Source organism: Cynocephalus volans, chromosome 15 (genome assembly GCF_027409185.1).
Source record: "Cynocephalus volans isolate mCynVol1 chromosome 15, mCynVol1.pri, whole genome shotgun sequence".
NCBI lineage: Eukaryota > Metazoa > Chordata > Mammalia > Dermoptera > Cynocephalidae > Cynocephalus > Cynocephalus volans.
Window position 1 is genome coordinate 6,851,603 of NC_084474.1, and position 68,785 is coordinate 6,920,387.

Sequence of the window (68,785 nt, forward strand, 5' to 3'; positions counted from 1 at the left end):
ACAACCCAAATGCCTAAAAGTATAAATTACTTAAGTGTAGTAAAATCTATTCATATATTAGAATAAAATCTGTCTAATAAATTTAATTTTCAACCAAATTCGTATGACATGAAGCTTATTTATGAAAACAGGTTATAAAATAGAGATTTAATTATATTGCAAGTTAATAATCCAGAACCAAGACCGAAATGATACCCATCTAGAGGACAGTACAATGAAATATTAGAAACTCTAAAAATATGCTGGTTTGTAGTTTTATGTTCCCCTGATCCTCCATGGTTGATGCATAATTGTTTTTATATTTGTAAAATAATATCTTTTGTTATCTTGAACAAACCACAATTTCTCTTCCATGACTCATTTACACACATTCAAAACAAATGATTCAACTACAATATGATAACCTTCCAGGATTCTGGACCTTGTAAATAATATGCATGGTACGAGGAAGGTAATTAAACATCCTGGGGAACTCAAGTTTGGAGTAGAGTACTGACCTCAAATGAGTAAAGGCATTTTCAGAGTGACTGAGAACAAGTCTGATTTTGTGAATGCAGGACATGTAGTGAACCTGATGACCAGAGGCAGTACCAAAGACACCTCCCACCCCAGCACAGCTACCATGAGGCAGCCTAGCTATTTAGCAGCAGATGCCAAAAAGGGCAACGGAAGGAAAAAGGCCTCTCTTGTGTTATGAAAAATACATATGATCTGTGAGACATCATTTATCACTGTCAAATAAAAAGAGAAAGAGAAGAGACAAGCAGAATATCTTGTATTGATGGTGATGTTACAGTGAATGGACCATGAACAACTTAAGAGCCAATGTGACTGAGCTACCTAAATTTGACAATTTAAAATTTCAAAGTAGAAAAATGATTCTAATGTGTTAAGATCATATAAAATGAAGCACGCGCGCGCGCACACACACACACACACACACACACACACACATTTATTTACTTGAAAATTTTATACCAACACTTTCTTTTGCTTATCAGTGCTTATCTGTTCAAGACTGCTGCTTGCTATCTGTGTACCCAAAGTGCTTTCTCTGAATGGGGATTTTCTCTTTCTTATGTTAAGAACCATATCCCATATCGCCACTTTGCAGAAAAGTTGTTAGTTTATACAGTCCGTCAATGTTCATCACAGGGTGCAGAATGTTTATCTCTGTTTGAAGCTAAAAAAAAAAAGGGGTGGGGGTGGGGGCTGCTTATCTCCAAAACAGGGGACTTCAAAAATTTGTGGGAAAATCGAGTTAAAAGATGAAAACAAAAACATAAACTTTATTTCTCAACATAACCTCCACCAACTTCAAGACGCTTCCATGAGTAATGATACCAGCCATTTAGTTCATCCCTAAAGAACTGAGGGTCCCGGGAATTAACCATTTCAATGTAGCCTTTTAAAATTACTAACTGAAGAAAAAATGAGTGCCCTTTAAAGATTTTTTTAAGATTAAGAAACAAAAAGAAGTCAGAAGGAGACAAACCAAGACTGTAAGGTGGATGCCTAAAGATTTGCCATAAAAACTCTTGCAAAATTGCTCTCATTTGATGAGAGGAATGAGCAGGAGCATTGCTGTAGTGGGAAGGGCTCTGGTGCAGCTTTCCTGGGCATTTTTCTGTGAAAGCTTTGGCTAACTTTCTCCAAACATTCTCCTAATAAGCAGAAAGTTAAAAAGCAAAATGGCTTGAGCATCCCAAAAACTGTTGCCATAATCTTTGCTCTTGACCAGTCTGCTTTTGTTTGACTGGACTGCTTCCACCTCTTGGTATCCATTGAATTGATTGTGTTTTGCCTTCAGGACTGTGCTAGTTAAGCCTTGTTTCATCGCCTGTTACAATTCTTCAAAGAAATTCTTTAGGATTTTGATCCCACATGCTTAATTTCCCATTGAAAACTCTGCTCCTGTCTGCAGCTGATCTGGGTGCAACAGTTTTGGCACCCATTGGGCAGAAAATTTGCTTGACTGTAACTTTTATGTCAGAATTATGTAAGCTGAACCAATTGCGATGTCTATGGTGTGGGATATTATTTTTAATGTTAATTGTCTGTCTTCTTCGATTAGGGCACGAAGAAGATTATCTTCTTCCTCATAAATTGATGTCAATGATCTGCCACTATGAGCTTCGTCTTCAACATCATCTGATTCCTTCTTAAAATGGGTTATCCATTTGTAAACTGCTGATTTCTTTGGGGTCATACTTTGTGAACTTTTCATAAAGCATCAATGATTTAACCATTCTTTTGCTCAAGCTTCACCATAAATTTGATGTTTGTTCTTGCTTCAATTTTAGCAGAATTCCTGTTGCCCTGATAAGAGCTCTTTTCAAACTAATGTCTTATCCTTTTTAGTGCCTCAAACTAAATCCTGTTCAGACAAGTTACAAGTTAATACAAGTTTACTGTGGTGAAAAAAAGAGTTGCAATCCATGAATAGCTTTTTCATAATACATAATTTTTATAGACTTTTTGAGTACCTCTTGTACAACTTGAAAAATTATGGATGCTTGTTTTATTTGTTTTCCAAAGTTATCTCTGGCTTGCTCAGGGTGTATGCCTACTTTCTATCTTACATATTTTTGTATCTGTTTAACAAAAATATGTGTATTTTTTTCCCAAAGAAAAGGGGAGGATTATTTTTTAAATAGTTTTGGTGAGAAAAAAACAATATTGGTTGGTATTCTAACCAAAAACAAAATTCTTCTTTGCACAGACACAAAACTGCAATAACACATCCTTAAAAAGTAGAACCACTTTTTAATGCTGTATAAAATCCTGTTCAATTGTAAACCACAAAAAATATTTAAGTTATTTAATTATTCTTTATTCACAATAGTTTATTGATTGCTGACTCAGTTCTATTTCTGTAATTACCATCTAACCAATGCATTATGTGGATTAAAGAATGACTTTATGTGCATTTACAATTTAATGTGCTGCAGGATATTGCACCTTACAATTTTGCTATCCAAACATATATTGGTTTTTATTTATGCTAATGTAGTCACTATGCTTAATAATGGAATATAAATTATGACAGCTTATTTTCCTCTAATGTAGCAAGATTTTGTAATTAAGCCTAAATTGAAATTGGATACATATCCCTGGTGACCATTCACTATATTCCCAATAACTTTTTGTGTCTTATTTTCAGGCAGTCTGAGAAAACTTCTAGAGAAATAGCAAAAATTTTATCAGCCTGGTAGAGCAAGAGGCACTTATGGAAAGAAAAAAAGGGACTGTAGTCTCTCTAAAAAGGTAATTACCCTAGCTGAAGAAGAATCTGACATGTTGAGCTGGCTTTAGCCACAGAATTTCGGGACCAGAAGGTTGTTGTGCTTTGAGACACGTCAAGGTAATCATTATGTAAATTCATTCCAGAGTAGTTTCGTTACATGCTATCGTTCAATAAGTTAGAAATGAGAAGTACTTAAAACTTTATATATATATAAATTTTATATATATATAAACTTAAAACACCTATTTCTCCCTTTCATGGGGTTGTTGTCAATGTCCCCCACAATTAGAGGAGGAGATGTTTCCTTTTCTGTTTGTTAGGTGGCTTTAAAAGCAGAAACACAAAGAGAAACAATAATGGTAATGATATTAATAATGTCTGTGGAGGCTCAGAGAGACCCTGAGATTACTAGTTTGTGTGCTGTGTCAGGAACAGCAATGTTACAGACTATTACAGTACAAGAATATGGGATTTATCAGCAGATGAAGTAAGCTCTTATCAGAACACAGAAATCTCAGCCTAGATGTGCAGCTCGATGCTGCAGTAGTAATGATCCACCCAGGAGAGAGGAACCAAGAGACCAGAGAGAGAGGGGAGTCACATTTACCTGAGCAAGAAGCAGGAAGGATTGTTTTGTTCGTGCTATGTGATACTCTCTATGTGATACTCTAGAGAAACCCCACATTTCAGAGGAATGGAAAATTTGATAATTGTGGGATTAAGGCATTGAAATTCTGCATAAGGGGTCTGTAAGTGAAAGAATATTGAGCATGCATGTGGATTTATTCTATGTGGTATGTAGGGATTGATGAAGCCCAAAGCATTTGTTTAAACTGGAGAATTAAATATAAAATAATTTATAATATAATAATAATTTATAATATAGCATAATTTATGGTGTACTAAGTCAAGATAGGTAGCAATAACAGAAGACTACCCAGAGTGTAACATCAGTGAAGATTGAACAGGCTGCAGAAGGAAGCAATCTGTAGATGAGTAGGGTTAGAATTTAGGGGTTACCTTCCTTGAGTCTTCTTCTCCAGGGGAAGTGGCCATTAGAGCTGGCAAGAAGGCAATAATTTAAAAAAAGGCGAAAGATTTATGCGATGTGAAGAGAAACCAGAGTATAGAAGGCAATATTTTAAAATAGAGATTTATCTATGAAAGCAGTTTGCTTAGCAGAAACCTTGACCTATTGAGATTTACTAATATTTGTTTCAGATTCCAACTTGTATTATATTTGCCCTGCTAAAAGGTACTAAGGAGTTTTGCTCTGGGACAATCATGTACTTAGAGTAGACATGCACTGCACTGGGGAATTTTAACCCCAGTAATCACATAAATTTTCTTTACTTGAGAGAGAAAAAGTTATTTTGAGAAAAAAATAATGACTCAGTTCCTTACTTATAGTAACGTGTTCATAATTAAAAATAACTTGTTTAAAAAATAATCAAAATTCTGAATTATTACCTAAAATTGATATTTTAATTCCTTCTAATTTTGTGGAAATTAGAAGAATGATATTTTCTAATAGTAAGTATTTATGAAATAAATTATTTTAAAAGTATTAAAATTAAATTGTATAAAAACACAGTTAAGGAAAAATGTATGTAGCATGTACTTTGAAAGTGCTTACGTTTCAAGGTAAAATGTTTGAATTATGTAGCAGTGCTTTAAAATAATAGCTGATCATTATTAATTTCCTCTGGTATTTATTGTCACAATATTAATCATGATGAACTCATTTGGTATTAATGTGCATGTCATAACTAGTTCTTTGGGATTTCAACAGTGATTTCAGCAGTGATTAATTGCACAATTATTTTAAAGGGTTACCTATTTTCTTAATGCCTCCTACCTGACAAAAGAGTTTGTGTTGCATTTTTGCAGGTATAGAGAATAACAGGTACATTTGTCTTCTTTCCACGGAGTCAACATTAATCCTTGCATTTAAGTCTCATGTGGCTACTTGAGCTCATTTCTTGCTATTTTCATTCATAATCTCAGTATGCCAACCTGATTAAAGTACCGTCTTTTAGAGATTAATCATCTAATACAGGTGAGTATTTTGAATATGGATGGGTGTTGGTACGTGGGAAAATACATCATTAAAAAAAAAAAAAATCAAAAAATTGGCCCTAAACTGAAAAGTGGGGGCAGGCTGAAAAACTATGAGGATGATGGCTGAATTAAAACAGAAAAGAAGAACGTACCGGCCTGAAATACATCCTCTCTCAGGATTCACAAAAACTTTAATAAGGTCTGCCTTTCACAGGATATGAATTGGATAATTTGGGACAATCTTCTTCAGATTCCAAGCACATAAGAGAATACGGATGACAGGTTTGCCTATGGAACTTCAGTATTGCAAGAAATTTAAAATACTTCAATTCTATGCGACTTTTAACTATAGCTATTTAAGGTAAAATAACTTGTCTTCTATTGATTGTATTATTTTTGTTTTTGTTTTTTTTCTACTACCATTTTTTTCTCTCTAAAAAATAAAACTACTTCAGCAAGTCTCATTTTGAAAGGAAAATAAGTAAAAAGCACTGTTATGTAGATGCACTCCATATCTCTTTTTTATGCTTTTATCTTTCCTCTCCCACTGACCCTAACCCAAGCAATTACACACATGAAGAAACAACCTATTACACACATGAAGACACTGTTTCCCCATATTTAAGTATCATTCCTCAACTCTTGGTTATCTAAATTCTAAACTAAACTTTACAATATGTTTCAATTCTTCAAGGATGACAGCCTCTGTATTAAAATTATGAATTTTTATTTGCTTTACATTATACTAGATTAAATTTCAGTCTACCATCATGCAAATTTGGGAATGTTAGATTAATTTTGGTCAATAAATAACAACCATTATTTCAGTAGCTCTTTTAGTAGAGCATTTCAATCTAAGATATAGTGGCAACATATAAATAGCATCTTTTTTGTTAATATTTCCACATTTTAAAACTAATTTTTTGATTGGTCAGGTCAGGGGTATAAAGAATAATTATGATTTGTAATAATTAATATACTAATAAAATAAATTTAAAAATAATAAGCTAACTTTTAAAAATATGCTAAAAACTTACAGTGTACAAGATAAATATGTTTTAAATTAAATAAGTTTAAGATTAAAGATATGAGAGACAGTGTATTAGAAAGCATAGGGGTGGAGATAGAAATACACTCTGTAAGGATTATAACAGAATAATATATAATGGGCCCTCTTCTATTCTAATCACATAAAAATGCACAAACATAATAACAACAATATCAAAACATACAATCTTAGAAAATATATTCATGCCTTAAATAAAGAAAAATAAATCTTCAGGATGCGGAAACACCAAGAAATTTCCTTTGTAAAATTAGAAAAGCTCTGCTTTACAATTGTGAAAAAAAAAAAAAGCCTCTGGGATGCTTGTGTCTTGCTAGAGCACTGGATAAAAGAAAAAAGTCATTCATGAGAAATTGAAACATCAACTTTAAGTTCTGGATGTAGGTAGATTCCAGATTTACATTCCCTGTGCTGTACACAGAATCCAAAGACTACTTGGAGATTTTTTTCAGAGTAATCAAATCTCTGAGACAAAAATCAGAAAGAAATTCTAAACTGCTCCATAGGGAAACACACAATATAGGACTCGCTGTAAACTCACTGAAAAATCAAGCCTTCTTTGAACATGAACTCATAATGAAAAATTAGAAATTATCCAAAGAGACATCTTAACAAGAGTGTTAGTTGTTGTAATAATTAGCAACTCTATTTAAAGTAGTAGAACGATCTAAAAGATATTTAAAAAGCCATTTTTAAAAAATAATTAAAGAGAGAAAGGAGACATAAATAATAGAAGTAAATAATATAAAATAATAATATAAAAATAGACTAGGAAACTTTGACAAAAAATTATTAAATTATAAGAAATAATAGATGATGAAATTAAAATGTCTGTATAAATCTAATATAAATCTGAAGATATCATTAATGAAATGAAAGATAAACTTACACAAATTATTCCATAATGAGAACAGAGAAATAGGTAAAAAACAGGATGATTATATTAAAATAAATAAATGATAAAATGATAAGATCCAATAAATAACTGATGGAATCTAACAAAAATAAAACATTACTAAGGAATCACTAAAGGAGAAATTGTGATAGACAGAAAATTGCCTTAGTCTGTTGCTTATAACAGAAATACCTGGAACTGGGATCATTTTTAAAGAAACAGTATTTATTTCTCAATTTCAGAGGCTGAGAAGTCCAAAGTCCAAACACATGGAAGATGTGTTCCATCGAACAGAGAGGGCCTTGTTCTTGGTGATGACTCTACAGTGACTCAGGGTGTCAAATGGCAGGTGGCTTGAGCATGAGAGAGATTAAACTGCTCGATTACTCTCCTTTTATTTATTTATTTATTTTTTTAAATTTTATTTTGTCGATATACATTGTGGCTGATTATTGCTCCCCATCACCAAAACCTCCCTCCCTTCTCCCTCCCCCCCTCCCCCCCAACAATGTCCTTTCTGTTTGCTTGTCGTATCAACTTCAAATAATTGTGGTTGTTATATCTTCTTCCCCCCCCCCCCCGGTTTGTATGTGTGTGTGTGTGTGTGTGTGTGTGTGTGAATTTATATATTAATTTTTAGCTCCCACCAATAAGTGAGAACATGTGGTATTTCTCTTTCTCTGCCTGACTCGTTTCCCTTAATATAATTCTCTCAAGGTCCATCCATGTTGTTGCAAATGGCAGTATTTCATTCGTTTTTATAGCTGAGTAGTATTCCATTGTGTAGATGTACCACATTTTCCGTATCCACTCATCCGATGATGGGCATTTAGGCTGGTTTCAACTCTTGGCTATTGTAAAGAGTGCTGCGATAAACATTGGGAAACAGGTATACCTTCGACTTGATGATTTCCATTCCTCTGGGTATATACCCAACAATGGGATAGCCGGGTCGTATGGTAGATCTATCTGCAATTGTTTGAGGAACCTCCATACCATTTTCCATAGAGGCTGCAACATTTTGCGGTCCCACCAACAATGTATGAGAGTTCCTTTTTCTCCGCAGCCTCGCCAGCATTTATCGTTCATAGTCTTTTGGATTTTAGCCATCCTAACTGGGGTTAGATGGTATCTCAATGTGGTTTTGATTTGCATTTCCCGGAGGCTGAGTGATGTTGAGCATTTTTTCATATGTCTGTTGGCCATTTGGATATCTTCCTTAGAGAAATGCCTACTTAGCTCTTTTGCCCATTTTTTAATCGGGTTGCTTGTTTTCTTCTTGTAAAGTTGTTTGAGTTCCTTATATATTCTGGATATTAATCCTTTGTCAGATATATATTTTGCAAATATTTTCTCCCACTCTGTTGGTTGTCTTTTAACTCTTTTAATTGTTTCTTTTGCTGTGCAGAAGCTTTTTAGTTTGATATAATCCCATTTGTTTATTGGAAGAATCAACATAGTGAAAATGTCCATACTACCCAAAGTGATATACAAATTCAATGCAATCCCCATCAAAATTCCAAAGACATTTTTCTCAGAAATGGAAAAAACTATCCAGACATTTATATGGAACAATAAAAGACCACGCATAGCCAAAGCAATGCTGAGCAAAAAAAATAAAGCTGGAGGCATAACACTACCTGACTTTAAGCTATACTACAAAGCTATAATAACCAAAACAGTATGGTACTGGCATAAAAACAGACACACTGACCAATGGAATAGAATAGAGAATCCAGAAATCAACCCACACACTTACTGTCAGCTGATCTTTGACAAAGGCACCAAGCCTATTCAGTGGCGAAGGGACTGCCTCTTCAGCAAATGGTGCTGGGATAACTGGATATCCATATGCAGGAGAATGAAACTAGATCCATACCTCTCGCCGTATACTAAAATCAACTCAAAATGGATTAAGGATTTAAATATACACCCTGAAACAATAAAACTTCTTAAAGAAAACATAGGAGAAACACTTCAGGAAATAGGACTGGGCACAGACTTCATGAATACGACCCCAAAAGCATGGGCAACCAAAGGAAAAAAGATTGCTCTCCTTTTAAAGCCATCAGAACTATGCTCATGAAAACTATTAAAACATCAATGAGTTAATCCATTCACTAGGGTATGATCTTCTCAAGCTAGTCACCTCTTCAAGGCCCCACCTTTTAATTACCATAATGGAATTTCCTACCCTCTTCACACTGTCACAGTAGGGGTTCAGTTTCTAATGCCTGGAACTTTGGGGGACACAATTCACTTCAAAGCAGAAATTAATCTCAGAAAGAAGGTCTGGAAAGCTAGGCAAAGTATTTAGCAAATACTGGTAAACATATTAATAATCTGAAAGAATATTGGATCTTTAAATAATCTGGGACATACTACCAACTTTTTCCCTGGAAACTGTACTCAGACCATGGAACAGGGAATGGCAGCCCCAATGCAAACCACCAGGCTGTTGGTGTTTAGAAGCCAGCAATGAGAAATTAGGAAAGCCAAGGCAGCTAGGTTGGGGAAAAGTACTAGAGAAGAGAGTCACAAAGAGAAAAAATAATTTAATAATTTAATAAGAAGGAATACTACTTAAAGTTACGAGTTATAAAACCATTCCTTGATTAATCTGATTTCAATGAATGTCTTTATACCAAGAATCGTCCTAGGTTTATTTGTAAAACTAAGAAATGATTTGTTTCTATATATTCATTAGTTCAACTTTTAGTTTTGTCTGAGACATTATACACAGTTATTTGTAAAATGAGATGTAATTTTAAAATACATATATATGTATATACAAAATTTTAAAAATCATCTTTAGATTTTTCACGTGTTACCGTGTTTCACGTGTCTCTTATAAGTCCCCTCTCTATTTCAATCAAAATTTTTGAAACTATTCCTGAATAACTAAGAGTAATATGGGTCACCTTGAGCTTCTTTTTTTAAAGCCTCTTTAAAAATGTAATAGTGTAAATCTTATAGGCAAAATTATTGGACCAAATTTGCTTTACAATGCTGTTCCTTTAAAACCATTTATTATTCTCTAAAGAAAGATACACATTTGGTTATAATTGTTTAACATGAAAACTTACCAATTTCCAGCCCACCCCCATAAATACCTATGATATAAACCTTTATATTTGGGTTCTAACATGCATTTATTCCTAGGAAAAATTTTAAGAATTAGAATCTGCAGAGAGCCAAGATCACACATAAAAATAATAAGTGAATATTATATTTTAATAGTGCATAAAAATAGTATTGAAAAGAATATAAATTAGGCATAGAATTTAGAATCTGGGAGTGGGTGGAGAGATGGCAAAATCTTTATTAAAAAAATAACATTAGTTATTAATTGCACACCAGCCAACATTCTCAATGTGTTACATGTACTGGCTCACTTAAAAACTCACAAAAATCTCATGAGATCGTAATATTCCTCCCATCTTAAAGATGAGTAAACAGACACTGAGAAATTAGTGAACTTTCCCAAGCTCGCACAGTGAGTAACGCTTGCAATCTGGAAATGAACCCAGTCAATGACACTGCAGAGGTCATGATAAAAAATGTGAGTCTTACAACAAAAAGGACTGAATGGCCAGATAGTTTGTTTCCAACAAATATCTGTCACTATTAGTCCGGCTTACTTTTGTAATGTATTTTAAAAGTGAATGTTTTGTTTGGAGTGGTTATTAATGAAGTTGAGAAATAGACATTAAGCATAAGATTGGCAGAAAACAAAATGACTATCTTATCTACAGATGCATTGATGCATTGAAATGTAATCTGCACAAAGAAAAATATTTCATTTTGAGTAGACAAGCTTATCTGTGTTCTTAGTTTAAAGCCAATTGAAACTTGGCAGGGTTTTTGCTCTTCATTGTTTTGTATTATTTTCAATTGAATGGAAAAATGTTAAATATACTACATTGGCTGAAATTATGACAGGAAGCATGCTGTTTTGAATATTTAAAGCAAAATGTATTCTTTATTTTATCTGATTGGGAAAGTTAAGCAAAATAATACTACATTTCCACATTTTCAAGGGCACTTTTAATATTTAATTATCCTTTATGAAAAATTTTATTCTAAAATAATTAAAATCAAAAAAATAAATTGATTCAATACACATTAATTTTATTTTATAAATATTTTTCTATTAAATAGTGGCAAGATTTAAAGTACATGTATTAAAGTCACAGCAACTAATATTATTTTATCTGTATGAAATTAAAAGGAATAGAAATATAGTAGGAAAATATTTAAGAGAAATACTGTGCTTTAAATAGTCTTCTAAATGTATTGTTTATTTTACTGATCTTTTGTATCTTGACTATCAGGTAGGGGACACATTTAATAGTTTTTCATTCACTTACTCAACAACTAATATAGCTAAGATTTTCATGTGCAAAAATCTGTGAATTCTAGCCAAATATATCCATTGGAATATTTTATGTATGCATGTATTTATCAGCTAGTTTAACAAACACCACAGTTATATTGCCAGATATAGTCATTAGGTAATATCCCTTAAGGTATTAAAAATTCTCTTTTACCATTTAAAAAATATATTTTAGGTATCTGATAAACCATTTTCTCAAAATGTCCAGTTTCACTTGCATATTATTCTGATTACATGTGCTTAATTGATGTGCAGCTATGTCTATATATTGGGGTTGGCAAACTATTTTTGGAGAGGGCCACATAGTAAATTTTATGTATTGAAGGTCCTAAGATGTTTATCTCAACTACTCAGCAAAGTCATTGTGTCACTAAAGCAGCCATAGAAAATACATTAGATGTGGCTGTGTCCAATTTTTTTTTTTTTTTTGGCCAACACATGGAACAAATGGATTTGCATGTAATCTGATCTCTGTTTGCCTATCTTGCGTTGTTACCTATCACTCATTGCCTCATTGTTTTTCATCTCCAATGATCTTCCTTCTGCTTGGGCAGACTTATTTTGTTCCTAGATTAAGTCTGCTGAAGCCAGCCTCTTATCAAATGTCACCTGTTCAAGAGTTCTTGTTGAACTAGCTTTCTCTTGTAGCCATGTGCACATGTATGCACATGCACATTCATATGCATGCACAACGTACTCTCTATGTATTAATTATATAATTGTATATCTTGATTTACAATAAAAAATCCTGGTTTATATAGAAAAGACGTCACTTATCTCTGCTACTCATGTTATCCCATCCTGTACTATCTTTTTTCCAGATATTACATTGTTTAAAGAAATATTAGTTCAATACATAAGCTAGACTGGAATTGATAGAACCCTTCTTTTTACATCCTGGTTTTGCCATAGTTCATTCTAATAATGTGTGAGATGCATGCTCAGCAAACAGAGTTCTACCCTGAAGATATCATTAAATGCAAAAGACAACCAATGACAACCTTCCTCTTTTTCCCCTGCCCTTCCTAGAGAAAATGTGATGAACCCTCGTTTCAAGGACATAATGCTATGTATGTATCCTGTGATATAACAAATTGTGTTTGTATATGAAAGGCTAGGGGAAAATTTTTCCAAGCTGAAGTGGTGCTGGGAAAGTTTTAGAGTCTGCTGCCCATGCTGACCTCTTGGTATACCCGTCATGATGTAAGAAGTACACAAAGGCACCAGGTGTAGAGATGACACTGACAAGACCAAATTCTAGGGAAGATGCGGAGCAGCAGGAACTCTCACTCATTGATGGTGGGAATGCGAAATTGTACAGCCACTTTGGAAGACAATTTGGAAGTTTCTTACAAAATTAAATGTACTCTTATCATGTAATCCCACAATGGTTCACCTTGGTATTTATGCAAATGATTTGAAAATTTATGCACATAAAAACCTGCACATGCATGTTTATACCAGCTTTATTTATAATTGCCAAAACTTGGAAGCATCCAAGATATCCTTCAGTAGGTGAATGGACAAATTAACCTTGGTACATCCAGACACTGGAATATTATCTGCTGCTAAAATTATGAAGATGGTAAAAGGAATAATGTTTGCTAGGGGTTGGGGAGTTGGAGGGATAAACGGGCAGAGCACAGAGGATTTGGGGGACAGTAGAACTGTTCTGTGTGTTACTACAATGGTGGATACGTGTCATTGCATAACTGTGCAAACCTATAGAATGTATAACACCAAGAATGGGCCCTAATGTACACTCTGGGCTTTGGGTGATAATGGTGTGTCAACATAGATTCAACAATTATAAGGAATGAACCCTCTGGTGTGGGATTCAAACAGTGAAAATTGTTGTACCTGTATTGTGGGCGTGTGTCTATGGGAACCCTGTACTTTTTTGCCCAATTTTGCTGTGAATCTAAAATTGCTCTAAAATATAGTCTATTAAAAAATGTCATTGCACACTAAAGCAAATACAATATATGCTGGCTCACCAGTGGATCACTGAGTCACAGCTGGTTATGCCTCCGATTTGAAGGTACTCACTTTGACATCTTTATTGACTTTCAAATATTTGAAGTTCACACATAATTAGGAACATAGAAAATAACAGCATTCATTTGTGTTATTTCAGAATAGAATGTGATTTTTTTATAAATGTTCGCAGTTTTTGAGGATAAGAATCTCTTTGTAGTCTCTGTATTTTGTTATCTCTTTGTATTCCTAAGACCTAATAGCATGTCTAATACATAATAGGCACTGGATTAATTATTGTTGATTGAGAAAAAAAAAATTAAGAGTTTTTTTTGGAGGATACTGGGTATTATGGAATCATACTGACTAACTGTTATGGATTGGATTTTATCCCTCCTACTCCCCCACCAATTTCATATGTTGAAGTGCTAGCCCTCAGTATACTAAAATGGTATTTGGAGATAAGGCCTGTAAGAAGGTTATAAAGGTTAAATGAGGTCGTAAGGGTGGTGGACTAATCTGATAGAACTGGCATCCTTATAAGAAGAGGAGGCAGCATGAGAGCTCTTTCCCTCACTGTGTGATCATAAAGGACAGGTCATGTGAGCACACAGCAAGAAGGCACTCATCTATACCCAGAAACAGAACTGTCACCAGAAAGTATATTTGCCAGTACCTGGGCCTCCAGAACTGTGATAAAATAATGTCTATTATTTAAGACAACCAGATCATGGTATTTTGTTACAGCTGTCTGAGCAGACTAATACAGATTTTGGTACTATGAAGCAGGGCACTGCTATAAAAATATCTAAAAATATGGCAGTGACTTTAGAACTGTGTGATGGGTAGAGGCTAGAAGAGTTTTGAAGTGCATACTAAAAAAAAAAGCCTAACTTACTTTGAAGGACCTGTTGGTAGAAATATGGACATTAAATGTAATTATGGTTCTGATTCAAAAAGAAAAATGACAGCTATTGAAAAAGCCTCCAGGGGCTTTGAAAATACATACATTATCATGAACAGAATATTTTTAAAAATATAAATATTAAAGGTCATTCTGATGAGGTCTCAATTAGAAATGAGTAGGTTATTAGCAACTTGAGAAAAGGTGGTCCTTGTTATAAAGGGGATGCATTTTGATCTAATGTTTTGTGGATGTTAGAACGTGCAAGTGATGAAATTGGATATTTTGCTGAAGAGATTTCTAAGCAAAGTGATAAATGAGTGACTTGGGTTCTCTTTCCTACTTATAGTAAAATGCAGGAAGAGAGATAATTGAAATCATAATTAAGCAAAAAGGAATCAGAACTTAAAAGATTTGTAAAATTTTTGACCTATCCGATATTGCAAAACATGAGAAGGGAAAACTGCAGGGTGTGGCTGGATAGCCATTTTGATGGAGAAGTCATGGGTGTGACTCATGGATTTAATCAGCCATCTCAGAAAAAGAAAACCACATATAGAGATGGGATTATACCAGCAGAGATACAGCTAGTTTGAACAAAGGAAAAAGGGAAAGTGGGATGGAATAAAAGAAGTCTGTCAAACTTCTTGGATTATACAGGACAGGACAATAAAGCTATTTGGCTGTGAATATGCTTTCTCATTCTCAAAAAGGGAAGACGTTCCCGCTGGATAGCTCAGCAAAAAGGAAAAGAAAAGGAGAGAGAGAGAGAGAGAGAGAGAGAGAGAGAGAGAGAGAGAGAGAGAGAGAGAGAGAGAGAGAGAGAGAGAGAGAGAGAGAGAAGAAAGGAAGGAAGGATAATAAAAGGAAGAAGAAGGTGATTCAGATATCATCCCACCACTGGCCCAAGGAGGGGAGCAAGATTGCCTCCCCTCATTTTCAAAAGATGGGACCCTGGCTGTGGGTTTACCAGGTCAGGCTGCTGCCGCCCAATATCTTAGTTTTCTAACTGTGATTTTTCAGAGTGTAGATTTATTTTATTTTTCCTGTTTGGGATTTATTTATCTAATCAAATTTTTGGCTTAGTATTCCATTGATCCTGGAAAATCTAACACTTCTCAACTATTTTTTTTTTTTAATTTACTTATGTGTCATTTTCTAAACTCCTCCAGTGACACCAATTTAATATATGTTAGACCATCTCAATGTATTCCCAAAGTTTCTTATCCATCTTTGTGAATGGCTGTAAGTTAAAATTATTTTTCCTCTATCCTATGTGTAAATCACTCCAAGATGTTCAAAGCAGGCTTTATTATTACTATATTAAACTTTTCTACTTGTGATATCTATAATATATCCTCCCCAATTTGCAGCAAGTAGACTCATTCCTTTATTAGCATGGCCCTGGCTTTATTTAAGCCATTCATTCTCTTTCCATGGCACTTTCCTGAAACCTTTGTGGTTTATTTATCAATTCTCTGCTACAGCTACATTCCAATGTCATGCAAACTATGCAAGGAATCAAAACATAACACTAGTCTTTTTCTGAAGAAACTCATATTTCACTCAAGATAAGTCATGAAAAACATAACCAAAATGCAATATATTATTTATTTGTCTTTTAACTGAGGTAAATGCTTGTTTATTACCTACACCAAATTTTCAGCCTTTTTCATTTTAGTATTTTACTTTTTTACTTTATCATTTGATTTCTACATGTCATTCCCTTCTACAAGAACATATTTTTATTTCATTTCCTATACATTTGGCCTTCCTATCTGACAGGTTTGCTATGTTACTTAATATTGTACAAATAATTATACATTTTCCATTTATATTTTACTGTGATATTCTCATAATTAGTTGATAATTTATGTCATACATTAAAATATAACAATTAGTTATTATAACAAAATTTAATTTCTTTGATTTTTTTCTTGACGTCCTTTCTCAATTTCCTTTTAATTCTTCATGTATTCTATTTCTTTTCTGATTCTTACTTTTTTAAGCTTCAAAAAATACTTTGACCCAGCCCTTTAGATTATTCTAGTGGCATAGTTATACCTGAAATTTTGTATAAGTTTCACATACATTAAGTATTTTCTGGGTTCTTGTATTTTATTTGAAGTTTGAGAAAAAATGCAAAATATCCCTATCTCCCCAAGACATTTAATAAAAAGAAATAAAGTTAATGCAATCAGAGAAGATTAATAGATGAAAAGCATGAATTACTTTCCCTCTCATGAATAATGGGACCTCTTTTACTTTGCCACAAAGAACATGGTTTATATAAAGCATAGTATTTTATATCTGTCCTATCTGCATATGATGAAGATTTCATAAGCTTTTTGCCTGTTAATTGTAACGTGTCAACTTCTCTGGGCCCAGTGCCCAGATACTTGTTCAAGAATTATTCTGGATCTTTCTGTGAATGTGTTTTTTGAATGAAATTAACATTTAAATCAGGATACTTAGCATAAAGCAGATTACCCTATATTTACGTGAGTGGGCCTTGTCTAATTAGTTGAAAGACTTGATAAAGCAAAGACTGACATCCCCCAAGCAAAGAGGAATTTTGTCAGCAACTCTTCCCTGGTTCTCCAGCCTGTCAGTCTACCCTGCAAGTTTTTAGACTTTTAAGGAATTGGCTCATGTGATTATGTATACACACATGCACACAACATGCTGGTTTGCACTCTGGGAAACGCTGACTGATATACACCCTTGAAGGTAACTGTTTATCAACAGTCCATTTTTCCTGGAAAAGATTGGGTTGCACTAATACTTGCATTACTTTTCTTGAAATTATGCCTTCATTTTTCCTTAAATATATGTCATGGCTTATCTGCCTAGTAACAATGTCTTATTTGGGGTGAAGATGGAAAAATACAACTTAATAAACATTGAGAGAGCAGCTGTGATGAAATGTAGGTGTCTGTGAGAAAGAACTACAAGCCTTAAGGCATTTTGAAAGGACAATAGATTATGTATATGTAAGGGTCATTTATCCTCACTATGGGAATACTGTGGAAGATTACAAATGCATAGATTGTGGATTGTTGGGAAAACAGGATAATTTAATCAGGCCTCCTCGCCTGAGGTCTGATTGGGGGTGGTGGAGAGCATTCTTTGTAAATGAGCTGTGTGTGGGTAGAGTTAGTGTGCATGTGCAGTGCTGTGACTTGGCAGGTGTTGATTGCCTAAGGTGTCCACCCCACAGGCCATGCTCTTGGCTCCAAGGACCTGTTTCCGGTTACCTAGCTCACCTGTATATGAGGGGTCTGGTGACCCGGCTTGGCATGTGAGGGGTCTAGTGACCCAGCCTGGTGTGTGAAGGATTTGTGACCCAGTCTGTTAATGAGCTTGAGGGATCTGTGAGCTCCAGACCCAGCCCTAGCTCGACAATTGGCCCAGCTGGTGCAGGATTACAGGCAGATAAAAGAGCTGACACCCTATCTCCAGATAAAATCACATTTCCAGGTACTGAGGGTTATTCAACATATGAATTTGGAGAGGGGGAACATAACTCCAGCCATGACAATGAGAAACAAAAGCTCAGAGGAGGTGAGCTGGAAAGGTCCACTCTTAAATTCTTTAAAGATAGGGTATGAATTTTTTTTATTGGTTATTTATATTTTGAACTTATATTAACTTTATTGTTTATTTTTATCTAAAAATTAATGAGCACTTATAAGAAATTCAAAAGTTTTATAAGGAGAGAAAAGTCCCACTTATTTCTACCTTTAAAACCTTTCAAAATAGAAACACTTTACATAATTATTATATTTTATATATTACTTGTATTATTTTTGCACTTACCACTATAGTACAATCATTTTAAATTTTATTATCTAGTTATTGTGTTATAATGTGTACATGTAATGTTGGTAGTGTGACATGCCCTACTTAGCTAGGCCACGGGGCATATTTTTTTGTCAAACATCAGTCTCAATGTTGCTATGAAGATTTTTTTTGAAGTGATTAACTTTTAAATGAGTAGACTTTGAATAAAGCAGATTAGCCTTGATAGTATGACTTGGGCCTCATCCAGTCAGTTGAAGTCCTTAATAGAAAAGACTGAAGTCCTCAGAGAAAGAAAGAGAAATTCTGCTTCTAGTTTTCCAACTCGAATCCACAACATCAACTCTTCCTTGGGACTCCAGACTGAAGACCTGCCCTACAGATTTCAGACTTGACAGCCTCTACAATTGCACATGCCAATCTCTTAAAATCTGCCCCCTCTCTCTTTCTCTATAGATATATAATATACATGAGGAGTCTTCAAAAAGTTCATGGAAGGATTCATATTATCTTTTAATTCCAATTTTCCATGAACTTTTTGAAATACCCTCATATATATATATTTTTTCACATTATATATTTATATACACACAGACACACATATTCATGCATGTACATACATACACATCTTATTGGCTCTGTTACTCTGAAGAACCTTGACTAAAATTATACTTCATTAACCATTACTTTAAGGTTTTTTTTTTTTTTAATTTAGCTTTTTCCTTAATTTGTTTATATGCAAAAATGCTAAAATGGACATCAGTGTCCATAGAACTGGCAGGGATTACTTCCTTAACCTTCCTACAGATCTTGTGAATTTAGCCTGCAATTTCAATAAAACTACATTTTACTTCAACTTGACATTTTCAGAGAATCAAATTTCACTTGCTGCAGGTTTCTGTCATCTTTGTTAATCACACATTATATAGACTCCCCTATTACACCTATTTGGTCTGAACTTTTATTCTCAAATTGCTGTGTTTTCTATTTCTTGATTTATCCTTGTACTACCCCTATTCCTCTCTGTTTCTCAAAAATTCTACAACTCAAAATCGGTATTAAACACACACCCTTCTTCCCTAGTCTCATCAGAAATTGTCTTTCTACCTCCTAGTGTCAATTGATACTAAACTCACCAATATGCTACTGCCCCCAAGCTCTTTGAAATGGAAGCTACAGTTTTTCACAATTTCTAGGAGTAATTTTACTGTCCTCTCAGTGTTTAATGACATTTCTAAATCAAAATTCCTGCATTGCATATGTACATGAAATAAATATCTTCCCTTTAGCCATTCAGCAATATCACTGTCTAATCCTAATTTCTACCATCAGTGACTGTTTTTTGGTCACTCTCCACATATATTGAAAATGTTGGTTCACATCCTATAGTGTTAATTTCCTTCCCAAGTGACATTAAAATCAATCGTTGTTCGATATCTCTTACTTTACATCTTTTCTTCTCCTTTTTTAAACAGACAACTCTTCCCTATGGAGAAGTGATTGCACTTGCTCTGATGGAGCTTACCCTGCCCAATATGGTGCATGACTAATTAAATGTCAATTACAGTTTTTCCAACTCTCTATTTAAAATCATCTCATAATCTAAGCCTGGGTAATTAGAGATCTCTTAAAAATTACTTTCTGCCGATATTGGGGACTGGGACTATGTCTCTTTCAATTAGAATAAGTAAGTTATTATGATGTAAATCTAATGTGATGGTAGTTATTCTGCCATCCCACAGAAAAGGCTTATAGCAACAACACTAAGCAGGGCAAACAGAGCTCAGAAATCCAGAGACGGATAGAGCACTAAAAGCATCAAGCATAACCCCCTGTACAAGTGGTGCCAAAAGCCAGATCATTGTTTTCTGTTTGTAATTACATTTATTCAAAAATGGAATAAGTTCCATTTTGGAAAGCTAGTTTGAATTGTTTTCTATTGTTATAATGTTTTATTGATAAAAATTACATGTAATAAAATGGATAAATCTTTCATATTCAGCTCAATAAATTTTTGTTTATGTAAAACTACTTAGATAAGTATATTTTTATATCACCTAGATCCAGTCAGACATCCCGCACCCCCATACACACACACACACACACACACACACACACACACACACACACACACACACACAACTGGTTTTCTAACTTTCATTATCAAAGGTTGACTATTCTTGAACACCATATAATGGGAATTTTAGAGGACATGTTTTTGTGTATTTGACCTTTTTTGATGATGTTTTTGAGATTCATCAATGTTGTTGAACATATCAGCAGTCTGTTCCCTTTTATTGATGAGTATACTATATAAATATAACACAATTGGTTTTTCATGTTCCTGTTGGTTGTCATTTGACTAATATATATAAGGCTGCTGTGAACATTCTTACATAGGTCTTTTTTGTGAACATATCCACTTATCCAGTTATCCTTGGAAATACATTTCTAGGGCACAGGTGGGCATATGTTTAATGATATTAGAAACTGACAAAACATTTTTCAAAATTCTTGCAACTATCATTATGACTTAAACAATTATAAAATATAAATATTAGTGGATCATTATGAATTATGGAGATGAAAACATGAAACCGGCTAATCTGAGGTATGGTTTGGAGCACTATGGATTCTTCCCTCTCTGATTGGGTGATCAGTTACTATAACGTGGTAGAAACCCACCTTGTTCAGCTACCTCTTGAAACTCAGGTTATATGCCCGTAGAGGCACAGACTTCAGTAAATCTGAAGGAAAAATGATAGGGCATTGGAGTAAGTTGGCTACATCTTTTACATTCAGAAATGTATGCAAGAAAGAGAAAGTCTTAGTCCAAATTGGCTGTCTGAAATCAAGACATAAAGATTTTATACAGGCCCTTGATCTTCAGCTACATAAGCACTCTTACAGTTGGAAAAGTTTTTTCCTACAGAATTACTCAGACTGAATTATCTTTTTCAGTTAAAGATGGTGAAAGAAAGGTAGAAAAGTGAGAAATACAGTGATAACCAAGATTAGAAATTGGATGAAGTCAAGATTGTGTGAAGCCTGTTTTTCAGTCTCTTCCCGAATCTCTCCTGTTGTCCATAGTCTGCTTGACAAAGATTAATTATAATTTACCCATAGGCTAACACTTTAAAATTAATTTAATGAATATTATTGATGGATACCATGTGCCTAAATGATGATAGATGCTGAGAATAAAAAACAATATACAGAATTGGTCCTCTGTTTCAAGTTTCTGATGGTCCAGTGAAAGAGTCGTGAGAAACAAAAGCAAAGTATAATTTTTGGTTGAAATTGCTATAAGGTAAGGAACAATACACACATAAAAAGTATCAAAACTGTTTAGTTAGGATGTGATAGACATTGTAAGTGGTAAAGAAAATTCTGTGACAGCCATTTAAAAGTTAAGGAATAATTTATGTCCTTTTGTTGTTTTGCTTACCATAAGAAGCAGCAAGTTTGTTTTCTAATATTTGCAATTTACACTTTACCTTGAAATATCTACATTTACCAGAAGACTCAGCCTTATTCAAACAAAAACTCTCTCAGAAATGTTCTCAAACATTAGGTATTTCTTAGCATTAATATGAAAGATAATGTAAGTGAATTCATTATAAATAAATAGAATCAAAATTAAATTGTAAGTAGGTTGCTGTCTTATTATTCTTAAGCATCCTGATGCCTAGCACAGTGCTTGTACATAACAAGACCTTAAGCTGTCATAATAGAATAAAATTGGGTAACTGGATTAAGGTTAATATAATGCTTTAGGATGTGTACTTTATCATCCACGGTATAAAATTTTTAAGTTTAAGTAAATGATTGCTTTAAATTCCTGTTTCCTTTGGTTAAATAAATTTATTATGCATGCTTATATTTACTGCTAATGTCGAACACTCATAGGATATATATTCTGACATCTAAAAATATATAACTTAAACTATGTTTTTCAATTGGAGATAATGTTGCTCTCTGGGAGATCTTTGTAATATCTGGAAACGTTTTTGATTATCTCAACTAGGGTAATGCTACTGTCATCTAAAATGGTAGAGTTCATGGGAGTTAGTAAACATCCTAAAATACACAGGCCACAGGCCACAACAAAAACTTATCCAGACACGATGTCAATAGTGCCAAAGTTGAAAAGTTCAGTATATTGAAATAATATAATAATATTTAAAGTATTATCAGGTTTTGAAACATACCATCTCACTGGACATGCTTTGTATTATGATGCCTACTGTCTGCAATTTCCTTTTACGTAAAACCATTTACCAAGACTTCCTTGGCATGAAGCATTTTAAGTAGTTCACAATATGTGTACAGTAGTAGCTCATTTCCAAGAATAATCTACATTGTTATTGGATTTCTTTGACCAGCCCGTAGTTTAATCATCTGCACATTTAATAACTGAATCAAAGGTTTGACAATTTTATGTCACGGAGAGGTGCTTCTAATTCCAGGTGACAACTTGAGAATAGTTTTATGTGCTCTTCTTCTCTCATGTTGATGTATTTTTATCTTGGATCATTACTTTCTGCGACCAAAAGACATTTTGGCTTTTTCATGCATCTCTAACGAGGACAGTTAAAATACTTGATCTGCATTATATGGAGAGGATCTCTTTTTAATTGTTTGTTTGCTTTCTTAGTGATCAGTTATATTAAATGAGCCTTGAAGTTAAGGAGCAGCTTGACGTTCTGTTTTTAATTTATTATTTCAGGTGATACCGACTGCTATTAGGTGTCCACTCGAGCAGCTGAAAAACTGGTGATATTCAACATGAGCACTATGAATAAGAGAAATATTTCAAAATTGAGAGGGTCTTTTGTTGCTCTCAGAAAAAATGGCAACCAATAAAAGATAAACAATATAGCATTCTATTCTTCTAAAGTGTATATATTCTAATATATTTAAGATTTGTTTTCCAAATAACACAACATGCTGAAATAAGAAAAGCAACAACACAGGTGAGATAATAAGGGACAATAAGAGACAGAAGACACTGATTTCAGTGTTGACAAATGTTAAGGAGAGGCAGAGAGTGTGATAAAAATAAAAAGCGATTTAAGCAGGAAGTTAATTGCTGCCATGGAGTGACAGATTTAATTTTTATAGAAAAACAAGTTATCTATATATCTACCTAATTTTTCTTTTAATTTTATGTGTTAGTCATTAACCCTAAAAATACTCTGTGAATCAAAGCTACAAGGTCAAACAAAACACATCTGCTATCTATGTTTGGCCAGTGGATTGTTACATATATTATTTTATTTCTTACTTTGGTTTCAGTGTATTTCAGGACTGGTCCTCAATTTGTAAGACAGGTATAAAATATGCATATATATGTATATACACGTGTATATATGTATATACATATATACATACACATGTATATATATATATACATATACATATACGTGTATACGTGGTTGCAACAGTTTTGCCACTCATCAAGCCATTAGAGTACATATGTATATGTATGTGTGTGTGGATGTGTGTGTCTGTATATAGCATGTATGTATGAATGAAGGTTCTTCAAAATGCTCATGGAAAGATTCATATTTTTTTAATTCCATTTTTCCCACAAACTTCTTGAAGTACACTTTTATACACTCATGAAGAGTCTTCCAAAATTTATGGAAAATACACATTATGAAAAGACTATGTATGAAGTTCAGAAATTTTTTAAACCAAAAATAAACTTGTACTAACTTGTTATAACGTGTCTGAACAGAATAGTTTGAAGCACTAAGAAGGGTAAGACATCAGTTTTCAAAAAACCCCTATCAGGGCCGAGCCGTGGCGCACTTGGGAGAGTGCGGCGCTGGGAGCGCAGTGGCGCTCCCGCCGCGGGTTCAGATCCTATATAGGACTGGCCAGTGCACTGAAAAAGACAAAAAAAAAAAAAAAAAAAAAAAAAACCCTATCAGAGAAACATGAGTTCTGCTAAAATTGAAGTAAGAACAAGCATCAAATTTCTGGTGAAGCTTAGGTGGAAGAATACTGACATCACTGATGCTTTATGAAACGGTTATGGAGATAATGCCTTAAAGAAATAAGCAGTAGATACAAATGGATAACTCATTTTAAGAAGGGACAAGACAATGTTGAAGACGATGGCCTTGGCAGCAGATAATTCACATCAATTTGCAATAAAAAATTAATCTTGTTCATGCATTAATTGAAGAGAACTGATGATTAATAGCAGAAAAATAGCCAACATCATAGGCATCTCAATTGGTTCAGCTTACATAATTTTAATTGAACAATTTCAGTTCAGCAAACTTTCCTCTTAATGGGCGACAAAACTGTTGTGCCCAGGTCAGCTGCAGACAATTGCAGAGCTGTGATGGAAATTTTAAACAAGTGGAATCAAGATCCTGAAACATTTCTTCAAAGAATTATAACAGGAAATGAAACATGGTTTTATCAATATGATCTTAAAGATAAAGCACAGTCAAAGCAATGGCTACCTAGAGGTGGAAGGGCTGCAGTCAAAGCAAAAGTGGACCAATCAATAGCAAAGGTCATGACAACAGTTTTAGGAGATGCTTAAAGCATTTTGCTTGTTGACTTTCTGGAGGGCAAAGAATGCTAACATCTGCTTATTATGAGAGTGTTTTAAGAAAACTAGCTGAAGGTTTAGCGGAAAGACACCCAGGAAAGCTTCACCAGATAGCCCTTTTCCACGAGGACACTGCTCTTGCTCATTCCTCTCATCAAAAAAGGCAATTTGGGGAGTATTTGATGGGAAGTCATAAGGCTTTCACCTAACAGTCCTGATTTGGTTCCTCTGACTTCCTTTTGTTTCCTAACCTTAAAATATTTTTTAAGGGCACTCATATTTGGAAGTTAAAAAAAGTTGTTCTCATAGAAGTAGCAAGTAGAACAATGGTTACCAGAGGCTGGGAGGAAAGGAAGGGCGAGGAAGTAGGGGAAGTGGTGGATTAACAGGTCCATGGCTGTGCTATCTACCCTAAATGATTCAATGTACAGTATATGCATGTATTGGAACAGCACAGTGTACCCCACAAATATGTACAAATAAATGTTAAAATTTTTAAAAAGTTGATACACACACAGACATACATACATGGAGACTTAAAAATGTTCATAAAAATAAAATGAAAAACAATCCTGAGGAAAAGAAAAATAAAGCCAGAGGCATTAATAATATCTGACTTCAAACTATATTATAAAGCCATAGTAACCAAAACAGCATGGTACTGGCATAAAAACAGACATATAGACCAATGCAAGAGAATAGAGAACCCAGAAATCAATCCAGGTACGTACAGCTGACTGATCTTCACAAAGTTACCAAAAACATACATTTGGGGAAAGACAGAGACTAGGGCTACAGCAGGAATTATACCTCGTAGTGCCAGAAAATAAGGAAGTGCTCCAAAACTACTGATGAGGTATGTATTAAAAAAAAAAGACGGAGCCAATTGAAAGAGCTACTAATGGCCAGTGGTGGAACTATATTAGAACTACCTGAGTCATAAAATATAGTAGTATTGGATTATAATCCAAAGTATAATATAAAAATCTCTGTGTCCATGCTGAAATAAATACTTGACTCAATGACTAAATAAATGGAGGAGACTAGACAAATCTTCTGTATGAAAAAAATCTCAAATAATTTATAAAGATGCTCTAGATTAAGCAAAAGCAAAACACCCCATTGTGTAGATGTACCACATTTTCCGTATCCACTCATCTGATGATGGACATTTGGGCTGGTTCCAACTCTTGGCTATTGTAAAGAGTGCTGCGATGAACATTGGGGAACAGGTATACCTTCGACTTGATTTCCATTCCTCTGGGTATATTCCCAACAGTGGGATAGCTGGGTCGTATGGTAGATCTATCTGCAATTGTTTGAGGAACCTCCATACCATTTTCCATAGAGGCTGCAACATTTTGCAGTCCCACCAACAATGTATGAGAGTTCCTTTTTCTCCGCAACCTCGCCAGCATTTATCGTTCAGAGTCTTTTGGATTTTAGCCATCCTAACTGGGGTTAGGTGGTATCTCAGTGTGGTTTTGATTTGCATTTCCCGGATGCTGAGTGATGTTGAACATTTTTTCATATGTCTGTTGGCCATTTGTATATCTTCCTCGAGAGAATTATATTAAGTGAAACAAGTCAGGCACAGAAAGAGAAATACCACATGTTCTCACTTATTGGTAGAAGCTAAAAATTAATATATAAATTCACACACACACACACACACAAAACCGGGGGTGGGGAAGAAGATATAACAACCCCAATTACTTGAAGTTGATATGACAAGCAAACAGAAAGGACATTGTTGGGGGGAGGGGGGGAGGGAGAAGGGAGGGAGGTTTTGGTGATGGGGAGCAATAATCAGCCACAATGTATATCGACAAAATAAAATTAAAATAAATAAATAAATAAATAAATAAATAAATAAATAAATAAATATCAGATAAAAAAAAAAAAAAAAGCAAAACACCCCACTCCTTGAATGTGGGCTGTGCACAGTGACATCCTTTCACAGACTACAGTATAAAAGAGGGGGGAAAAGGGTAACTTTGTAGTAGAGAAAACTGACAAACAAAACACTACACCAGCCAGCTTATCAAGGTCAACATCAGCAGTGATAAGTCATGCTGATAGCATGTACTCTTGATATGCTGTGATGAGAATGACACTTTACTTCTGTGGTTTCCTACCCAAAACACATAACCCAGTATAGTCATGAGAATAACAAAAAATTCAGTTGAGGATAGTACCTGACCACTACTACTCCAAACTTTCAAAGTCAACGAAACAAGAAAAATATGAGATACTATTAAAACCTTATGAAACCTAGAGATAGGACAGCTAAATGTAATATAGTATTCTCAATGTGATACTGGAACAAAAAAAGGATATTAGGTAAAAACCAAGGAAAGTTCAATAAAGTATGATAATACTGTATCTATATTGTTTTGTTAACAAACATGCAATTCTCATGTAAGATATTAATAATAGGAGAACCTGGGTGCAGGGTATATGAGAATTGTCTGTACTGTCTTCACATTTATTTTTATATTTATTTTTATAAATCTAAAACTATTCTAAAATTTAAAAGTAAAAAAAAACTTTCAAGCTAACTACAGCCATTATCAAAGTCAGTAGTACACTAAAATGGGTAAATATGGTATTTATGGTATTAGCTAATTTCATAATTTTTATTTCATATATATACACACATACACATACAGTTGATAATAACATAAAATATTGTCATTGCATTAATTTCAGACAGTGTGTGTGCTTTTTGTTAAGGTACATTCATTCCCCTTATTTGGTCTTCTAACAGTTTGTGTATATTTCATTGACAGCACTTGGCATTTGTAATGGACATACACATGTATTTATTTGCCTATATTCCTAGCTGGACTCTTCAGTTTTTCAGTGACAGTCACTGTTCCTCATGAACCTCCTAAGACTTTTTTAGTGCATAACTTAGGAACTTTTAAGACTTATTAGTCAAGAGGAGCTTAATTAATGAATGACTGATTGAATGCATGAATAAGTGTATAAAATAGGCCATGAAAGCGGAATATTTTATTTTCCTGGTTGTCTTCAAGTGTGTGCACATGGGCACATACATACACATACTCTGAGTATGCACTGATGGATGAACAGGGTAAATAAATGAATAAATATTACTGAATTACTACAGAATAACATGAAGGGACAAATACACAATTCCTACTAACTTTAGCTATGTTTCAAATCCGGCATTGTGCACTAAATATTCACTTCTTTTTCTTCTTCCCCTTTTTCTTCTCCAAACTCCTCCGTCTCTACTACCTCTTTATTATAATCGCTAACATTCTTGACATAAACTTGGCACTTACTATATACCAAACACTGAAATATACTGTAATCTTGCTAAAATTAAAATAAGCTCCAGATATCAATAGTCTTAAAATGAAAGTGGAGACAAATCATAGCATGTGGAATTAATAAAACTAGAGATAGCATATAATCATGTATACTCAAGTCCTGCTTAGAGAGGAAAACACTTTTTCTTTGGTTTCTTAGCAACTGGTACTTAATTTTGGTATAGCCTTTATCCTGCTATTTTGTAATTGGCAATTTACTTTCTTAGCACATGGTTTAGATTTCCATCCTAAGGGATTATGGATTTTTTCGCTCACTAATTAAACTCCAAACCTAGGAGAATGTTTGGCACAAATCAGTAACTCAATTGACAAATATTTAATTTAATTATTCTTCATTTTCTTTATCCAAATCTGTTCATGTATGCCTCCACCTACATTCGGAAACATAATTTTCTAAATTATTAGATTTTATATATTCAATTCTCACAAATCTAGCCTATATTTCAAAACTTTCCTATTTATCTTTCTCGATTTTATGTCATTCATTTTTTATTGTGTAATGTAGTTACTAACACCCATGTCATTATCATTTCATAGGTTCTTGGAGTAAAAAGTCTTGAATTGAGCTATTTTTATATTACTTAAAATTCATCTCACATGCACGGTGTATGTTCATAATATATGCTGACTAAACATTTCTAAAAGAAGACTACACAACTAAAAAACAGCACAAATTACATTCCTTATAGTAGTTGAATTGCTCTCAAAATATTTCAAAGCTTGGTATACCTGCTAATTATGTGAAATTCATTATCACACTAACAGAATTAAGTGTCCTTAATTTAATGCTCAGATATTCAGTTGTTTATAAAGGTGATGTATTAACAAGTAAAATGCCTGCAATTATAAAGCAAAATATAAAAGGAAGTATGCCCAACACTAAATAGACCACAACAAAACACATGGAAAAATAATTTGCATATTAAATAAATGATAATTATAATGTTAGGATGACGTGAGATTATTTTACTTTTATTTCTGGTTTTCTGTGAAGGGCCAATTATATAAAATATGTATGCATTTCATTGATGATGAAAATGTACATTTTTAATATTTCTGATTTTATTTTCTGAGCATGTTAACTAAATCATACTAAATTTTAAAATAAATGTTATGCTATCAATTATCCTATTCTGGAGGAATTTATATGTATCTTTCCTACCTTCAGTGTCTTCTTTTTGAGTTCTCTTGGACAAATAAATAACTACAGATAGCCATTAAATACAAGTGAAAGCAACAGAAACTGTGACAGGATACATGTATTCATAGTTTATTTATTTCCCTATGAATAATGTTGTAGTCTGAACAATCTGCTGTTTTTGATATTGAAAAATATTCGGTACAGTTTTTTAAAAAATCCTCATTCCACTGAAAAAAATATGTTATCTTATGCAGGAAAGTCCATGATGTACTTGTCTACTGCAAGCTATTTTGGTAAGGTGGAACCTTGGAAAAATATTACTTGTAATTATGCAATAGCTCTGATGTCATAATTAACTAAAGCCTAGTGAAAAAAATATGCTTTCTGAAAGTAATAAAATCATCAGCTAGATCTTCCTAAGTGAGCAAGTGTTGGTTCTAATCGATTTCATTAAAAGAAGTTATATTATCTATGGTTAAAATAAAATATGTTACTAATTAAAAATAGTAACGATATATTATAAATTAAACAATTGTATGAAAATTTGTATGACATTTTTAATATACTTATGAAGTAAAACCTCATTTCTACCTCCCTCAAAGACTTAAAAAAAAAAAAAAAGGACACAAACATTTCATATGAAAATAACTGAAACTACTCTTCTGATTTATGATATAATTAAGGTTTAGGCCTTTTAAAAATAGTGATATCTACTTTGGAGAAATGACTTATTCAGTATCAAAAGTTTACTTTCTTCTTTTTTGAGTTAATGCAAGATACTTTACAACTGACTTTATGAATTAAGAGACTATATTACAAAAATACTTTTTAAATGTGAACCTGAGATATGCTCCTGTGAAATGATGTTTTGTCATAAAATTAAGAAAAATATGATTGTTGATAATCATTTTTAGGAAAAAAAATAAATAAGCCTCTGCCTTTCGAATCTTCCTGACCATTGCACTTCCAAAACAGCAAACTGTAAACATTTTTTATTAGATAAAATGCTTTGTTCACTTGAATTTTGATAAGTGATTGAGAAATGAGGTGAAGATCTGACTTTACCATGTCTTTTATGAAATTTTAAAAAATAAAATAATTTTATTAGATATTCTACACATGCATTAATTAAATTGCAATTATATATCAAAGATATAATACAACCTGTTGATTCTGGTTAAATTTTTTCTATTTATAACTGTGCAATATATCATAATATGAAAATGTAATCATTTATGTATGCCTTCAAAATATGAGTGTTTTCTATGTTTAATAAATATATTCAAAACTAGACACATAATAGTGGTCACAATGGACAATATTTCTCCTTCACAGAGTTTACAGCATAATGTGGATCAATTAACCCATAATCAAAAGAAGGTATGTATCAAGAAATATAAGAAAGTTTTTTAACTGTGTCTAAAATCTCTGATCTTCCTCTTCTAACCTTCAAAATTGCTTTTGCTCTTATGAAATTAGTTAAAACATTTTCTTTCCTAGTTCAAATATAAGGAATTAAATAATGTGAGTGTCACACACTCCACAATAATATAAAGAATAATGTTGATAAAAATACAGTATTTGAAAACAATATTGGATGACATTTGTATATTTCAAAAATTTAATTGATAACAGTTGCAAATAAATAGCTGTTGTAATAAAGATCTAATTTTCCAAAGAAAGAACTTATATAATATGCTCATATAATGACATCACACACTTGTAAACTAACCTTCTAATTTAAGTTATGTAATTAATCCATATTCTTCTAAGTTATTTCTGCTAATCTTATTTTTCTGATACAAATCAGAAAAGAGTCAATTTGTGAGGGTGACTAATGGTTTGGTCACAATGGGTGAATAGTATGACTAAGTTATTCTAAGAATAAGGATGTTTACTACCTTAAATGTACTATAATTTCAGTAAGCAAATCAAGACATCAGATAATAATCCTTTTCTCTACAAGTTGAATTTTCTTTTTTAAGATAGGCCATCTTTGGCTTTAACAAATGACATAAGAGCTAGAGTTTCTTACAATTCTCTTTTGCTAATTCTTTTTTCTTAAAGACACTGGGTCACCACAATAGCATCTTTTCTCATTAATCTTTCCTATATCCTGTCATACTTTAACTGAGATAGTGTAGGGAGTTAGCGATACTTACAGAAATTAAGAGAATAAAAACTTTAAATACTCATTTTAATCTCTAAACAACAAAACGACAAATTAGAGCAAGAGCAGAACAAGTCAGATGAAAATTAAAACAATGAATTTACAAGATTTACATTTGCTTAGACTGTCATATTTAAAACTATGTTTTGCGGTATGAAAGAAAATGGAAGCACTAGGTGTCAGAAATATACGTGAAATTCAAAGTTGCAGTTGAAGATTTTTGATATAAAAAAGAATATGTTAGACTCTTATTTTAAAAAGCAGAGCTACAGGCATTCTAAATTGGTATTTCATTTAAACTGGCCTACATTTTTTTGTTCACAAAATTATAAAGCCAGAAATAAACCCCATAGTCCCTGATTCTATTTTGCTTAGGTTAAAAATGAAATAAATAAATAAAAGTCAATGTCCAACTCTTAAGTTGTTCTGACGGCTAATGTTGCTGGATCACTGCTATGCTCACATATTGAAATGTTAAAAAAATAGAATTACTTTGGGGATATCTTACAAAGAGAATTTTAGTAAAAGAAGCAACACTTCGTTTAGGCTCAGAAGGAATGGATAAGCCTTGGCAGGTATTCACTTCTAACAAGAAATTTTTGGATCAGGACATCTGAAGTTTGTATAATCAAAATATATTTTTTTAACAAACCTATTTCTAGATGGTAATTTAATGTTGTTCATACCATTGTTTGGCTACAAAAAAAAATGAACACGGGTTATTTCATTTTTTTTTCTAGTTGATTTATGCAAATCTATTAAAAGAGTGGTCAATTCCTCCACAAAGTCAGTACTGACTGTGTAATTAAATGTTAATGATTCTCACAAGTATTAGTCCACTTGCCCCGTTAGTTTTATGGTATGGGTAACAGGAAAAAGATATTTAATTTTATTATGTAGAAAAAAAACAGACTAAACATCTTAAATCGTAGTGTTGAGTACAAAGTTTAGAAAATTGAGGCTAGGTGAAAGACAGAATAAAAATATAGTGAGCAACTGATAGTGATATATCTTGCAAAAGATTATGGTCATTAGGGGAAAAATATTGGCAGAGGATATGAAAAGTAATTCACACATTTTAAATCTATATTGTTGGTGTAACCAATAAAACTTATTGAAGGATACGATGTAAGTTAGAGAAAGGGAAAAAAATTACTAAAATTGTCTTTCTGAAAATATGAAAAATTAGAGGAAAAAAAACTCTTTTGAAGGACTTCCACTTTCAACTATAATTAAGCATCACATACCAGATTGTTTTTCCATTCTGAAATGATTAGAAAACCGGACAAAACATATAAAGCAATTGTCTTTGGGAAACTAAAAAGAAGATTAAAGGCAGGAAAATAAAGATAAAATCAGAAGTAATTAAAAGAGAAAACATTTATATGTAATAAATACATACAATTTTATCTGTCAGTTTAGAATAATAATAATTAAATAATAAAAGCGAAAGTTGTTCATTGAAGTGGTCAATAAAATTTAAAAACTAGATAGAATGATTAATACAAAATGAGGTTCATACAGAAGGTCACAATATGAGGAATAAAAGAGAGCTCAACACTACAGTTTCTACAAACAAAAAATGATAAGGAAATATTCAGTTCAATTTCACGCTAATATTAGTCTTTCAAAGATTCCAGTTAAAAAATAATCAGATATAAAGTATAATTGGACGCTCACTATACATGCAATATAAACAAGTATAGAAAATGAGACATAAAATAAAATAAACTATAAAAGTAATTAGAGTTAAGATAAAATAACCAAAAAAATTCTCACAACATGCGTATATAAAAATTTAATAAAAACAAACCTCAAAATGGGAAAAAATAGCAGATCAGAAAAACAGAACGTGCTAAACAATAATGGAAATGAGAAATGATGCAGAAATAGAAAGTGAGATCTAAAGAAGGGAAATGTGATAGACATGTTGACAATCAGAAGACAGACACAATTTATAATAGCTATAGCTAACCAGACTCCACTGCAAATATAGAGAATGGTGATAAATGATAGTGGGAATAATTGTGAAGGACCAAGTTTTGCCATATATTTTTATGTTGGACTGAGGAGGCTAAGTATATCATAAGGACAATAAATTTAAAAAATTACAAATCCACACAAAAACCATTGCAATGAAACTGTAGAACATCAAAACTAATAAAATGTCTTTAAAGGATTCAGAGGAAATTATCTTTCAAAGAACTTTAGATTGTGAGTTAAATTTTTAATAAATATTAAAGCAGAAAAAATAGAAAGAAACAAAGAAAAGGGAAGGAAAGAAGGAAGGAAGGAAGGAAAGAAGGAAGGAAGGAAGGAAGGAAGGAAGGGAGGGAAAGGAAAGGAAAGGAAAGGAAAAGAAAAGAAAAGAAAAGAGAAAGAAAAGGAAAGGAAAAAAAATACTGAGAGAAAATACCTTTCAACCTAAAATGTTTACCCCAGGAAAATTCATTTCAGGAAAAGTTTGAAATAAAGAAATATCCAGGAAAAAACAAAAGCTAGAGCGAGTTCATTACCAAAAGGCTTTCACTAATGGACACTTCAAAGGTTGAACTTCCTAAAGAAGGAACATAATGCCAGAAGGAATATTTGACATGCAAGAATAAATTGCAAACAAAGAACAATTAAAACATATTTTTAAATTGCATAACCATTGATTGCATAAAGAAAAGTAATAAATAATTTGAGGGTTATTATATGGTGAAATATGAAGAGACCACAACATCTAATTCATAGGCAGGACTGCTACAGTTAGTTTTAGGAGAATGGTGAAAATATTGATTTATTTTATACTTATTAGATTCAATATGTAAGCTAAAATTTCTATGGTTAACCTTTAAAAATAGATGTAAAATGCTTAAATTCACAGTTAAAACATCGATACCAAAGAAGGTAACACACAAAGAAAAAACATAGAAAAAGTGGGATACATAGAAAATCCCAAATAAAAACATAAGTCAACTCAAACGTATTAGAAACCCCCCAAAATCAATTGTCTAAGCTCCCGATTTAAAATACAAATATTTTTAGTTTGGATTGAAATAGTTACAAAATCCAGGTACAAGCTTATATTTAAAAGTAACATTCATATGGAACAACAAAAGACCACAAATAGCCAAAGCAATCCTGAGCAAAAAAGGAAAGCCAGAGACAATACTCTTCCTGACTTCAAGCTATATTACAAATCTATAGTAACAAAAACAGCATGGTACTGGCATAGGAACAGACATGTGGACCAATGGAACAGAATTTTTTTAAAAAATGGAAATCAACCCTCATATTTACAGCCATCTGATCTTTGACAAGGGCAACAAGAACATACACTGGCGAAAAGACTGCCTCTTCAATAAATGGTGCTGGGAAAACTGGACATGCATATGTAGAAGAATGAAACTTGATCTGTACTTCTCACCATATACCAAAATCAACTCAAAATGTATTAGAGACCTAAATACAAGACCTAAAATTTTAAAACTCCTAGAAGAAATCATAAGAGAAATAATCCAGGATTTAGGACTGGGCAAAAACTTTATGAATAACACCCAAAAGCACAGACAACAGAAGGAGAAATAAACAAATGGGATTATATCAAACAAAGAAGTTTTGCACAGCAAAGGAAAAGAGAGTGAAAAGACAACCTACAGAATGGGAAAAAATATTTGCCAACTGCACCCAACAAGGGATTAATATCCAGAATATACAAAGAGCTCAAAGAACTTTACAGCAAAAAAATAATAATAATCCAATTAAAAAATGGGCAAATGAACAGACATTTCTCAAAGGAAGACATGCAAATGGCCAACAGGTATATGAAAAACTGCCCAACATCACTAATCATCAGGGAAATGCAAATCAAAACCAATCTGAGATATCACCTCACCCAAATAAGATTGGCTATTATAAAAAAGACAGAATAACAAATATTGTTGAGAGTGTTGAGAAAGAGGAAACCTTCTGCACTGTTGGTGGAACTGTGAATTAATATAGCCAATATGGAGAATGGTATGGAGGTTCCTCAAACAACTACAGATAGAACTATCAAATGATCCAGCAATCCCACTACTGGGGATATGTCCAGAGGACTGGAAAACATCAGGTCAAAGGCTACACCTGCACTCCCATATTTATTGCATCTCTATATACAATAGTCAGGCAATGGAACCAACCTAACTGTCCATCGATGGATGACTGGATAAGGAAATTGTGGTATATATGCACAATGGAATACTACTCAGCCAAAAAATAACAAAATTCTACTATATGCAGCAATGTGGATGAGCCTGGAGAAAATTATCCTAAGTGAATCAACCCAGGTACAGAAAGAGAAATACCACATGTTCTCACTCATAACTGGGAGCTGAATCCATAAATAAACAAGTAAACAATAAAGAGAGACAGAGAGAAAGAAAAAAACAACAATCACAGTAATATGTTGAGCTTTTAGAAAGAGAAAAAAGAACATTGGTTACTAGAGGTGGACAAGGGGCGGGAAGGCAGAAGAGAGGGACTAATGAGGAACTCTGGTCAATGGACACAAAGAAAGATTGCATACTGTAATGATGAATAAGCTAACTATCCTGATCTAACCACCACACACTGTACACAATTACTGAAAATTAACGTTGCACCCCACATGTATGTATAATAAATTATCTAAAATAAATAAACAGATTTTTAAGATTTTTAAATACTGAATCTAAAAAAAGGCATGAACTTAAAAGAACAGCAACAACAAAAAGAAACATGTTTTAGTGACTACAAGGAAGCCAAAAAAATCATAACAAAACCTAGAAAACCTTTAGAATGAGAAAATGACCAAAACACCACATACTGAAATTTATTGCAATATAGATAGAGCAATACTAAAGGAAAGATATATAGAGTCTTGACTACTCATGTTAGCAAAATTCAAGACAAAAAATTATCTGAGAATTGGATTTAATAAGTTAAACTAATTATTACTAGAATTACTCCCAAAGATCATAGAAGAATAAAAAAGGAAAACCAGTTAAACAAAAACAGGGATAAAATGGAAAGGATCTTTCAAAGAAGTAAGCAAGAATATGAATTAGAGAAGTTTCTTAGTAACTTGGCATATGCAAATATGTAGGTTGCTTAAAATTTAGAAAATTCAGTGATGTAATTGGCACCTTGAATTTAGGCAAATGATTATATTATACATTATTTTAATAGAAGCATATAAGAAGTTTTCAATATATTTCAGCTTCCATTTAAGATAAAATTGTAAGGAGAATTTTATAAAACTTTTGAATAATATTAATGAAATCCTAGGTAAATGAAGTAACAATACCATGTTTCTACAGTTGAAAATTAGATATGGTAAATCTTGATATTCAATAAAATTTCAATCAAAATACCCAAAAACTTTGAACTTGAAAAGCTGAATCCAAAATTCATAAAAATGAACAAAGTTCTGACAAATCATGTCATTCCTGAAAACTAAGAATATAGTGAAGAGGCTTATAAGGTAGGACTGCCAATATGGATTGTGTTTAGTGCCAATTGTTTTTTGCTGCGTCCCTTCTACATTAAAAAATCCGAGTCACCTCATTTCAGCATGTTAGCATTTTGGTGTCTTAATCTCCTGTATACCAAGAAGAAGTACCCTACTCGGCTGGCAGTACTGATCCACCGACTAGAACACCTCTTAGAATTGGGGTTGGCCACAGTGCTCTAGGGTGAGCCCAAAGATGCAAACCCCAGAACTCTTTGGGCATTTGGTTGGAATGTGGAAGGATGGCTCGGAATATGCCCTGAAGAGAGGAAGTAGGGATGCAGCCCTGCTCTGACCAGGCACTAGGAGCCCCAACAAGATTGCACTGTGAAATCAACCAACATAGCATTGCCGCCCTGATGGATACAAACATGAATGACACTTAACTGTACTGAAAGTGCATCGAGGCCCTCTGAGGCAGGATGCCCACTTGCCTGGGTTTAAGAGTGTTACTATCAGTAGATTTCAGCTATGCTATAAAACTCTTGTAATTGAAACAATGGTTTTTGGTAAAATGATAGACAAAGAACTCACTGTAGCACAGAAAACAAAACTACACACATATATAAATTTTCTAAATAACAGTGTCATTCCAGATCACTATGAAATGATGGACCAACATGCTGGGTACATGTCTCAGAGGAACGCTTACCTAAGTGCACCAGTAGGCCTTGAGAAGAAAGTCCATGAGAACTGTAATCTCTATGAGGGTAGGAAATTTAATCTGCTTAGTTTAATGATATATTCCTGGTACTCAGAATAGTGTCTAATACTTTTTTTTTTTTTTTTTTTTTTGTCTTTTTGTGACCGGTAAGGGGATCGCAACCCTTGGTGTGGTGTCGCTCGCACCGCGCTCAGCCAGTGAGTGCACCGGCCATCCCTATATAGGATCCGAACCCGTGGCAGAAGCGCCGCTGCGCTCCCAAGCGCTGCACTCTCCCGAGTGCGCTACGGGGCCGGCCCTAGTGTCTAATACTTTAAGATATTTTAAAAATAGTTTCATTTTTTCTTATTATAGCCACAAAAATACATATATCATTCCCCCATGGCAGAATAGATAAATAACTTATTTCATATACCCTTAGGTACGATTAACCAAAGTAAGATAAAAATTTACATAAAATTCAAAATAGAGGTAAAAGTGTTAGAGGAAATGGAGATTGCAAAGTTAACAGTAATTTTGTATGACTTAAACTGGATGCTGAAACTCTTGGTATTTTTTCCTTAAACTACTTATATACACACAGAGGGATTATTATTATTATTATTTTTTCTGTTTTTTAATCCGGATGTTGCAAGATGGAAGCTCATTTTATTTTCTGTATTTAAATGACATGGGTGCACAAACACACACACACACACACACACACACACACACACACACACACACACACACACACACACACACACACACACACACCTAAAAAAGAAAAGAATAAAAAGAATGACTCCAAATTTCAGTCCTGGACAAATTAATAACGACTGTTTACTGTTACAAAAAATTGTCCAGTGTTGGATGGGATGTGAAAGAGGATAACATAATCTATTGTTCTTTTTGGACCATTATTTACATTTGGTAGAAAATGTGAAAAACCAGATTAAGAATTTTCATTTTTATGCCTCTTGCAGGATCAGTCTTACATACCTATTTAGCAGGTTGTGGGAGACAGGTGGGATTCTGTGAATATTTGTGAGGGAACTCATGTGTATGTTTAGTGGGTAAACACACATGTAACATACACACCATGTTCATTTTGGGGTGGAGATTTAATATTAAAATGGTAGAATAGGGTGCCTGACATCAAAAGATAGCAACAATAGGTCAAAGAAGATACTTGATGTGTGGTCTCCACAAACCGGCCAAAACAGGTTTGGGGGCTGCAGCTGCTTATCAGGATAGGCATGTCTATAAAGATGATTCCCTGTCCAATTGGAGCTGCAGTGAAGCCCCCAAGAATGAGAGGTGGGTAGGTGACTGGCACCAGTTGGACTGTTTTTGGCCAGAGTGGCAATTTCCCAGCTGTAGCTCTGTTGACACTTTCTACCAGGAGCTGGTTTCTGCTTGATTACAGGAAAGAAAAGCCTCATAGCGGTTAATGAAATATATATTTTGAAAAAGTGAAAATGCATGTCTAACCACTCACCTTGCGATGGCCGTTAGGTTCTTTTTGTTAGTTTTGAGTGTTTCTTTGTAGCCACTGAGAGTCCATATTAATTTGTCTGTTGGGGTATGTTTTAAAAATTTAATCTTCACAACATCCTTTGTCTTGTTATCCTTTTTTTTTTTTCAAATAATGAAACTGAAGCACGAAGTTGTTACATGACCCACCTGTCCTTTAGAGTTGTTAAAGAGTGCACTTGGGCTTCAAACCCAGGCACCATTAGTTCAAAAAGAAATGCCTGTTGTAATGATTAAAGCAACAGAAGTAGAATAACAAGTGATTTCTGTTCTCCTTTTCATGTTCCCATGTTCTTTTAAATTTTAGCACAAAAATAATGCATTCATTTACAATTAATTTTATAAACAGTATACTGTTATTCAACAATACATACAATCTAGAAATGAGGAGAAATTCTTTAGAATCTCTAAACACGTACTTGAGTGTTTCCCCTATGTTTTTTTAAGGAGTTTTGTTGTTTCAGTATGTATATTTAATTCCTTAATCCATTTTGAGTTGATTTCAGTTTACAGAGAGAGGTATGGGTCTAGTTTCATTCTCCTACATATTAATATCCAGTTTTCCCAGCACTATTTGCTGAAGAGGCAGTCTCTTCCCCAGTGTGTAGACATGGTGCCTTTGTCAAAGATCAGATGACTATAGGTGCATAGGTTGATTTCTAGGTTCTCTATTCTAGTCCATTTATCCATGTGTCTGTTTTTACACCAGTACCATGCTGTTTTGTTATTATAGCTTTGTAGTATAGTTTAAAGTCAGATAGTGTTATGCTGAACCAGCCCAAATGTCCATCATCAGATTAGTGGATAAGGAAACTGTGATATATCTACACAATGGAATACTAGTCTGCTATAAAAAAGAATGAAATACTACCATTCACAGCAACATGGATGGACTTAGAGAAAATTATATTAAGTGAAACAAGTCAGGCACAGGAAGAGAAATACCACATGTTTTCACTTATTTGTGGGAGCTAAAAGTAAATCAATAAATAAATACAGAAACAAATAAAGGGTGGTGGGAGAAGTAGACACAACAATCACAACAATTCTTTGAACTTGTTAAGACAAGTGAACAGATATGATATAGGGGGAGGGGAGAAAAGGAGGGGGAAATAGGAATGGGTAAAGGGACATGAAAATCAACTACAATGTATATCGAGAAGTTAAATTAAAAAGAGAAAAAAGAAATAAAGAATCCCTCTAGTGGATGGATTGAATTATGTCCCCCCAAAACTCCCTGAAGTTTGAGTTATGTCCCCCAAGTTTTATGTATTAGGAACTTAGCCCCCACTGTGACTGTAAAGAGGGTGGGAAATCCTATTATGGTAATTGAAAAGTGGGTCCTTGAAGAGGTGATTGTGTTGTAGGACTGTGCAATAGTAAATGGATTAAAAAATGGTGGTCAGGGGTGTGATTCTGAGGGCTTTAAAAGAAGAGGAGAGTCTATCTCTCTCTCTCTGCTCTCTCTGCTTCCACCATCTTGCATTGTGAGACCCCTGGGTCACTGTTGCCACCATCAAATGGACTTTGGACTTCCCAGCCTCAGAAATTGTAAGCAATAAATTTCATTTTCTTTATAAATTACCCAGTTCCAAGTATTTTGTTTAAGCAACATAAATTGACTAATATAATCCATAAACACTTTATTTTAGTCTTATTTTTGTATGTATTCTCTGTTTTTTGACTAGAGTTTACTTTGAATTTCATTTTATTTGAATGGATTCATAATTTAAAAATATAAAAATTAAGTATCGATAATACTAACTCCCAGCCTTGTCCCCATGTACTGAACTTCCAGTATCTACGTACACTGTGAGACATTTTGCTTTTCACTTAATGCATTCAGAATATATCTTCATGTCAGTACATATCTGCACAGAACCTCATCATGTGGGTATAAAATACATATACAATATCACAATGATTATACACATTATCCTTACTATTTCTAGGCTGGCAATCATTTTACCAAACACATTTTAAATCTTTTAAGAGCTCTAGTGGTCTTATGAAAAGATAGATGTCATCCTACAGCAAATTTATTTTCAGGATCTGGTAGTCAATCAATTAATATATGTCAGGTCAAAGAACAAATATTTTATTCTAGATATTTCCAATCCTGAGCAAATTTTATATTTTATTACTTTTACACAGATTTAATGTTTTAAACTTAAAGTTTTGGGGGAAATTACATACACATATTAACTATCACATGACCGGCATTATCAAACTCATTATTCTGTCATTATGATATATAGATCTTGCCTCTTAGCCTTCTTGGATATTTCTTTTCACCTAATCAGAATCTCATAATAATTAATGTGGTGTCTAGATGTCTCATCAGCATGGAGATGAGGGATTGAACACATGTGGCTGATTTTATTTTTTGTAATGGGGTTAATTTATCATCTTGGCATATGCAAACTTTTAAAAATTAGTTATTGTGATGATTGCTGCTATTGATTAGATTTTTATATTTTTGTTAAATTTCTTATTATTTGACTAATTAATTTGATGCACACACACACACACACACACACATCCACACACACTCATACATATGTATTATAAACCAACTCTACCAAAAATACATAATCATCTATATATTACTCTAATTAAAAATTACAAACATTAAACATAAGCTATGATGTTCATTTTTATGTGTTATTTATTCATATTACCATTAAAACTCTTATATTACATTTGAACTTTTTGCATATTGTTTTGATATAAGGGACTTATAAAACATTTTCCAAAATAAATGAATATTACCACTAGTTCTACAAATAACAAATTTTAACTGCTTTTCTCTCTGTCTTTTCAAGTGACACACCTGCAATTCTCATAAGCATTCTGGAATTTTGGATACAAGTGGATGTTTTGGACATTTTCTGTGTTTCACTAACTAAAAATAATAAAAGGCACTCAACTCAATCTTATGGAGACTTGTCTTTCTTTAAAGTGAGCTTCCTAAGAGAAAAGATTTGAGTTGTGTTTATGAAAGATACTTGTAAACTCAGTGTTTTTGGTGCTGCTGTTGAACTACTTTTAGTAGAATGTTCAGAAAAGTGTTTTCCAAGACCTGATTTATATTATTTAATTAATCACTTGATTGATTACCATATTAGACAATATTTAACATTTGGGGCTTCCAGTTTTCAAAGATGGATGAGTTTTCGGTAGAACATTGCTCCAGCAATGAACAATGAAGAAACTTGGAATACACACCAGCATTTGTGTGTGTCCAAAAAGAACTTGTAGGACAAAGATCCTAGTGAGGGATGAATTTCAGCGAAGTTAGTTGGCATTTTGTAGCTGCTAGTTTCTCTTAGGACTTTTGCCAATTACCAGCTTAAGGTGAGAAGCTAAGAATCTGGGCAGAGGGCCATTGTAAAACTTCTACTGCTAAGAGGCAGGGTGGTCAGCAGGAGACACTACCAAATTTCTTGTTCCCAATCTCCTTCCCTGAAGCAACTACTTCATTACATACAGCCTGCCTTCCTAGTATTCACACATGAGAGCCCGTGCATAGCATCCACTTCAGTCTTTTCAGCCTCTGTTGCCAGTTCTCTCTCAGCCTACCATTTACCATTAAGCCAATGTTGCTTATTTTGTTTTTATTTATTTTGTAATATCACAGTATCCCATTTCCTGTACCAAGCAACTCATTTATTAGGATATGGAAGAATATGTAGTCATACAAATAAACCCTAAAATGTCAATAAAATTTTATACATGCAAAGACTCTGGGAAACATGCAAAAGCCCATGGATATTCAGTTACCAGTAAATCTCTCCCCACAATGTTTTAATAGCTGAAAATAAACCTCTTAATTATCTAAGTGTTTGACAACATTTATAAAAAAAATGAGTTGGAACCAGTACTTATATAATGAAGACAAAGGACAGGATTTAGATTAAACTAGGAATCTATATCAAATGGTTCTACATAGGAATATATACTTGGTGTGGAGTTATTGTTACTGAGTCCCCATTCACTTATTTTAATTCCTTTGTTTTTTATGAGTTTGTTTATTGTGTGTATTACCTAGTGCATGCCTTTCCATCTCTGCTGCATTTTCGTCATCATAATGGTAGCAATTTTAGTGAAACCGAAGATAGAAGTGACATCTTTTGCATGGTGGCATGCCGTCACTGGGATTATTATAGAGTCATTATCCTTCCCTAGACCCAACCGTTATACCAACACCACCACCAGCCTATCATGGGACTATTGTGTTAAAACATAATGAAATTCCTATTATTTAAATAGCTTTATATTGGAATAACTTTGTTACAGCAGCTTAGCCTTTCACCTAGGTAATAACAATTTTGTGAGTACTAAATATGAGGATTTGGTATCAGAATAAAAGCAAACAATTGTGTCTACCACTGAAAGCAGGAGCTTTATCTACAACTAAAAGCAGTTTTATTGCTCAGAAACTTCTTGGCATGTATTACATTATTTTTGTGTTCCTAGGTAATGTTCCCAGCTAAGATGCAGAGATGAAAATAAGAGTTTTCAAATGGCATCAAATTAATTAGCATTGAATAAATTATAGAGAAAAATGAGTGGAAACTAGGCAACATTAAATATAGGAGGAAATTCCATAAGTTTAAGAACTGGGACAAGAAAAGTCTTTTGGGCATGGTAACTTTTGCATAGAACTGATTGAAAGTAAACAACTTTCCATTAATAATAAAGCTAACAATAAACTTATTTTAAGTAGACCCCTTGAAAACTCATTGGTCTGTTACTTTCAGATAGCGATGGCTATGTGACTAGGTTTATAAGAATGGAATATGAGTGGAAATGATAATTGCCTTTGGATGGCCTTAAAATATCAGGCATGCAATTCTCTCTTTTCTCTTCCTGTCGCACAAATGTGGTTGTGACCCAGGTTTGTTCATGCAAATGACAATACTCCTGGAAAGAGTGGCAAATAAAAAAATGGAAGAAATATGGTTCACTTAATGATCTCATGAATTAGAACTGATTATCTACCCTGACCATTGCGTATCTCCAGACTATTATGTGAAAGATACATATTTCTATTTTGTCTGTTCCACAGTCATGTGCATTTCTTTATACAGCATCTTCAACAAATATAGTTATTAGTTGCATTTTAAAAAATGGTTTTCTAGAAAGATTTTAGCTGTTTTCACATTCACTAGAAGTGTGTGATAGTTGTAATACTCCACTTATTTTTCAATATCTGGGTCTTTGAAAAAAATCTATCGATTGTACAGGCAAAAGGAACACACATCATTTTTTGTGATGCTGAGGTTAAATATGTTTTTTCTGTAAGTTTTGTGACAGTTTCTAATTTTTTTATTGTTTTTAATGCCATTGGTTCAATTTCTATTTCTAAGCCTCCTGTCATTAATTTGTACTCAATGGATAAGCGTTCTCTCAGCTTATGATGTATGTTTTCATTAAAAGCCTGTTTTTGTTACCTTTTATTATCCTTTTTTATTCTCTGTTAATTAATTTATACGCTTTTTTGTTACAGAGTGGTTTTGTTCATTTCCAATCATATTAATACTTTCTTTCTTTCTATATGTGTTCAGTACAACATCTCATGTGATATCAGATTGAAGTTGATATTAAAGGTTTCTTACTAAGCCATTGTCTTGTTACAGCAGAATACTTACGTCAGACTCATCAATAACAGTACAGTAAATACATATTAACTTATATAGTTAATAAATGTATTTAATTATTTTACCTGAACTGCTTGATTGGCTTCATTTTAATAAATTTGTGGTAAGGAATCAACACCAAAAACTACATAATTCCTACAAAGATCAAAAGCAAGTAACAGGTATCAATTTAGATAAACTAGATTAATTTTTAACAGTTTTGAGTTATAAAATATATAAAATAAAATATTTGTATAATGTATATTTTGATAAGACAGCATGCAGACTTTCAATAGATTTAAATAAGGGATATATAATCCAAAAGGTAAGGAGTATCATTCTGATTTATTTTCCCAGAAAGAATAACGTTGGTCTAAGTTTATCATCTGTGTGATTTATCATATTGAAAATATACTTATATTAAAGCTGAATTTTAAGTTATTTATGTCCATTAAATATTTTTCTAATAACATTTGGACAAATGTGAGGATAATATCGCTATGATTATTTTGCATGTCAATTTCATTATTTCTTATTATATGTAATAATTTCCTTTTATTTTTGAGCCAAAATAGTTAGCTTGTGCTACTAATATTTTATGTGATGCTAAAGTTATTTATTTGTTGATTCCTTGAATAAACTACGTAAAACATTTTAATGGGATTATAAATCTTACACAGAAGCATAATTATTAAATTAATTAAATAAGTATACAACTTTTATTTACAGCTCTAAAACATTTTAATGAGATTACTTTTAAATTATAACACATTGATAGGTGTAGTCTATTTTTAATTCAGTTTAGTTTGGCTGTTGCTATTTGTTAAACATTACTTAAGAAAAAGAAAAGAGAAAACAAAAGACGAAAAGAGTGAAACGCAAGAATAAAAATAAGAAATTGGAGAAGCAGGATGGGGAGGGAGATCAGGAGATAATTGAGAGGATAATTGGGTGGGGGACACGGGGTATAAACACAATTTGTGGTACTGGACATGCTCCCAGTATGGATCTGGCCATCACATCTTAGGCACGAGTGGTGACAATTTGCTTTGTACCCCATCCATATTCATAACCAATAAAACAACAACAACAACAACAACAAAAGAAATGGAAGAAGCATAAGAAGATGAGGAACAAGATGAAAAAGAGGAAAAGTAAAGAACGAGAGAAAGAAAAGAAAGAAGAAACAACAGCTAATGGAAATTAAAAGCCTTTCTTAGTGGTTCATTAAATTTTAAAAAGTCCAGGAATATTTCAACCAAAAACCAAAGAGGAAGAGAGAGAGAAAAGCACACAAGGAATATTAGGAAAAAAAATGACTAAAGATTCTTATATTTGATGAAAAACACTAATCCGTATATTCAAGGCAGTTATGAACCTAAGTTAGGATGAACTCAGAAAAATCTATAAATTGCCATATTATATCCAAACGAATGAAAGTCAAAGATAAAGAGAAACTCTTGAAAGTTGCACAAGAGGTGCCACTCATCATGTACAAGTTTAAATCACATTAAGTAGCTGATTTTCCATGGGTGTGGAGCCAGAAAACAGTTGAACGGCATATTCAAGATGTTGAAAGGAAAGTACTTTTAACCGATAATTCTACTTTCAGCAAACATATTTTTCAAACAAAAATAAATAAATAAAACGTAATCAGTAAACAGATACTGAAAAAAATAATTTCCAGCAGAACTGAGGACCATCAGTCTAAAATGAGAGGATCCTAGGGGGTAATTCAAAACTGCACACACAGAGAATAAAGTGCACCAGGTACGGACAGCTGCATATGGAAACACAGCATAAATATATTTTCATTGTAACACAGTTCTTCAGTTATCCGCTTTAAAATAAAATATAGTAAAGCAATAAATAAAAAATTATGTTGCTATCTGTAGAATTTAGATAATGGAATTTGTGTGCTGATAAGAGCACACAGAAGGAGGAAAAATGGAATACTAAGAGTACAAAGATTTTCATACATTAATAAAATTAAATTAATCTGAACTAGATTGTTTTAGATTAAGATGTTTATTATAATCCCTAGGGAAACCTCTAATATAACAACTCAAAATGATTGTACAAGAAGCAATGAGGTAATTAAAATAGTGCATTAGAAAATATTTATTTAGCACAAAAGATGTCTGTAGTGGAGGAGTTGAAGAACAAAAAAAGACAGAATTAAAATGAAAAAAAAAATAGCAAAATGCCAAGCATAAATTCAACCTTATCAGTGTTAAAATTGAAAGTATATGGACGAAATGCTCCAATTAAACGGCAGACATTAGCTGAATGGATCAAAAACACAAGACAACTATATGCTGTATAGAGAAGACACACTTTATATTTAAAGATATAACTAGGATGAAAGGAATAGGATAAAAAAAATTTATATTATGCAAGCAAAACCATTAAAAATCTGGACTGGCTATACTAACATCAGATAAAGAAGAGAAATTAGACATTAAAACAGATAAAAATGTTACTAAAAGTGTAACTAAAAATAAACAGAAACCTGTCAAACTGCCAAAATAATTAAGACAACAGGAAGGTAGAAAACAAAAGAGGAAATTAACAAAAAGAGTTCATTTTTGAAAAGATAAACAAAATTGAAACACGTTTAGCTAGACTAAACAAGAAAAAGAAAGAATCAGATTACTAAAATCAGCAATGAAAGAGAGTGCATCACTACTGATGTTACAGAAATAAATATGATTAAAAGAGGATACAATAAAAAACTGTGCCAAAAAATTAGATAGCTTAGGCAAAATGGACAAATTCCTGGGAAGTCACAAACTGCTGAAACTGAGACCACTGAAAAAGTAGGCAAACTGAATAGATGAAGAGATAGAATTTGTAAATTTAGAATCTTACGACAAACAAAACCCTATCTCAGGAAGCTTCTCTGGTGAATTTTATCAAATATTCAGAGAAATTAAACATCAATTGTTCACCAACTCTTACAAAAAATAAAAAAGAAGGAAAGACTTTCCAACTCATTTTATAAGACCAATATTACTGTGATACTAAAACTATATCAAAGAAACAAAAATACAGACCAATATCCTTCACCTAAAAATACAAAGATAAAACTCTTCCACAAAATACTACCAAATTGAATCCAGCAACATGTAAAATGGATTGTACACTAGCACCAATGTAATTTATACCATAAATGAAAGATTAGTTTAATATTTGAAAATCAGTCACTTAAAACACCATATAAATAGAATAAAAAGCAAAATACACAGCTTTTCAATGGACAAAAAGCATTTGAGAAAATAAAACACTCTTTCATGATAAGAACGCTCAACAAAACAAGGAAAAGAAGATAACTTCCTGAAACTAGTGAGTTATCTAGGAAACCCACAGCTAACATACTCTATGGTAAAAGAATAAATGCTTTCACCCTAGGATTCATTAGAAGACAAGTATATCCACTCTTGTAAATTTTATTCAGCATTATTCTGGAGATTCTAGGCAATGTGGTTAGGAAAGGAAAGAAAATTAAAAATATCCTAACTGGAAAGAAAAGCATTATTTACATATACAGATGATATAATCTCATATATACAAAATTCTAAGATATACACTGAAATACTAATAGAAATAATAAGCATGTTTGGCATGGTTTCAAGAAACAAATTTAATAATGAAAATCAATTTTGTATCCATTATCAATGTACTACCTAAAAGTGATATTATGAAAACAATCCAAATTGCAATAACAATAAAACAAATAACAAATTTAGGAATAACTGCTTTTGTGTTGAAAAAATTGAACAATAATTAAATAAAAGACATAACATACTCACGGATCAGGAGATTAAATATTGAGATACCTGTTGTCTACAAAATCAGATATAGATTCAACGCTGTCTACCAAAATCTCAGCTCTGTTTTTTTAACTAGACCTGACATGATGGTTTTCAAATTGGCATTGAAGTACAAGGGTCCCAGTATAGCTGAAACAATCATTAAAGAGAAGAATAAATTCTCTTATCATACGTATAATGTATGTTCTTATCTTTTCTTATGTTTACAGATATTTAAAATTAAGCATTTGTGATTAGTGAATATGGTAAAGCAAAAAATCTGAAAATATTAAAAACATTTTTCTCGTTTAGTAGTCTACTTCTTGCTGCCAAGAGGGACCAAATTTTACACACAGTTAAGTTACATTGTGTGATATTTAAGCAGCATAAAATAATATACTCCACCAATTCATAAGTTAAATATCATGGGGATTAGTGTAAAATTGAGTCAATATCAAATCTTATAATTAAAATTGCTAGAGCCCTGTAAAACAAAATGTATAATTCCAAGGGATCTCATTTTATGTTCATATTTAATGTAAGTCGGCCCCAGTTGACTTACTTGTGATTTTAAAAATGTATACATACAAATACCTATGTTTTCTATGTTGTACTAAAGATTTCTAAATTTAATAATCTATGCCATATAGCCCATATTTTGGTAATTAAAATGTATTTCCATTACTATTCCTTAATGGGGATAGTGGAAATGGATATATTTTGAACTCAAATTGTTTTCCTTATTATCACTCCTCTTCTAACTAATTACTTAAAAACCTAAATCAAATAAACGTTTTCAACATAATATAACTTTGCATATTTTCTATAACCCCTCCAAATCTTTTTAAAATTCAGTTCATTAATAAATCAGCTCAGTGTGGGAAATGGTGTTTATTTGTATCCACAAAATTGAGAAAAACACCATTTTTAAACCAACTTATATGAATATTATGTCGATGTATTTCAATTGTAATTGAAATATTAAAATATTTTGATTTCTATGGATAATGATGAAGCATATATGTAAATTATGTGTAATACAAGGGTCTTCAAAAAATTCATTAAAAAAGTGCATATTATAAAAAAACTACACAAGAATTGCAAAATTTTTTTGCAACAAAATAAACTTCTACAAACTTATAACATGTCTGAACAGACTCTAGCTTGAGACACTAAGAAGGATAAGACATCAATTTGAAAAGAGCCCCTATCACAGCAACATGAATTCTGATAAAATTGAAGCAGGAACAAATATTAAATTTACGGTGAAGCTTGGGTAGAAGAATGGTGACATCATCGATTCTTTACAAAAAGTTTATGGGGACAACACCACAAAGAAATCAGCAATTTATAAATGGATATCTAATTTTAAGAAGAGATGAGGCGTTGTTGAAGATGAAGGCCACAGCAGCAGACCGTCCACATTAATTTTCAAAGAAAGAATTAGTCTTGTTATTGCACTAATTGAAGCAAACTGAAAGTTAAAAGAAGAACCAACATCAAACACCATGGACATCTCAATTGGTTCAACTTACAAAATTCCGACTGAAAATTACAGTTGAGCAAACTTTCTGCTTAATGTATGCCAAAACCGTTGGCATAGATTATGCCAACGGAAGATACCCAGATCATCTTCAGGCAAGAGCAGAGCTTTCCATGGAACTTTTATACAAGTGGGATCAAGATCCTGAAGCATTTCTCCTGAGAAATGTTAAAGGAGATAAAACATGGCTTTACCAGTATAACCCCGAACACAAATCACAGTCAATGCAATGGCTACCAAGAGGTGGAAGTGGCTCAGTCAAAGCAGAAGCAGTCAACAGCAAAGTTTTTTGGGATGCTCAAGGCATTTTGCTTGTTGACCTGGAGAGCCAAAGAACAGTAACATCTGCTTATTATGAGAGGGTTTCGAGAAAGTTAGCCAAAGCTTTAGCAGAAAAATGCCTGGGGAAACTTCGCCAGAGAGTCCTCCACCACAGTGCTCCTGCACAATCCTCTCATCAAACAAGGGCAATTTTGAGAGAGTTTGATGAGAAATCATTAGGCATTCACTTTATAATCCTAATTGGGTTTCTTCTGACTTCTTTCTGCTTTCTAATCTTAAAAATATTTTAAGGGCACCTATTTTTCTTCAGTTAATAATATAAAAAGCCTGCATGCATGTGGTTAAATTCCCAGGATCCTCAGTTCTTTAGGAATGGGTTAAATGGCTGATATCATAACTTACAAAAGTACCGTGCACTTGATGGAGCTTATGCTGAAAAGTAAAGTTTATATATCTTATTGTTATCTTTAATTCCATTTTTCCATGAACATTTTGAAGTTTCCTCATATATATAAAATATTAAAATTTTATAAAAGTTTACCAACATCCAAATTTTAATTCCAATTTTATTTTTTCATATCTGTGTATTTAGATGGGAGAAATCAGCTATTTCACATACAGACACATATTTTTCATTGAATTAATTTTTATGCAAATCCTTATATATTTATCACATTTACAAATAAAATTTACAGACCTTATATTAAATTATCACAATTTATTTTTTCATATCAGTCATGAATTTTAACCCCACCCTGTGGAGGTGGGCAATTGCACTTTAAAAACTTTAAAAGCCAAAATCACAACATATCTTTTAAAATTTGACAGCACAGCATCACAAAAAAACTTAAAACCAATTTGTTTCATGCCAGATATCTCATTTTTAGTAGGTAATAAAAAGAATGGTCTCTATGAAATTCCACTGGGACTTTGAAATGTCATTTCTAACCTTCAAAATGAGTATTCTATACTTTAACATTATTCACAAGATTTATTCATAGAAAATCTAACTGATAGAGTATATTAATAAATTACATTTTGTTTTTTAAACACACACACACACACACACACACACACACACACAAAATAAAAAAATAAAAACAGGAAAATGAAACCAATTGTGCTCCTAAAAAGTGATGAAGCTATGTCCAAAGAGATCGTTTCAGTTTTTGATTGCCACAGCTTTGTTATTTACAAGAAAGTGAGAAAGAAATAAACATTTGCCAAGTTTCTTCTGTGTGTCAAACATTATTAGACATTTTATACAGTTTTTAACACTTTTTCAAAGTGAAACATACCTACAAAAAAGTACAATGTTTGTAGAGTTCAATTAATTTTAAAAACGTGAACAGGGCTGTGATTAGTTTTTTTAAAAAGCCCTCAGTCAGGAAGCAGGGAATGTCTCTAAACATAACTGTAAGCCTAACTCTAATTCAGAAAAGTCCCTAGAGTTACCTTTCAGTCATGGCATCCCAAAAGGGTAAACTAACACCTAGATAAATCTTTGCTGTTTTTTAAATTTATATAAATGTACTGACCATATGTGCTGTTTTGTGTTTGGTGCCTTTCTAATATATTTGTGAGCTTTATTCTTATAATTATGTAGAATTGTATCCAGCTCATTTTGTAAAATGGAATATTTCATTAGTGAATGTATCATGATTTATTTATTCATTATGGTGCTCACTGGCATATTTTAAATTTCTAATTTCTAGCTATCATGAATAGTGCTGATATCAATATCCTTTATACATATGTTATTGTAAATATACATGTACTTCTGATCACTACCTAGGATTTTAATTGTAGAGTTTTAAGGTATGCATATGAAGGAAGTGTTTTTCTTTTTTCTTTTCAAGCTAGCCGCAGTATAGGGAAAATACAGCCAAAAAGTCAAGTTAAGAAACAAGGGGAACAGAGTCAAACAGGATATCTGTGGTTATGCACCTGGGCCCCGGCCCGAGGCAAAGGGCGGATAGTTCCCAGAAATAGACAAGTCAGTTAAAGTTTCAAGAGTGCCCCTCAGCTGTTTCAAGGACTCCCACTTGACCGAAGTTCACCCCTGGCTTGATTTAAACTAACCAATTACCTTGCTTCTCGCTTCTGTACCCGCGCTTTTTGCTATAAAATGAGCCCAGAAATTCCACTCGGAGCGCCAGTCTTTCGAAAGACTGAGTCGCCCGGGTACCTGTGTGTTCAATAAACCTCTTGTTTTTGCATCCGAAGCCGTGGTCTCGCTGTTCCTTGGGAGGGTCTCCCTGAACTGACTGACTACCCACTGCGGGAGTCTTTCATTTGGGGGCTCGTCCGGGATCGGAGACCCCTACCCAGGGACCACCGACCCACCTGCGGGAGGTAAGCTGGCCAGCGACTGCTCTGTGTCTCGTTTCTGTGTCTAATCCTGTGATTCTGACTGTCTTTTCTGAGCGCGCGCATTTTGGTTTCAGTTTGTTCCGGGTTAGTCGCTCTGGGAGCGAAGTGCGGGTAGCGAACAGACGTGTTCGGGGGCTCGCCACCCGGCAATCCTGGGAGACGTCCCAGGATCAGGGGAGGACCAGGGACGCCTGGTGGACCCCTTGGCAGAGGATTATTGTGTTTTGGTCTCACCGCGTCTCGGGAGGCGCGCTCTGCCATCGGACTCTTTCTTCTATTTCTACGGCACTCGGTCTCGTCGCCGTTTCTGGTTTCTTTTTGTCTTAGTTGTGATAGGTCTTTGCGTCGTCGTTCCCCTATTGGAAATTTTCGAGATGGGGCAAAGTGCCCTTACGCCCCTCTCCCTTACTCTAGATCATTGGAAAGATGTCAAAGCCAGGGCTCACAATCTGTCCATGGAGATCAAAAAAGGAAAATGGCAGACTTTCTGTTCGTCTGAGTGGCCCACATTCGGCGTAGGTTGGCCGCCAGAGGGAACCTTTGATCTTACTGTCATTTTTGCAGTTAAAAAGATTGTTTTTCAGGAGACCGGAGGACACCCGGACCAGGTTGCCTATGTCGTGGTATGGCAAGACCTCGCCCAGAATCCCCCTCCCTGGGTGCCACCCTCCAGCAAAGTCGCTGTTGTTTCGGGATCAGAAAATACTCAAAGGCCACCTACAAGGAAGCCTTCCGCCCCTCCCCAACCCCCCGTCCTCCCGACACCAGACGACTCGCTCCTTCTCTCTGAGCCCCCGCCCTACCCGGCGGCCCTGCCGCCTCCTCTGGCCCCTCAGGCGATCGGACCGGTGCCGGGCCAGGCGCCCGATAGTTCCGATCCTGAGGGACCAGCCGCTAGGACCAGGAGTCGCCGTGCCCGCAGTCCGGCAGACGACTCAGGTCCTGACTCCACTGTGATTTTACCCCTCCGAGCCATAGGACCCCCAGCCGAGCCCAACGGCCTAGTTCCTCTACAATATTGGCCTTTTTCCTCAGCAGATCTTTATAATTGGAAATCTAACCATCCTTCTTTTTCTGAAAAACCAGCAGGACTCACGGGACTTCTTGAGTCCCTTATGTTCTCTCACCAGCCCACTTGGGACGATTGCCAACAGCTACTCCAGATCCTCTTCACCACTGAAGAGCGAGAAAGGATTCTTCTGGAGGCCCGCAAGAACGTTCTCGGGGACAACGGGGCCCCTACACAACTCGAGAACCTCATTAATGAGGCCTTCCCCCTCAATCGACCTCAATGGGATTACAACACGGCCGAAGGTAGGGAGCGTCTTCTGGTCTACCGCCGGACTCTAGTGGCAGGTCTCAAAGGGGCAGCCCGGCGCCCCACCAATTTGGCTAAGGTAAGAGAGGTCTTGCAGGGACCGGTAGAACCCCCCTCGGTTTTCTTGGAACGCCTGATGGAGGCATATAGGAGATACACTCCGTTTGACCCCTCTTCTGAGGGACAGCAGGCGGCAGTTGCCATGGCCTTTATCGGCCAGTCAGCCCCAGATATCAAGAAAAAGTTACAAAGACTAGAGGGGCTCCAAGACTTTTCCTTACAAGACTTAGTAAAGGAGGCAGAAAAGGTGTACCACAAGAGAGAAACAGAAGAAGAAAGACAGGAAAGAGAAAAAAAAGAGACAGAAGAGAGAGAGAGACGGCGTGATAAACGCCAAGAAAAAAATTTAACTAGGATTTTGGCCACAGTAGTAAGTGATAAAGGGTTTACAGATAAGCAGAAAGGGACCCTGAGCAACCGGGCAAGACCGACACCTAGGGACAAAAGGCCTCCTCTCGACAGGGACCAGTGCGCCTACTGCAAAGAGAAAGGCCACTGGGCAAGGGAATGCCCCCGAAAAAAGAAAAACGACAAAAAAGCTAGGGTTCTATCCCTAGACGACTAGGGGAGTCAAGGTTCGGACCCCCTCCCCGAACCTAGGGTAACATTGACAGTGGAGGGGACCCCCATCGAGTTTCTGGTCGATACCGGGGCTGAACATTCGGTACTGACCCAACCCATGGGGAAGGTAGGGTCCAGGCGGACAGTCGTAGTAGGAGCGACCGGCAGCAAAGTCTACCCCTGGACCACACAGAGACTTTTAAGGGTCGGACATAAGCAAGTGACCCATTCCTTTTTGGTCATACCTGAGTGCCCTACTCCTCTGTTGGGCCGGGACATCCTGACCAAACTAAAAGCTCAAATCCAGTTTTCTACAGAGGGCCCACAAGTAACATGGGGAGATCACTCTACCATGTGCTTGGTCCTAAACCTAGAAGAAGAATACCGGCTGTATGAAAAGCCGGCCTCTCCCTCCATCGACCCATCCTGGCTCCAACTTTTTCCCGCCGTATGGGCAGAAAAGACAGGTATGGGACTGGCCAATAACGTCCCACCAGTAGTAGTAGAGCTGAAATCAGGTGCCTCACCGGTGGCCGTCCGACAGTATCCAATGACTAAAGAAGCCCGGGAAGGCATCAGACCCCACATCCAAAGGTTCTTAGACCTAGGGGTCTTAGTGCCCTGCCAATCGCCCTGGAACACCCCTCTGCTACCAGTAAAAAAGCCAGGGACCAATGACTATCGGCCAGTCCAAGACTTGAGAGAAATTAACAAAAGGGTGCAAGACATTCATCCCACGGTCCCAAATCCATACAGCCTCCTGAGTTCCCTTCCGCCTAGTCACACTTGGTACTCAGTCCTGGATCTCAAGGATGCCTTTTTTTGCCTCAGACTACACCCCAACAGCCAGCCACTGTTCGCGTTCGAGTGGAGAGACCCAGAAAAAGGTAACACAGGTCAGCTGACCTGGACACGGCTGCCACAGGGGTTCAAAAACCCTCCCACTCTCTTCGACGAGGCCCTCCACCGAGATTTAGCTCCTTTTAGGGCTCTCAACCCCCAGGTCACATTACTCCAATATGTGGACGACCTCCTGGTGGCGGCTCCCACATATGAAGGCTGCAAAAAAGGGACACAGAAGCTCTTGCAGGAACTGAGTAAGTTGGGGTACCGGGTATCAGCTAAAAAGGCCCAGTTATGCCAGAAGGAGGTCACCTATTTGGGGTACCTGCTCAAAGAGGGAAAAAGATGGCTGACCGCGGCCCGGAAAGCTACAGTTATGAAGATCCCCACTCCCACAACCCCCAGGCAGGTCCGCGAATTTCTGGGCACTGCCGGATTCTGCAGGCTCTGGATTCCTGGGTTTGCTTCCCTGGCTGCACCCTTGTACCCTCTGACAAGGGAAAACATTCCTTTTACCTGGACTGAAAAGCATCAAAAGGCTTTCGACCACATAAAAGAAGCCTTGCTGTCTGCCCCCGCTTTGGCTCTCCCAGACCTCACCAAACCGTTTACTCTATACGTAGATGAAAGAGCCGGTGTGGCCCGAGGAGTGCTTACTCAGACCCTAGGACCATGGCGACGGCCAGTAGCTTATCTATCAAAAAAACTGGATCCAGTGGCCAGTGGGTGGCCAACCTGCCTAAAAGCGGTTGCTGCAGTGGCACTCCTCCTCAAAGACGCTGATAAGTTAACCTTGGGGCAAAATGTGACTGTGATTGCTTCCCACAGCCTCGAAAGTATTGTGCGGCAGCCCCCCAATCGGTGGATGACCAATGCCAGAATGACTCATTACCAGAGTTTGCTGCTAAACGAAAGGATATCTTTCGCGCCCCCTGCTGTCCTGAACCCAGCTACCCTACTACCAGTCGAGTCAGAATCCACCCCAGTACACCAATGCTCAGAAATCCTTGCTGAAGAAGCTGGGACTCGACGGGACCTGAAGGACCAGCCATTGCCCGGAGTGCCTGCCTGGTATACAGACGGTAGCAGCTTCATTGTGGAAGGTAAGCGGAGAGCAGGGGCCGCCATCGTAGATGGAAAACGGACGGTATGGGCAAGCAGCCTGCCAGAAGGGACATCAGCCCAGAAGGCCGAGCTAATAGCCTTAACGCAGGCATTACGCTTAGCCGAAGGGAAAAACATCAATATCTACACGGACAGCAGGTATGCTTTTGCCACTGCTCACATTCATGGGGCAATATATAAACAGAGGGGATTGCTCACTTCTGCTGGAAAAGACATTAAAAATAAACAAGAAATTCTGGCTCTGCTAGAGGCCATTCACCTCCCTAAGCAGGTCGCCATTATCCACTGCCCGGGCCACCAGAGAGGGAATAACCCTGTGGCGGCCGGGAACCGGAGGGCTGACGAGGCTGCAAAACAAGCCGCCCTGTCGGTCAAGGTGCTAACAAAAACTACAAAGCTTCAAGAGCCAATCGAGCCTGCTCAAGCTAGGACCAAGCCAAGAGAGCTCACTCCTGACCAGGGAAAAGAATTCATTCAGCGGTTACATCAGCTAACACACTTAGGACCAGAAAAGCTCCTTCAACTAACGAGCCGCACCAGCCTCTCCATCCCGAATCTCCGGTCCACCGTTCAAGAAGTCGCCAATCGGTGTCCGGCTTGCGCCATGACTAATGCGGCTACCACCTACCGAGAGACCGGAAAAAGACAACGGGGAGATCGACCCGGCGTATACTGGGAAGTAGACTTTACAGAGGTAAAGCCTGGCCGGTATAGAAACAAGTATCTGCTAGTATTTGTAGATACTTTCTCTGGATGGGTAGAAGCTTTCCCTACCAAAACTGAAACGGCCCTGACTGTATGTAAAAAGATACTAGAAGAAATCCTGCCCCGTTTCGGGATCCCTAAGGTGATCGGGTCAGATAATGGCCCAGCCTTTGTTGCTCAGGTAAGCCAGGGACTGGCCACACAACTGGGAATAAATTGGAAATTACATTGTGCGTATAGGCCCCAGAGCTCAGGTCAAGTAGAGAGAATGAATAGAACCATCAAAGAGACCTTAACTAAATTGGCCTTAGAGACCGGTGGAAAAGACTGGGTGGCCCTCCTTCCCTTAGCGCTGTTCAGAGCCAGGAATACCCCTGGCCAGCTTGGTCTGACTCCTTATGAAATCCTCCACGGGGGACCCCCCCCCATACTTGAGTTGGGAGGAACACTGGGTCCCGATGATAACTTTCTTCCTGTCTTATTTACTCACTTAAAGGCTTTAGAAGTTGTAAAAACCCAGATCTGGGACCAGATCAAGGAGGTATACGAGCCAGGTGCCGTGGCCATCCCTCATCCGTTCCAGGTCGGAGACCAAGTGCTTGTTAGGCGCCATCGGACCGGCAGCCTTGAGCCTCGGTGGAAAGGCCCGTACCTGGTGCTACTGACCACACCAACAGCGGTAAAAGTAGACGGCATTGCAGCCTGGGTACATGCTTCTCACCTCAAGCCTGCGCCACCCTCCGTACCAGATGAATCCTGGGAGCTGGAGAGGACTGATAATCCTCTTAAGTTGCGCATTCGGCGGCGGCGGAGCAAGCCTACCAAGTAATAACCCTAACCAGCCCAACACCCTCACCTGGCAGGTACTGTCCCAAACTGGAAAGGTTGTCTGGTTCAAGACAGAAGTCCACCCCCTTTGGACTTGGTGGCCCTCCCTTACCCCTGATATATGTGCCCTGGCGGCGGGTCTCGAGACTTGGGATATTCCAGAAATTGATGCACCGGCCTCTAAAAGAGTCAGGCCTCCTGACTCAAACTATGAAAATGCTTATAACCAGATCAAATAACTCCCCTTGGTTGACCACCCTACTGTCAACCATCGCCGGGCCCCTATTACTCCTCCTTCTGTTGTTCACCCTTGGGCCCTACGTCATCAATAGACTAGTCCAATTCATCAATGATAGGGTAAGTGCAGTTAAAATTCTGGTCCTTAGACAAAAATACCAAACCTTAGATGACGAAGATAACCTTTAATTCCGCTCTAAGATTAGAGCGATCCACAAGAAAAAATGGGGGAATGAAGGAAGTGTTTTTCTTTTTTCTTTTCAAGCTAGCCGCAGTATAGGGAAAATACAGCCAAAAAGTCAAGTTAAGAAACAAGGGGAACAGAGTCAAACAGGATATCTGTGGTTATGCACCTGGGCCCCGGCCCGAGGCAAAGGGCGGATAGTTCCCAGAAATAGACAAGTCAGTTAAAGTTTCAAGAGTGCCCCTCAGCTGTTTCAAGGACTCCCACTTGACCGAAGTTCACCCCTGGCTTGATTTAAACTAACCAATTACCTTGCTTCTCGCTTCTGTACCCGCGCTTTTTGCTATAAAATGAGCCCAGAAATTCCACTCGGAGCGCCAGTCTTTCGAAAGACTGAGTCGCCCGGGTACCTGTGTGTTCAATAAACCTCTTGTTTTTGCATCCGAAGCCGTGGTCTCGCTGTTCCTTGGGAGGGTCTCCCTGAACTGACTGACTACCCACTGCGGGAGTCTTTCACATACATTAGCCTTTATTATATACTACCAAATCACTCAAACCAGCTTTTCATTACATTCCCAGGAGAGTATGAGATCGATTGCTCTCATATGTGTGTGAGTGTGAAATAGTATATTGTATATAATATATATTTCAAAACACTACATATTTGTGTGTGTATGTATATATTTGACCAGCGGCACTATGAGGTAAATAATTTTATCATTACTATATACAAATATAAAATTTGCTCTAGAGCATTTTTAAGTGACTCATTCACATCACATAACTAGAAACACATTGGTAATCACAACTACAACTTTCTGATATTAAGGCTATACATTTTATATTATAGGAGTAACAAAAAATTATTTTAGTATCAAGTTCCAATTCGGGTTGATGAACAGGTCTTCTTCGAGTCCTGGGCTGAGAAGGATTTTTCAGGTGTTAAGAGGGTTTAATTGATCTTAAAATCTGATCTTCATGCATTTGTTTAGTCATATTTTCTAACATGCCCTGTGTGATTCCTGAGTTTAAACCAGTATTTAGAATCCAGATTGTTTTTCTGATTCATGACTATATTTAAGATAGTAAGTTATCCTGTAGGAGGAAGTACCTTTTACACATTCAACAGTCTTGCATAACAATATCCAGTGTCACCACTGACTAATAACCAGACACTTGTTAAGTATAATTTATAATCACCAGAAACTTCAAAATATTATTAACTGACTTTGCAAAATTCTAGAGTTTACAAAGCTTATTATTTAAGGAGCACATGGAAGTTATTGAAAATTAACTATCTCAATCTCACTTTTCTTGATGTCCCTAAAGTTATATCTCGACTCGCCATTATGTCCTTCCCTATGAATACCAAAATGGCTAGTACCTCTGCCCCATGTTTATAATTTCATAATTTTCTGCTTTACTGTATTCCTTTTAAATGCCCTTCTCTATATTAGTGGAATTTTTACTGCTCACCTATCTCCTTTCATTTAGACTGAATCACCTAACAGTTTCCCTCAGCTCTACAGTGTTTCAGATAACTCCACGGTTATCACATATTTATTTACATACGTGTCCCTCTAACTAGCCTGTTCTTTATTCAGTGTCAGGAAACTTGTATTTATCAAATATTATCATTCATAAATTTTAAGATAACAGTTTTCCTCAGTGACTTACAATCTTTAGAGTGAAAATTATTTTCTATAAATTTTTATCCCTCTTTCCACAGTTATTGGCCTAACACTTGAAACATAGAAGGTACCAATTCATGAATTAATGTAAGGAATAACAGATGCTAATTTTTACTTGTTCAAATATATGTATGTGTGTCATATGTGTGTGAGTGTATGTATTCAATATGTATATGTGTATTAGTTATCGTATTGTTGCTTATAACAAAATATCTAAAACTGGGAAATTTATGAGATGACAAAATCTATTTCTTACAGTTTTGAAAGCTGGGAAGTCCAAGGTTCAGGGGGCACATTGGGTGAGGGACTTCTTGGTGGAAACTTTCTACAGAGTTTCATGGCAACACAGACAATTACACCACGTGGGGTGGCCGTGAGCGCTTCTTAACACGCTCAGTTGCTCTCCTTATAAAGCCACCAGTACACACCCAGGACAACCCATCAAACCATTAACTCATTACTCCACGAACAGATTAATCCATTCATGAGGACAGTCCTCATGATCTAATCACCCCTTCAAGCTCCCACCTTTGGACATTGCCACACTGGGAATGCAGCTCCCACATGAGCTTTGGAAGGACAAACATTCAGACCGTAGCAGTATGTGTTCAAACGCGTATTTCTCCGATATGTATAGAAAATCTCCTTAAATCCAATTTTACAAATTGAATGCTTTTTATTATTTGGAGACAGGTATAGACTACTCTTACAGGCATAGGAACGATATTCCATTACATAAGTGCCTCCTGTACCTTAAAGCAACATTCTGCTGCAATTTAAACCTGGCGCTCCACAGCAGACACGGCTTCTGCTGTGACCCTCCCAAGGGCTAGTTCCACACTCTCCTGCGTTACTGAAAACTTGTGTTGAGACACATTTTCCCTTCTTTATCCTCAGCACTACCCAGTTTAACTCTTGAATAACTGGATGATAGTAGTCAGTCCACGTTGTGTTCATCATCCACAATCCCCTGGATCATACTCTGTCATTGCTCAGGAATTTTAGTCACTGGGGCAATTTCACTTCCTCCAACTCTGTTCTTACCATAATTGTTGGTGATTTTAGAATTCATTAAATAATTCTTTATCTTTCTCTATCACTCATCAATCCCATATGCCTCCAAGTTCATACCTAGACTTTGTCATTGTTAATAACTATAAACCCATCCTTGTCTCACATACAGCAGTTTCTCACCACCATCTTCTTTCACCAGCTGGTCTCCTTTGACATTGCAAATCCAGCAGTCCATGCATTAATATCTTTACTGTTGTTAAAATACTTAAATACTCTTATTTATTTTGAGAAGTAAATTCCACCCCCTTGAGCCTGTATTTATATGCTCCCACTTCTCTTCTGCTACTTGCTCTTACCTAAAGCCATTACTACCCTTTACACTAGATGCCATTTTCATCGTCCTACTCAATTAAACACAAAAAGAAATTCAACACCCTCTCTCCTGCATCCATAAATTCTTTCTCTATTCAATATATCCCACATTAATAAGGTCTAATGTTTCTAACATTAGGAAAAAACAAACTAACAATGATTCCTTGCCCTCAAAATATCACTCTATTGTCTGCTTTACTTTAGAACAAAATTCCCATTAGGCATTAACTATTCAATATGATTTTAATTCTCTGCTTCCTTTCGTGACTCTACTTTAAGCAATCTTTTATACCCAATTTCCCAAAGGAAATCAATGTGTCATGGTTAGCAATGAGTGCCATGTTGCTAAATTTTTTATTATTAATAATATTATTTTTGATTGACAAATCATAATTGTATACATTTATGTGGTACAATGTGATGTTTTGATATGTGTGTGCAATGTGGAATGATCAAACCAAGGAAAGAATAAGTTCTCGGTTCTTATGTTACTTAATCATACTGCTGTTCTCGAAATATTTTTTTCTCATAATTTTTAGAATATCTCATACTGATGTTTTTCTGATCTCCTTTCTGGTCACTTCTGCTTTGCTTATTCTTGCTCTTCTCAATGACCTCTAAATGTTGATGGGATAGAGATCACCAAAGATCTATCCATGCTGTTATGCTTGGATCTAAATCATTACAAGCAATGATACAGTAGTAATAGCTGTATAATACGTGGACGTGTAATATGTTACTTTTACTAATCTGTTACTCTATTGTTGGGCACATATCACATTTCTAATTATCTAATACTGCAAAACATCTAATAATAATAATCCTTTACATGTTTCTATTTGCAATGTTTTGTGACTTTTCAAGGTTAAATTTTAAGGGTAGGATTGAACTCCAAAGCAACAATCACCTGTTTTTGTTGGTGTTATTTTTGTTTTATTTACATCCTCAAGTAAATGATAGAGAATACATAATGATTCCAATGCTTACTAGTGAACACTCTATTACAAAATTATTGTATTCATTTCAGTCTACCAGGTAAGAAATGAAATTTAATTGTTTTGTTTTGCATTTCCCTGATTAGCAGTCATTAAGAATCTGCTTATACTTATATTGTCTGTGTATCTTCTTTTCTAGAACAGTTTGTATCATTTTCCCATATATTGTTTCTATTTCTTTATGAATTTGTCAAAGTTATTATATATACTGGATGCTATTTGCAGCTTTTGTATCTTTGAAATGCTGCTTCCCAGACTTTTGCCTGCACAATATTATGGAGTTTATTTGTCATAAGAAGTTTTAAAAAGTGATGAAAAATATTTTGATACATCCTTTATGGTTTTTATCTTTTGAACATTATGGAAAGGGCTTTCTGTACTCTAAGAGTTTAAACAATTTTATCTATATTTCCTTATAGTACTCACAGGTTTTTGTTTCCTGGGATTTTTATGTGTTTATTTTATTTTATGGCCTATAGATCACCTGAGATTTTATTTTGCATGTGAAGGAAAAAAAGGGGTCTATCTATTTTTTGAATATTTGTTCTTTACCCTCCTGATTTGTATGGCACCACTAGTACATATCAAATTTAGATATATACATAAGAATGTCTCTTAACTCACTTTTCAGTTTCTGCAACATGGTAGTCTATTTTAGCACAGAGAGATAACTGTTTAAATTGACTGTAGCTTAATGATGTTTATGTCATTGACAATAACATATTTAGTTAATATATTGTGTGCAAAAATTCTGAAACATTCACCATTCTTTCATATTTACGACAAACTATCTTAGGGAAATGTATAAATTCAATGTATTATTGGATTTGATTGGATATTATTTTATTTAGAATTTTTCAATTTATTTTTGTGTGGCGGATTACCATGTGCTTGGCTTTTTAAAAATTTCTTTGCTTTGTCATCATGGCAATTCTGAGTTCTGGAAGTCATTTGGCCATTCTTCACCTTCCATTGACTGAAGTAGTTTATATAAAATTGGAATTATCTCCTCCTAGTAAACATTTCATTTATAAAGAAATGGTTTTAACTGTTCATCTGTCACAAGGCATCAGAATATAGTACACTGGCAATATTTCAAAGAATGAGGATGCAATGAAGGTTCTTGTGTTCCTCGCTGTGTATTTAGCTCGCATATATGACTGCACCGAGGGCACAATGAAAATTATATAAAGTGTTTTGAAAAATGTCTAGATTAATGTTAAAAATAATTTTTATTAATTTGTAATGCCTGAAGCAAACATAAGAAAGCCAATACATATGACAATGAAATCACATTATGCATTTTAAATAAAAGACATTTCTGGAAAAACGTGAGAAGGATTCATATGAGTTTAAATATGTAAAAAAAAATCCCACCAGCAACTTCTGAACTCATAAAAGTCATGACATTAATGTGACCAATAGCTGTATTGTTAGGAGAACATGTATTGTTTCTGATTCTGATTTATTATGTTCCTCTTCTGTTTTATATCTCATCACAAAACGTTAGCACATATCACAGAAAACTGGCAGAAATTGTAAAGCATTGCTGGCAGGAGTGAGATCACAATGAATCAAGATGACTGTCCTTTCTCATAGTCTGTAACTTTATACAAAGAATCATGGCTTACTCTATATCACTTCTGGCACAAAATATTCTAATTTCTGTAATAAATATAAGTTTTCATTACTCAGCATCCTGTAAATAAGTTTCACTAAAGTATTAATTAAAATTTCATTTTATGTCCAACTACTCTGGTTAAGAATATTTCTTCAGAATTTGCTTACAGGTATATTAAACTGGAAACGTTGTAAATGAATACATTAGCAGGTACATGGCGTGAAGAAAACTGAGAAATGTGGCAGCTAAAACACTTCCTCGGTTACACTTCACAGTAAAAAAGCAAGAGAATTTGTAATATACTTAATTTAGTCACACAAATTAGCATAGGCTTATAAATTCTGGGACTGAAATAAGTCAGATATTTTCTAGAACTTAAATTTAAATTTAAATTACAACCTGTGGCTGAAATACTATAATTCTTTGAACAAAATTTCTTGATACTAGAAGATAAATGGTTTCTATAATTTTTTGCATGATGTAGAAAAGTTTGGGGGAAAGTTTTTAAGTTGACAGGATATTTTATGCTTGACTGATTCTTGAAAATTCAGTAATTATTTTACTAAAAAATAGAAATTCAATACCAACCCAGAGCATTTATTAGTGACTATGCTTAGTGAGTGTGGGAAAGTAGCATAGATATCAAAGCCTGAAAAAATTATTCAAATATGAGAAAAATAAGATTCATACGGGTCAGAGACATACACAGGACTAGAATGCAGAACTTCCTTATTTTCTGGCAAAATTCTATTTTCATATAGGTAACTTCAAAAGTAGAAGACAACAATATTCTAAAAGGATAAGTTTTCTGTTCCCACTTAATGTTTAGACAATCCATTAGATCAAAATATAATAATAGGGTATTTCTGAAGAGAAATTTCATTTTAATAATTAAACTAAAAATCAATATAAATGAGCTGACATCATTTAATTACTCAGATCACCATGTGTTACAAATGCTGTTGAAAGAAGCACAATATTGGAATTTGATAACATGGCTTCAATGAGCTCATTCAATTCTAGTATGGAATGCTCCCATGAATAAGAAAGCTGGATACCATAATATCATCTTATTTTTGAATATCCTTCTAAGATCACATTTTTTTTTCAGTTGTGAGGATTTTTTCTTTATTTTTCTAATTTCAAGATCACTTGGTGACGACAGATTTTTAAATCTGATATGATTTATTTACTAAAATTTCTAGAAGGATTTTGTGTAATGATATTCATTTTTATGTTGGGGTAAAGATGATGTGCTCAACTGGTAAAACACCAGCTTCTCACAGCTTCATAAAATGAGTAAACCTATTTTAGCCTGGTGATATGCCTCTGTTTTTTGTAGTTCATAGAGTGGGTTTTTCTGCTGAAATAAAACTATGAATGTTCACAAATTGAATATTAGTAGCAGACAGATTTCTTCCCACTGTTTTTGGATAAGATACTGACAATGAACAGTAGGTGGTAAACCCTTCTCAATTTCAATTATAAATAACATGCAAGCACTCTTTTCAATCTATTGTTTGAAAACTAGGAAGCTGCAACAATTATAACAGAAAAAAAGTATAAAATTGGGTTGCTCTAAATGTTTTGGTTCATTTCTTTGTCTCTTTTTTAGTTTTATGGTGTGATCTAATAGAAACTCAATGAAAATGTTTTTAGATAATATTCTCAAATTCATAAAGAAAAATCATTTCTTCTATTTGTTTATTCAAAACTTAGTATTAGGCTAAGAGATCCAACTTAATCAGATCAATTTAGTTTTAAATAATCAATGAACTAATCTACTCATTCCATCTAATTCAAACCAATGTGATTAAAACAGTTTTTCAAAAGGTAGAGATAGAATTATTTTCATAAGGCCAATAGGCTAATTCTCAAGGTAATAATAAATATAACAAGTCAATTTCTAAACTCAAACATAAAACATAACTATATGAAGACACAATGTGTGTCCTAGGGTAACTGCAGTTTGATGTTATGGCATATTTGATTCAATGGATTGGCATAGATCACTGTAGTTAAATCATAAAATTGTGTATCATCAAAATCTGCATTAAAATAATTATTTATTTAATTGTAAAAGTGTATCATGAAAATTTTACTTAAAGTAATTATTTAGTTAACTTACTGCAGGGGAAAAATAAAAATACATGGCTGTCAACACATGCTAAATATACTATTAAACCATATGTCTGTTTTACATTTCTCAGAAAAAGAACCTGTAAATGATGTACTATGTACTAAATGAATATTGCACTTAATAACAAATTTCAGCAAATTGGTGACACATACTGGCTCTGCATTCAGAAGTCGTGGGTTCGCATTCTGAGGTTATCCTAAATTTGACTAAAATTACAAGCTGTGTGATGAGAAAAAATCTTCTACATATAAGAAGGCAGAATTTCATGCAGGGTTTTGAATTACAATAATTCAAGCTCTTTCATCAGATATTTTAAGGGAAGGTGTGACATAATCAATATTGTGTTTTAGAAGTATTATTCTAGTTACAACAAAGTAATGAATTGAAAAAAGACCAGTAAAGGAGCTGGCGTGTCTGTTAAGAAAAAACTCAATATTTAAATAGAAATTTAAGAAATCTCAGCTAATGCAGAGTGGTGATGACAGAGAAATGGATGGATAAGAATAACATTAGATAGACAGAGTAACATGGACAGAACAAACATTTGCACATTATGTTACAGAAGTGGAAATTTACACACAGGAAGTTTAAAGTCACTTTCCTAAGGTCTTACAGCTAATGGAAAATGGTGCTGGTCTACCTCCAGAGTCCAGTACTTTGCTATTCCTTATTAATAATATTAACTGCACCCAGTAAGGAAAGTAAGGTTTAGGTAACTGAGTATATGGTTGTAGTATTCACGGAAATAAGAACTATATGTTCCTTTGTTGAATTGCATTAGGCAGTTAGGTTTATGTACAGATTGTTTGTAAATAAGTAAACAAATAATTACAGGACACTTACTTCAGGCCAGGCATTATTTTAGGGACTCAGTTTCATGTTTGTTCACTCTAGGACCCAGGATAAAAAAGTAGTTCCCTACTTGGACAGACCATTCTCATGTCGGTGGGGGGAAAAAAGGAGCAGAGCTACACAATGCTGCTTACAGAATCCGCTCCGATTGGGCAGGTCATTTCGTTTGCCCAAGAAAGTAACATGGTCTAGACTAATATGAATAAGGAGGGAAGGATTATTCTCTACAGAGAATTTCACCAGGGTAGTCTTAAAAGGATAGTCCAGAAAAAAAAAAAGAGAAGAGTATGTTTTAGACAAAAGCACAACATACTATACAGAAGTAAGAGAATTTCACCAGCAGGAACAGGAGGGGTGAAGTGAAAAGTTTTCAGAAATGAGGGGCCTGGTGTAAGGAAAATGATGCGTTTAGTTGACACATACTGTGTTGGAGACAGAATCCTGGGCTTCCTTGGCTGATTTGCACTAGACAATTATATACAATTTCCAGAATCTTAAAAATAACATTTAAGGGTAGAGAAAAAAAAATAGTTTCTAAAAGAAAGACTTTCAGAGAAGGGTCAGGGATGAAAGAGGAAATTAAATGAAGTTATTTTCTAGAAAATGAAGAAAATGCAGTGGTGTCAAGGATGGAGAGAGATAATTGGTGATTACATCTTCAGTCACCGACCTAGTAAAAAAAAAAATTTCCCCTCATATGCATCACACATTTATAAATTTTTGGTATGGCTGGAAAGTAACTTAAGCTTTTTATACTGCTTAGGATTAATCATTAGATATATTAATTACATGATCCATTTCCTATGTCTGTTTTCTTAGTTGCAGTTGTCTGACACTGGTATTATAGTACTTGAAAATAATTCTTTTAAACATATTTGCCTATGGAATTGCTTCTTATTGCTAGACAGTGAGCTAAATAATGGAGTAGTCAAAATTGACGATGTGTCAATAAAGGAGAATAAATCTACTATTAGCGGGAATCCATGGTTTCTCTGAAGCACCAGAAACTCAGTACACAGGAAATAAAGAGGGCCCTTTCATAAAGGGGGGTATTTAAAATTCCATTAAATTTAGCAGAAAAAGAATCAACTGAATTGTCAGCTTAAACAGTTTTAATGGTGTACGGAGAGCAGAATCTGAATACAGTGGAGCAGGAATGCATGAAAATGAAGAAAAATAAAGTGTGCAGATACAGGCTAGAAACAGGTGACAGCTAGTAAGATCCATTCTTGGGAGAGGTTTTGGTGTTTTTAATTTTTTTAAAAAATGAAGACTATTTTATAAACTCGACCAAGCTTA

The 68,785-nt window shown here is 34.7% G+C and overlaps 1 protein-coding gene across 1 annotated transcript; it reads left to right on the forward strand.

Annotated features, from left to right (window-relative positions):
• The first annotated feature begins 52,737 nt into the window (after positions 1-52,737).
• On the forward strand, positions 52,738-59,131 carry LOC134364035 (uncharacterized). Its single transcript, XM_063079939.1, is given in 1 exon segment — positions 52,738-59,131. A coding segment is annotated over 1 exon segment (5,067 nt). The 5' UTR covers positions 52,738-53,314; the 3' UTR covers positions 58,382-59,131.
• The last annotated feature ends 9,654 nt before the right edge of the window (positions 59,132-68,785 follow it).